This window comes from Opisthocomus hoazin, chromosome 6 (genome assembly GCF_030867145.1).
Source record: "Opisthocomus hoazin isolate bOpiHoa1 chromosome 6, bOpiHoa1.hap1, whole genome shotgun sequence".
Taxonomy (NCBI): Eukaryota; Metazoa; Chordata; class Aves; order Opisthocomiformes; family Opisthocomidae; genus Opisthocomus; species Opisthocomus hoazin.
The window spans coordinates 44,657,137-44,722,766 of NC_134419.1; the positions used below are offsets into that span (position 1 = coordinate 44,657,137).

At 42.6% G+C, this 65,630-nt stretch overlaps 2 protein-coding genes across 3 annotated transcripts; one reads left to right on the forward strand and one right to left on the reverse strand.

The window, feature by feature from the left end:
- Positions 1–3,603: 3,603 nt before the first annotated feature.
- Positions 3,604–40,044, forward strand: ANXA11 (annexin A11). 2 transcript variants are annotated; one of them, XM_075422961.1, is made up of 18 exons: positions 3,604–3,740; positions 5,425–7,533; positions 8,265–8,307; positions 8,409–8,537; positions 25,258–25,318; positions 26,495–26,607; positions 27,972–28,328; positions 29,498–29,585; positions 29,984–30,078; positions 30,529–30,642; positions 31,774–31,864; positions 31,987–32,066; positions 32,196–32,252; positions 33,153–33,246; positions 34,007–34,102; positions 36,724–36,782; positions 37,375–37,497; positions 39,321–40,044. In XM_075422961.1, exons 5-18 carry the CDS (start codon positions 25,267–25,269, stop codon positions 39,378–39,380), a joined length of 1,479 nt encoding a protein of 492 aa, XP_075279076.1. In that variant the 5' UTR covers positions 3,604–3,740; positions 5,425–7,533; positions 8,265–8,307; positions 8,409–8,537; positions 25,258–25,266; the 3' UTR covers positions 39,381–40,044. The 2 variants fall into 2 exon arrangements, with proteins under 2 accessions (XP_075279076.1, XP_075279077.1); XM_075422962.1 differs by lacking the exons at positions 3,604–3,740; positions 5,425–7,533; positions 8,265–8,307; positions 8,409–8,537 and adding an exon at positions 13,560–13,637.
- A 985-nt stretch (positions 40,045–41,029) lies between these two features.
- On the reverse strand, positions 41,030–53,292 carry PLAC9 (placenta associated 9). Its single transcript, XM_009939172.2, has 4 exons — positions 52,902–53,292; positions 43,714–43,814; positions 42,654–42,774; positions 41,030–41,217 (listed from the first exon to the last, which is right to left on the reverse strand). Exons 1-4 carry the CDS (start codon positions 52,957–52,959, stop codon positions 41,207–41,209), a joined length of 291 nt encoding a protein of 96 aa, XP_009937474.2. The 5' UTR covers positions 52,960–53,292; the 3' UTR covers positions 41,030–41,206.
- Positions 53,293–65,630: the final 12,338 nt, after the last annotated feature.

Here is a 65,630-nt window from a genome sequence, read left to right on the forward strand (position 1 = left end):
ATTAGAATGTAGAAGAAACATGATTTTTTTTTTTCCTCCAAACTGCTGCAGGGGTTAACTGAATAGCTGCTGTTTGACAAGCTCTGACTACAACACCAGGAAAGAACTCAAAAGAGTTATACAGTTAAACGTTAATTTGCCAGCAGAGGGGAACTATATAGTTATCTGGCATAATTCTTATCAGTGTGTTTAAAAGTAATTACTCTCATAGACGTTTCATAGCTGTGCCCATAGATATAATTGCCATAATGACATAAACGGCCACTTGAATTCTCCAGTGCACTTCTAGTGATTGGATGGCTGATACTACCCCATATTTTGGTCTGCTGAATACCCTGAGGTGACTTTATTTTGCAAACCTTTTTCATTCTTGCTATTAGTGCAATGATAGTTGCACAGCAGGGACACAGTCGTTGTTTGAAACCTCTGTGAATATTCACATCGATAAAGTTTTGGTAGACAGTAAAAGGACTCCCTCTATTGGCAAATTTATGTGCAACTATAAGATCAAATATGAATTACAGTGTGCATGTATCTTCCTGGGATACCTGAATGTTGTGAAATCTCAGAAATTTGATTAACGCAGTTGACATTAAACAAACAGATAAAACCAACTAGCCACAATCTGCAGCTGAACCGTAAACTTTGGCACCTCTGTACTTCTGGTGTATTTACATCTAAGCTTCACATACAATATTTTCTCTTAATACATTTTTCATTCCCTGCTGTAGGATTAAATTAACATAGAAGGAAGCAGGAATGTCAGTGGCTTATATATGTGGGTGTTAAATATTTGTGGAGGTGAAATAGCAGAACTATTTAAAGAGTAGTTTAAAGAAAATGCCTTTCCCTGTTTCCAGGAGGGGGCTCTGACTCACCAAGTAATGTATTTTAATAGACTGAAGGTTTAATCTTACCTGTTAGCATTGAGCTGTCATTCCTTTGTGCTTCGAGCCACCTCAGATAACAGGTTTTGCTGATGGCAGCCGCTCTGTAAAAATCAACAAAGGCTTTTATTTTTTTTTCATATTACTCCTAAATATGAAAACACAAATTTAGTTCAGGATATAATGAGGCTCCCTCCCTTATAACGTCAATCAAAGGAGGTTTGCAGGGCTTAAGGTAAGGGTGAGAGGTGCAAAACAAAACAAACAAAAAATGGGTTTGAGGCCAGCTGTGACCATCTAGAACTGACTGAGTTGGAGAGAGAAGGAAGAGAGAAGAATTCCTTGGCAAGGGTGAATTACCATTGCAGCTGGCTGCCTGTGCAGAGCTGTGGTGAAAGGACACTGCTGGGACCCTGGGTGAAACTGTGGAACAGACCTGTGTAATGCGGCACGGCTGTCCAGTGCCGACCAGCTGTCCTGCTTGCTCGCCACCGCGAGACTCACTCCCTGTGATTTAAAGGCAAGGAAAGAAGCACGTACTGATACAAAGTATCAGCTAAGCAGACAGTGTTTCTTGGAAAAACTCTCTAACTTTAGATGTGTGTTTACCTTCTTCCCTTCGTATAAATACTGCCTTGCTGCTGCCAATACTGAGAACACAAAACGGATTTTATTCAGTTTAGTTAAATATTGTGTCATCCAGCTCTCTCAGGACCTTGTCCCTAGCCTGTGGTTAGGGTGCTTACCTGGGAGGCTGGGACACCTATGAAAGGCAGTCTTTCAGTGCTCTCTTTTCCTAAAGGTTGCAGAATATTTTGAGCAATCTTGGGTAAAAGATCATCTGTGCTAAAGACAGCTTGAATGACATGGTTTTCCCTGAATGTGGGAAAGACTCCTCAGTGAGTCAGGGCTGAGTCATGGGAAGATTATGCTCCTTCTACGTATGAGACCTAGTTTATTATCTTCCAAGAATTATGCCCCAAAGAAGTGTTTTGCCACCACAGGACACTGCTGCAGCCAGAGGCGCGGTTTGAGGAGGTGTTGACCCGTATCATTACTGAGGTTCAGGAGCCCCTCAGAGCTTGCCGTACACAGATGACCCCCGCAGGCATTAGATTCAATGATCAGAAGGTCTGACAAGTTACACTTTTAACTATAGTTTGAACTGTGTTTTGGTAGTCTTGGGATTTTTTTTTTATTAAGCCTTTCAATTTTGATTAATAACTACAGAGAAGAATTGTATATGTAGGATATTATCTTTATGTAGTCCTCTTGGTTTTTATCCCCACGCTGAGGATAGAGGAGTGATATTTATCTCCAGTCTTAGGGAAGGAAATCTGAGGCACGGACATGCTAAAGCCATATACTAGGCCTTTATTGAGGTAAAATTACCCAGATGCTGATGTTCACTCCATGATTGTTTTGACGTACTTCATACATGAATAAGCTATAGGCACTCCTTTCCCCACAAAATTATCGTATAAATAAGCAAGAGGGCCATATAATAGATGAAGGAATAGAAGGATAGTTCAATATAGTGTATCCTAACATGGGATTTAAAGGCGAGGATAGAAGAGCAGAAAATCTGGGAGAGGGTTCAGGTCTAGTGAATGACACAGTAAAGGTGAAAAGCTGTGGATGCGTTGTGTGACAGGAGGACCTGTAAGGTGTCAAAGCCATCATGAAGGCTAAGCAGAGCTATGTAACTCCAAATCCCATCATCTTTTTCTGTTAGAAGTGCAAAGTGATAGGAAAGTAAGGAGGAGGTAACCACTGAAAATTTGCCATAATGCAAGAGTATGGAATAGTTACACAGGAGGCAAGGGGATATAAGAATTGAGATATTTGTTTTCCAAAATTGTTTCCCAACTGTACCGAGTGATAGGGGCACCCACTCTGAGTTAACAGGATTTTGGTTTGGCCTTCAACAACAAATAAGCCTGGCTGAAGCCAGCCCTTCTGTGCAAGCCTTGAGAAATTGTGCTAAGCCGTATGTTCTCAGGAACCTAAGGAATTTAGCTCATGTCTCATCAGGAGATAACAGGACCAACCCGAGCTGGGACCAGAGGAAACTACAACTGTTACAGCTGCACACCTGCACGTACACCAAAGGGGAGTCTGACTGTGAATCAATGACTTTACGCTACAAATACCTGTAGCCCTCAGAGCCCCTTGAGCTCTCCTGCACGGAAGTGATCTGCCCTTCAGCAGGGACACCTATCAGGCTGCTCCTTGAGGCCGAGAGATCCGTCACCTGGCATCTGATATCGACAGCAAGGTAAGTGACATTTTATTTTAGATCTAAAACATACTGTATACAAGCTACCTTATTTATTATAAGTGTAGTAAGTAGTAGATGTGACGGATGCACTTGACTCCTTGACCAAAGTAGTGGCAGTTTGGGTCAGGCCTCAAAGGAGGTAAAGGTCTAGGCTGTGAGCAGGCCATGACCTTCTCTAGTTCCAACCCGTTCTTTGAAAGCCCGTGCAGGAACAGGGTAACATGGCGAGCTTGGAAAGCGGAACACCAACCATGTGATTAACACATGAATAGCAGCTGGTTCTTCCAAGACTCATTTGTCAAGGAACAGTGATAGTTGTAGGGTACAAAAAGTCTCATGCATACCTTTTCCATCACATGTAATTTGACTACAGGCCAACCACTTTATTCTATAAATACGACAGCCTGAGTGAGCAGTTTTTTGAGCTCTCTCTGCTAAGCAGCTGGCTGCATGATGGTGATCTCCCTCTGAGTTCTGACAGCTATCCACAATGGTGATCTCCTCTGAGTTCTGACACCTATCAAGGTTACTCCTGAAGGTTGAGAGACCCCCTTACCAACTGCAGATCTTTGGTAAGTGACCGATATCTCACGTAACCTTCTATCGCAGGGCATTAGGATCTTGAATTGGTAATTTGAATCATCATTATATCTTCCGTGCCGTAAGTAACAGATTGAACCTTGCCAGCAGACTTTGTTAAGCCTCACTCTTACAATGTCTTACTTCGATAAAACCACTTTTGCCACTACCTTTTGCAGTGGTTCTTTAAGCAGTCTAAATCTCCCAAGCGACGGTAGTGTTTCACTGCCATTTAATTACATTTTTATTACTGTTTAATAATTATAATTTAATCGCCATTCAATCATCGTTTAATAAATCCTTTTGGTTAACCCCACAATGATGACTTCTCTTAATAATTCCCTTGTGACAATAATTAGTGTAGTCAGCAGGATGGTGAGTTTAATCACTGACTACTTACAGAGGCACGGAGTTAGCCCTTCACTGAAATTTTTTGAAGATTGCATGTCTGAAAATTGGGATAATTGGAATAAGATAGAGGAACAGCTAAACCTTGCAAAAGGGAAAATGAAAGATGGTAAAGAAAAGGCAATAATACGCAAAATGTTGGGAATGTGTTTGGAAGCAATCTGACAGTATAAGGAATGCAAGGAGAGGGAAATGTGAACGTTAACAAGATGAGGCTGGACAAACAAAGCAACAAGAAATGTTGTTATTTCTGTGAACAGAACAACTGCTGAAAGAACTCAGGGAGGAAAAAGACATTTTATGTTCATTTACATTTATGTCCCCTTAAGACAGCCAGTAAAATTTTTAATTGATACAGGAGCTCAAATTCCAATGATCTCAAGTTTGGGTGCCCAAAAAACTGAAGTTAAGCCCAGCCATCTGAGGGTTAAAATAACAGGATTTACCAGCAAAAGTAAAATATGCTCCGCAGCTAAAGCAAACTACTTCTTGCCAGGGGAGAAAAGCGTATTAAGACACCAATTAGCAGTAGTTTCAGGGAGACAAAACGTGTTAGGTTTTGATGTATTACAAGCACGAGTTTGGAAACTGCTGGACCGTCGTGTTTTGTCTTTTGGCTGCCCTAGTCCCTGGCTGACCAATAATTGGCAGCTAGCCGTGGGCGTCCGTGAACTGGGGTAGCTGGCTTGCTGCGAGCTGCACCTGCGCTGCCCGACTCCAAAATGACCCATGTCCCTCAGCACCCCATCTCTGCCACCCAGACGGGCGCTGCGGCGGTCATCGCTGACCTAGAAAAAAGCCACATTATGTCCTGAACGCACTCCCTGTATGATTCCCAGTGAGGCCAGTTAAAAAAACAGACGGGAGATGGCGCCTAACCATAGACTAGTGAAAATTAAATACAAACACCACTCGGCTAGCGAAAGTTAAAGGCAAACACCGCTCCTCTTATGGACCCCGTCCCGACCATTGCTGCATTGACCACCCCTCTCCAAACTGCTGCTCCCCCCTGGATGGCAGTGCTGCATGTAAAAGATATGTTCTTTATGGTGTCGCTGTGGGAGGAGGACACAAGAAAATTTGCTTTTACCTGGGATAGGATACAATTTACTTTTAATAGACTTCTTTAGTGCTCTAAGCATTCACTCACGACAGCTCAGTGGAGCTAAACGCTGTATTAGCACTAGGTGGATATATCCTAGGTACTAACTAAGAGGGGTAACCTGTCTGGAAACACTCAGTCAAGACTTGTGTTATCTTTCCTTTCAGGAACAATACCCAGGACAACACCAGCATGCTGCCTGTGGAGATCGGATTGATCATCTGAGGAGTACTGATCCTTTCCACAGGATTAGCCATTGCCAACATGAACCAGCTCCGGTTTACACCTCAACAAGCCTAATGCACTTCTTTTGTTTCTGCTAATCAGTACGGTAACTGCGGTACATCCTGCACCATATATGTTTAATATTGATGGAAGTACAGGAATAGTGGGAATTCCACACAAAATTTAACAGTTATGATCACCAGCCAACAATGCAGTAGGGAGCAAAAAATTGAAAGGGTGAAAGGAAAGTACCACTTTATTACCCAACAAGGTAGGGACATCTCTGTTAGATGTGGTGGGTTAGACTACACAAATGGAAGTGCCCTTCTGACCGTTAAAATGCCAAACCAATCAGAAACAAAAATTAAAACTACCTGTTGGCAGCACCCTGAAGAAGCAGCAGACTGTGTGCTATTTCATAAAGGGAATGGATGTCTGTATAAGAACACTTTATGAAAACTTAACCGTTGATGGAAGTATTACCCATAACATATCCAATCAATCAAATGTATGTGTTTGTAACGTTGTAAGCATTACTGATGTGACTTTAATGACACAGCCCCCGTGACTGAATACGCACTGTTAAAAGAAAATTACATGCTATATCAAGAACTTCTACCTTCCTCCATTGGAATGAACTTGAGCTACTTCACAAGCTACTGGAACATAGAGACAGACAAAACAGTGTGGAAAGAGAGACAGCCCAGCAGAGGGCTACAAGGATGATGAGGGGACTGGAGCATCTCTCCTACAAGGAAAGGCTGAGGGAGCTGGGCTTGTTCAGCCTGAAGAAGAGAAGGCTGAGAGGGGACCTCATAAATGCTTATAAATATCTCAAGGGTGGGTGTCAGGAGGATGGGGCCAGACTCTTTTCAGTGGTGCCCAGCGACAGGACAAGGGGCAACGGGCACAAACTGAAGCAGAGGAAGTTCTGTCTGAACATGAGGAAGAACTTTGTCACTCTGAGGGTGACGGAGCACTGGAATAGGTTGCCCAGGGAGGTTGTGGAGTCTCCTTCTCTGGAGATATTCAAGACCCGCCTGGACGTGGTCGTGTGCAGCCTGCTCTAGGTGACCCTGCTTCGGCAGGGGGTTGGACTAGATGACCCACAGAGGTCCCTTCCAACCCCTACCATTCTGTGACTCTGTGACATACAAGCCTTATTACAAAAGACACGATAACAAAGCAAAACCACATCAATACCTGTACATCATGATAGAGGAGAAATACTATCATATACTAGAAAGAGTGAAGAAGGATGGGGAACACCTCCGGTGGGAAACCCTATCAAGATGATCCCAACAGCAACAGGCATATCGAACGCCATGTTACAGCCCATGATAATAATAATGTTCACTGTTGTGGTGATTTGTATTGTTATCACTGTCTTTTTATATATTCGAGTTTGGGTTTTGGCCCAATCACTATATCTCATTGTAAAACGCACAGAACAGCTTGCTACTGATTATGCAAAACTATCTTACAATTAGCCCTTTTAAATTTTGTATCTATCGCTTAGTCCTCCAGTAGACAACACGATGCCATTACCGCCTCGTTTTTGCAGCACAGAGGCAAGAGGTGACTGTACCACTGCTCTGTGAAGTAAAGTGAATTGACTGTAGCCACGGGCTGGAATGTGACGGGTGCACCCACGCTGACTTAACGGTGCTTTGGTTTGAGCATCACCAACAAACAGGCCTGGCTGAAGCCAGCCCTTCTGTGCAAGCCTTGAGAAATTGTGCTAAGCCGTATGTTCTCAGGACCCTAAAGAATTTAGCTCATGTCTCATCAGAAGATAACAGGACCAACCCGAGCTGGGACCAGAGGAAACTACAATTGTTACAGCTGCACACCTGCACGTACACCAAAAGAGAGTTTGACCGTGAGTCAATGACTTTACGCTACAAATACCTGTAGCCCCCAGAGCTCCTTGAGTTCTTCTGCACGGCAGTAGGCTGTATGGTGGTGATCTGCCCTTGAGCAGGGACGCCTCTCAGGCTACTCCACAAGCCTGAGAGATCCCTCACCTGGCGTCTGATATCAACAGCGAGGTAAGTGACATTTTATATTAGATATAAAACATACTGTGTATAGGCTAGCATAATTATTAGTAGTGTAGTAAGTAGTAGAGTGCTTGACCACCATTGAATTATCGCTTAATAATAGTTTAATCATCATTCAATCACTGTTTAATTATCATTTAATAAAGCCTTTTGGTTAATCCCCCAACGATGACTTCTCTTAATAATTCTCCTGCGACATGGAAATCAGGGTCAGCTGGGAGGACAAAATGCCACTTGTATGACTTCACAGAATATTGGCACTTTTTCTTTTGTTAATAATTTGTTAATATTTGTGGGATAATAACCTTTATTTTCTAAAACTCTTGAAATATGGAGTGTGGTGTCTGTAAACACAAGGATTGTCAAGCCTCTGATATCGTAGGTGCAGGTACTTGTAATAGCTCACGCTTTCTCAGTTTACATAAAAGTTTTAAGTCTTTCTTTAATATTTTAATCTGCATTTGCAGTATGAAAAATCCCAAAGAAACCAGTAGTGCTTGAGTAGCATGAAAAGCAGTGCAATACCTTGCTATTGAAAATAACTGAAAGACCAGTAGTAAACAGCATGAATCAAACACAGCTTATAGGGAACCCTGTTAGAATCACTGAGTTGCCTGCTGCCAGCTTAGTACAGAACCCATGCCTTGTGCAGGCTATAATGGGGTAAAGGAAGTGCTAGAAAAACTGTATTCATTCATATTTGGTTTGTATTTTCTCAGAAATTCTGCTGCAAACAAAAATCCTTCAATTGACAATGCAAAGGTAATGTTTTGATTTGTGCTGTTGAAAGACAGTATACGGTTGGGTAAGTCTCTTCAGCTTCCTGTGAGTTTATCAGCAAACCTTGATTTTCTTCTGCCCAGGAGGAGGAGGAGGAAATTGTCTGCTCAGCTGTTGACCTGATTTGAAAACTCTCTGTGATACACCTGAGTGTTGGATTGCCTGAGTTGCTTCACTCTCCATTTCCTGGAGACGGGGAAAAAAACATAAAGGTAGCTATCTCTGTTTATGTCATATTAAGTTCCACCCAGAAACTCTGTGGGGCTGGGAAGTCGTTTATGATGATGAAGCGAAGAGTTCAAAAGGTACTGCGAACTGCCACAGCTGACACATAGGGATAAATGGCTGAGCTGGAACCCGTTCAGAGGGGTTTCCCACTCACCCAGTTGCATTCAGTCGTACCTCAAAATACTAGCAAATATTTATCTATTTTCCCATATTGGGAGCTTAAACTCTGCAGGTATAGGTGGGGTGTGTGTGCCAGGGCCAGGTCAGTCTCTTTCTGTGACCTCCTTTTCCTGTTATCTAACTCTATTACCTGGAATTAGATGTTAATTGGAGTTCAGAGTCCAATTTTGCACAAGCTATCCTGGCTAAACACCAGTTTAGATATTAAAATCTTAAAGACTAAAAAAAATAACATATTAAAACTTGCTGGTAGGCTTCCTATAACTTCAACTGGAGAAACTATCCTTGTTTTCCTCTCTGTATCAGCTGCACAGCATGGCTTCTGCAGTGAGCTTTGGAACTGCATGCTGGAGTGGTTCCAGTTCCAGTCTGGGTTTAGCTTTCCTAAACTGAGCTGATTGAAAATCAGTCTTAAAAGGTATTTATGTAATATAACATACATATAATAAATATACGTAACATAGTATGCTATACTGCATGCTTCTGCATACTTTTCCTCTTGTAAACTCTTAAGGAAAATGGCTGCAGTCACAGTCTGCTCCAGAGAAGTAGTCAAGTCAAACTGTGACATAATATTTACTTTACCAGTAAACTGTTTCAATGCGCTTTTGAGAGGAAATGTGTTACACAGATATAAAGGAGACTCCTAGTCGGAAATCTTAAGGCTCTTAGACCTACCCTCCTGGTAGGAATCAATGCCAGAGCTAAGCTGATCTAACAAGGATCAAAGAAAGCCTGGCTGGAAGTGAAGAGTGGAAAGGAGGGAGGGGCCTTGTCCCTTTTTGGCAGCAACTATCCTGTGAATGTCTCTGTGGGAGTATCAGACGGAATGCTGCTGAAGGTGAGCAGAAGCAGTCTTTATGTGGAGTTCCTGTTAACATCTCCTTCTATTTTAACAGACTGTAAGGGTAGCAATAATTTAATGTGCAAGTTACATCCAGCTCTGTAACTTAGAAATTCACATATCCTCCTTCTGCAAATGCTTTCCATAATTTATGTAACTGTACATTTTTATACATTTGGGGTGACAAAAATTGGCACTTTTCAGATTACACTTTGTCACTTGTTTGAATCAACCACCTATGAGGTATTAAATAGAATTAAAAGCAAGAAATTGTGGGTCAAGGAATTACATAAATATATTGCTGGAGCTAGATCTTCATCCTTGCATAAAATACAAGAGAATGACTTGCTAGTAGTTAATGTCCTGAATGTTCGCTTGTGTGACTTCTGACTACATAACTGCACATACCCACAGAAAAAGGAACATTGTCCTATAGCAAAAGAGGAGATCTCTGTGGTTGGTGTTTTTTTAATCATAAGTCATTTCTTCATGAGGGACTTCTCAAAAACATGACCAATATTTACTAATGCACATAGGCATCCTGTTGGATATTTCAAAAACTGTTATATCTGTGGCATGTAATTCCTTCATGCATGTGTCTAAAATATATGATCCACATGAAACCATTTTTATTTCTTCATGTACTTGTTCTTGTGATTCTCACCGTCTCAGATTTTTGCCCAGGAATGTTGTGAAATTCACTGGGTTTAATGATTTTTGTCAGGTTGAACAAAGCAGGAGAAAAGGTTCACTGCTCTACTCTAAAAAGAAGTAAGGGCCTTGCTGTCATCTGCTTTCTTCTTCCGAAAATGGAGACATGTGTCTTCCTCCAAGAGTGCAGACATGGGTGTCCCTCTCTCCAAGAGCATCAGGAGTCCCTTTGCCCTGCGGAGGTGCGGGAGAAGCAGAGCAGGTCAGAACCCCAACAGGCAGAGAACGTGGCGATGAATGAAGAGCGAAGCCTTAGCCACAACATTCCTATTGCTGACAAAATTTCCCCCAGTGCTTATTTTTTTGCCTCAGAGGCAGTTTGGGAATTCAGGCTTCATCAAGATGCTTATGGAAGTTAAAGCTACTGTTCTGGGCTGCCTACATTTCCAAGCAGGCTGTACTACATTGCTTACACTCGGACCCCTTTTCACAGGTTTTCATTTGTCTGTTTTCATAACCAGAAAAAAACTACGTGTATGCTGGGGTATTGATGTAACAGCACAAATCCTTTCATCAGAGGCACATGCACAGGTAAATACAGGGGACTGATTTCTTCCTGACTCCGTTTCAGCAGAATCTCTTTTCGTGTTTTAAGGTCTCCAGTCTTCAAAACTCTATCCTTCTCTAACAAAATTATAAATGTTCTTGCAGATACTCACACAAATTTACATCTTGAATCAAAACCAGTCTCTCTAATGACAGAATCATTTGTCTTGGGCTTTAATCCATCAGCTTCACGTGGCTCTCCTAACAGTTCCTCTTATTCCACTGAAAATGAAACAAACTCGCCCCAACCACTTGCAAAGCGTTTCCAATATATTAAAAGGTTCCAATCTGTTGCTTAATTATAAACATATGTTTGTACAGAAAATTTTCCTTGAATGGTGGTGTTACACAACTTGATGAATTTTCACTGATAAAACATGCTGCCGGAGCTACTGCACTGTGATACCTTTTTCTTTTCCCGACAAGGACATTTGCTGCCCAAAACCGCTTTTGCAGGAAGAGAGATTTACTCCAGCCAAAGCTCCCAAAGAGCGCGGGCTCAGAGGTTATCATTCCTGCAGAAACATTTCCAGAAATTAAATATGTTAAGCAAATGCCTCGCTCCCCGACTGTCTGAAAATGGCAGCTAGTGAGGTTTCCATACAACGCTTTCCTTGTCAGAAAAAATATTCCATATGCTGCCCTATCTAGCCCAGTTTTCCGTTTATGAGTGCAGCGTCAAAGGTGTGGGACTTCTATGAATCCCTCTATTTATCCGGCCTCAGTGGCTAGAAGTGAGGCAAACCTGGACATTAGTTTAATCCATGGAACACTGCACAGTCAGGTCTGGAATAAATACAGGACTGGTTGCAGCAGTACAAGCGTCCTCATACGTTCCTTCAAGCCTAAGCGTGACACTTAAAGGGCTCTTCTACAGGAGAAAATACTTCAGTTGCAGAAATAAGCTACTTTCCAGACCCTGCTGGAAGAAGTAACCCCTTGCAGAGGTCGCTGTGTCCTTCTCGGATGGGAACAGCGGCTCCTCTGAACAGCTTCTAACCTGTTTCAGTCAAAACTACTCTGGTTAACCGATGTCAAAGCTAATGTGGCCGCTTTGAGCTGGCGCGAGTCAAATGAGCTAACTCCCAGGAGGAGCTCTATCAGCCTAAGGAGAGCGCAGCGATCCCTGGCCGCCTTTACATGTGGCACTTCTTAATTTTTCCATCTGCCTGCACCCTAAATGTCAGGCTACACCTGCGTTGATGTTTAGCTTCGCCTGTTAATCAGAAATGCCTTTATCCGTGAGGCTCAAGATCAGCTGGGAATAAACTTAGGATTTGTGCTAAACCACATTAAGCCATTGTGTAGTGATAGGACAAGGGGGAATGGCTGTAAACTAAAAGAGGGCAGATTTAGATTAGATATTAGGAAGAAATTCTTCCCCATGAGGGTGGTGAGGCCCTGGCCCAGGTTGCCCAGAGAAGCTGTGGCTGCCCCCTCCCTGGCAGTGTTCAAGGCCAGGTTGGACGGAGCTCTGAGCAACCTGGTCTGGTGGAAGATGTCCCTGCTCATGGCAGGGGGGTTGGAGCCAGATGATCTTTAAGGTCCCTTCCAACCCTTACCATTCTATGATTCTATGATTCTTAAACTGAAATATACGGGTACCTCTGCTTTGGATTGCTTTAAGTTTAGCTTTCTCCCATGGGTGCAGCCTTGGCCTCAGAGGTGCCAATTACAGTTTTGATGAGAGGAAAAAAAAAAGGGGGGGGGGGGGGATTTCTTTTCTGTAGTTCCATCACAGCTGTTGCATTTCAGTGACTGGCCATGATGGTATGCTGAAGCTGTAAGGAGGAGTAAAAAAACAGCAAACCCAAGGAGCTGGTGGGTCAACAGGACAACACGGACCCATCCATCGAAATTAGTTTAGTTCTAAATGAAATTGCCCGTCACAAAGCAGATGTATTGAGGGACGCAAGCAATAGAAAGAGGAGAAACAAGACAGTGGATTCTGAGAACCCTTGTCACAGCAATCCCAGCAGTAGAGAAGGGTTCGTTCCCCGTCCGGGTTGTGTAACGCTGCGATTCAGCCAGCAACGCTCTTCTGAGGAGCGTCCTGGTGAAAGAAACTTCATTGGAAAATGCTGGGCCTGTTTATTATTTTGTTTCATCTCTCTAAACACTTCCATGTGAGCAACTTCGCTCTAAAGAATGCACGTAGGGGGAAAAAAAAAAAAAAAAGACGTTTATTGAAGAGTTTAGCTAGTGCTGCTTGCACTGGGAAAGGTCAACGTGAAAAATCTCATTCCTCTACCATTTCTAGCCAATTTTACCGAAGGAACCACGTGTCGGCCGCCGCAGGGCTGCCCGCCTCGCAAGGAGAGCTCCCTCTGAACGTTTTATGGACTCTTCTGGGCCCGGACCCGTTGCTGGGGCCCTGCCACCCGCCCCTCGGCAGACGAGGGCTCCCAGGCTCCCCGTCTCACCCCCGCGGTCGCTTTTTTCCCCCCTGTCCGTTCTGGTTTTTATCACACAGACCCCCCGCTGGAAATCGCCTTTTATTATTTTGTCGACCCCGTCCCGCCTCCGGCCGGCAGCTCCTCGGCCGGCGCAGGCCGCTGCCAGCCGCCCCGCGGGCGCCGCTGCGGGACGCCGGGCCCAGGCCGAGGGAGGCCGCCTCCCCGCCTGCCGCAGCCGTCACGCTTCCCCCTCCCCCGGCGCTCCCTCGCACCGAGCCGGGCGGAAGGAGCGGCGGCCGCAGCGGCTCCTCCTCCTCCTCCTCCTCCTCCTCCTCCTCCTCCTCCGCCACCACCACCACCGAGCAGTCGGGAGGGGCGGCGGCAGCAGCGGCTCCCGAACACCAGCGGTAGGAGCGGAGCGGGACGGGACGGGACGGGACGGGGACAGAGGGACGAGTGCCGCCATGGGGCTGCGGGCCGGGCCGCGCCGGACTGGCGTCCCCGGGCTGACGGGGGACTCCCGGCCACCTGGGCGGGGTGGCAGGGGCTGAGGCACCCTCGGGGGGACAGGCGGTGGCTGGGGTGACAGGCTTCGGCCCGGGGGGGATAGGCTTTGGCCCCGGGGTGACAGACAGTAGTTGGGGTGACAGGCGGTGGCTGGGGGTGACAGGCTTCAGCCCGGTCGGGGCCCGCAACAGCTCCACGGTTCGTAGAAAGCTGCTCATGTTTCTGAAGCCAACGAGGTGCTTTCAGAGGAAAATGGATGTTTTTCGCTTCTGGTTGCAGCACGGTATGCTGCCTGTGTCCTCAGTTTATCTTTGTTTTCAGTTTTAATGTGTGTGGTTGGCAACAGATGGAAGCCGAAGGTGGTAGTCTTGTCCGAGCTGTTTCGCAATGCTTTTTTTTACCAAACGTCCCTTTCTGCAAACTGCTTGTAATGTACTTTACTTTTTCTTACACTACACATACTTAAAGTGCCTTAATACCAAAACTCTTTAAACTCTTGCTATACCTTAGCCATGTGTAAGACAGATAACAGCGTAAACGTTGACAGTTGGACTTGATGGTCCTAGACATCTTTTCCAACCTTAATGATTCTGTCTCGATATGGAGAAAAGCAGAGTTCCTCCCTGTCGCCGTCCTGTTTCCGGAGAAGAGAGGCTGGGCAGCGGGGAGTGCCTTCGTGGGATATTTCTTCCTCGTTTCTTAGGTTAATGGTGGTTCCTGGAAGCCCCTTCCTGATAAAGAGGAGCAGTTGCGGGAGGAATGTTGTGAAGGGAACGGCAGCAGCGTGGGAAGCGGCTCGGCCAAAAATAGGGACAGCCCGAGTGAGGTGAAGGTGTGGAGAGAAAACAGGCTGACGAGAGGGAAAAGAGAAGTGCTGGTGCAGTGTGTGTTGATGAAGGAGCGGAGGGATAGGTTTTCATGCATCGGGAAGCCTGGCTGCTCTGGGAGGTGGGGGCTTATTCCCTGACACCCCCCAGCACACAGCGTTTTCTGCTGGAGCACGCTTGGTAACCTCGGAAATGGGGCAAAACCAGTGCTGGGGTGTGGCCGCTCTAAAGCTTGAGTGCATGAATGCTTTCCCCACGGCTTGGCTATTTCTAGAATTTCCTGGTTTTAGAGCTGCCGTAAGAGTCATGTGGACCTCTCTCCTCCCACTGTTGCAGCAGATCGCTTGTATGGGGCATTGCTTCCAGTTTTGCCTGTCGCCTGGTCCCCACCCCATTTCTGCTGATTTTTTTTTCCTCAAAGTGCCTCTTTAGCTACTTTGTGACTTCTTCCCCACCTTCCTCCAAAGCAGCATATATGCTACGGTGTATCATAGATAGTAGGGTGTACCATATATAATACAGATTCAGCAAGATTTTTGAAGGGTCTAATGATTTTATGTCTATGTCAACAGCGGTATTTATGTACCTGTCTCTTGCCTGACCTCAGTAGGAGGTCAGGAGCCAAAACAGCTCTGTGAATCTGGGCTTAAAATTTGTGGGGTGGTCATCACCTTCATTCATATGCTACATCACTTCTTTAGCTTGTTCTGCATAGTCCCTACAGGTTTTGAATCGTCAGACTGGAAATTCTGTGAAATGCCCAAAGTCACTGAAAGATATAACAAAAGCAGAGCGGGATGGAGATATTTCATGGAGGTGTTTATGTAGTCGATACAATATATTAAAGAAAATACACTGTAAAGACTGTAGCGTTAGATAATGGCTTAAAATACATAGTCTGATCTACTACAAAAAGTCAAGCCAAGAAGCGTTTCTGGTTTGAAGGCTACAGGAGATGCTGTTTCCTAGACCTCCAGCAAGTTTCAGAAGATGGAGCATCCAGGGGGTCTGTTCAATAACATTGCATTAATCAGAGCTAAGATGGAGCCTGTCTTAGTTCTGTGATAGCGATCTAGGGATAAAAAAAGGAAGCTTTAGTTAAAGCAGAAATGTGATAAAAAAGAGCAGATGGTTTAGTGGTGGCTACAGAAATAGCAGGGCTTTTGAAAAAGTGGAGTTTCATTTATTTTTAGCCGAGGCTCTGTGTAGTCATCCATAGAAACCTCTCTGTCAGCTTCAGATTGCGGTCAGAGGCTTACCTTGAATTAAGTATACAACTGAGTAGCAGCACCAATGTAACTTCTGTTGTTTGTTTTTACGTCTGATACCTTGAAACATATGTTTCTTATTGGATATATTTTGAAATTGTATTAGGTAAACTATTGGAAGTAAGAACTGAGACTTGTCAGCTGCATGTAGTCTTTTGTTTTGGGTTGCTTTTCAAGAAGGTAGCAAAAGCGTTTTTTTTGAAACAAACAAAAGGACTGCCTGTTTACACTCCTGTGAGCAACACTTTCACCTTTTTGAAACTAGAGTTGTTGCCACGCTCTGAAGCTGAGGTGATCCCTGTGCTGTTGGCAGTTTATATGAAAGCAGGTGTGTTTGATGCAAGTGCTGAATTGCCTTCAGGTGGTTCCCCAAGCTGGGAAAGAACGTAGTGCAGTACCGCCAGTGGTAGATAAGTAAGCCAAAGGGCAGCAGTAAATATTTACAGTGTACTTCTATTGTTGCTCCAGGTTGTTCCAGATTTTATCAGAGCTCAGGACAAGATCTTGATAGGAAGTTAGGTCCTGGCTGGGGCAAGCCTGCAGTCAGTTGCGGGTCTTGCTGGTGTCCTTCTGTGAGATGACTTTATTATGTCCTTGTGATGACCAGGCAGCCTATGCTTAGCAGCTGGGTTTTTGTGTGTATGTGTGAAATTCTATCCATACTACTCAGCTGTGGCAGATGCCAAGTGTAGACCAGTGCTAATCATTAAATTGTAGGAACTTAGACTGAACAGGCTTTGTGTGGTTTTCTTTTTTTCTAAAAAGCAAACACAACCCCACACAGTCCCGCTACCTGGCTGTTCCCGGTACAGTGCAGACTGTCACTGCGCTGTCCGATCGGTGGCAATATTCTTTTCTGAGATATACAGAGAAATGGAAGGAAGTTCTTCCCAGACATTGCTTCCTTTTTTGTCTCATGTGGTGTGTTTGAGAGAGAAGGTACTGTCTTACTTGGTTATAGGGAAGGTTAGCACTGGACTTCAGTTTCCTGTCTCCTTTGGAGCCATTAATTAGCATTTATTTCATCATTAGGAAAGGTGGGCCTCCAGTTCAGGCTTTTGGATCCCAGCTTCTGGCAGGCTTAAGAACTGTCAGCCAAATGAATACTATATTAAAGATCCAAGTGAGTTCTGAATCTTCTCAAGGCCTCTCTTTGTGTTAAACCTTACTGTAGCCATTTAGTCAGTATATGTGTGAAGCGATACTCACTCTGATTAATTTGTGCAGGTAATTCACATTCCCAAAGACCTCTCGCTTGGGTAAAAAAGCATGTTCAATTTCTAACTTAGGCCTAGCAAGTTGCTCTGAATTAATTGCTTAAGTTGCCCAAAGCAGACAGTGTGAATATCCCTTTTTTTGTTGCTAGAGAGAACAACTCTAAGTTTGGAAAACTGCATTCATTCTGTAAACATTGCACCTATCTATAGTCCAAGTAACAGGTTCATGACTGCACTTCACAGTGTTTTGAAAAGACTCAGTTTTCCATTAGCTAGAAGAATATATGTATCTTACAAATGTTAGGATTTAGGGGGAAAAATACTTTTTGAAAAAATAATGAGCTGCAACGTAAGCAGCTTTAAGGACTAAGGTTTGCTGATCCCCCATGCAGACTAGATTTGAAGGCCATAGTCTTGCTTTCTTTTAACTTTGCTTCTTTACTGTTGTTGTGAGGTACCTGGGTCTCTGTTTTACTACACGAAATTGGTTCTTTCTTGAGTAAGTCTGTTCCTGTGAAGAATTAATTGATCAGCTGAAAATTAGTATTTCATTACAGCCAGGAATGAACAAAGGGTGTCCATTTGCTCACTGATGAGTAATAATCTTCCTAGTGTTGCTGGACAGCCCTTCGCTGTCTAGAAAGCATGAAAGCCATCACCTTTAACAAAAAGTTGATGTATTTGCACACTTGTACTTACCTCTTTTTCAACTGGGGAGTCCCAAAGTTGTCAGCCTGGTGCAGAGCACAGAGATTTTGTGTGCAGCGCAGGGTACGTCCGTCCAGCTTTGAAGTAAGGTCCCGTAAGCGTGCCTTAGTTTGGGGAGGTCTCACTTGAACAGCTTCGTGTTGTCTGGCTGCTTCTGCAGCCCGGACAGTGTAGATGTAGGAAGCACTGGCAGAGGAGGAACGGAAAACTTTTGTCTGCCTTTTGTTCCTGCTGACTCGCAAGGCTGGGGAACGCTGGAACCCCCGCTTTGCTCATAGGGCTGCTCCTGGGCTGTGCTCTTCAGGCTCAGGCACAGAGACTAATTACAAATCGGTGGCCTGAAATGAATGATGAGCTGTTTTGCTAGTAACTATTTTAGAGTACCGGACGCTACACTGGTGCTGTAGTTGTGTAGGATTTCCCACACAGACTGTACTTTGTGAAATGGAGTAATTAGTGTTTACCTATTCCAGCTTGCACTGATGATGTAAAAATTTGTTCTTGGGTGGTAGATCTTAAAATAGATCAGTATAAATCCATGAGGCATTAGTCAGTTGAGAAGAGAATTCAGACTACTTATAGCATGACTGGTTTTTGCAACAAATTATTTTATATGACAAGTTATGAGTTTGAAATAGAATGACCTCATTCTGTTATTTCTTCAGACATCTCATAAACCTATTTTGGTATCATTTCTTGCTTGTTGTGTTGTTAGGAAAGTGTCTTTATCTGTGTTGTCATGTATGTTTTGACTGTCCGTGTTGTAAATATTCCAAAGAGAACATTGCAGGGGTGTGCTACAAAAGGAAACACTTGGATCAGGGCAGAGTAGGAAGCCAAAGTGAAGTTGGCCTCCTGGAATTAACTCATGGTTTCGCTGCACGTGGATCTTGAGTCCTTGCAGCTCTGTTAAGTTCTTCTTCCCAGAAGAGTCACAGGTGCTGAATGAAGCCATATGCTTGGGGAATAGATGTTTGGCTCTATAAGCAGGATCTTCACGACAATGAAGTGCTGCCGCTGAGTGATAATGTTGTACTAGCTCTTTCCCTCTGCCCCGCTGTCAGCTGTTTGGACCCCTAAGAAAAAGCTCCATAAAACCAAGCACAGAAGTAGGTTTCTTTCTGTTCCACCACTTGCCATCTCTGTGGTTCCGTGCTGGAGAGTGGAGTTACATTGCCATCGCCAGCAGACCCAGGTCTGCTGGCAGCTAGCGTATGAGGTTGGCCTACTTGCCCTGTCAAATTTTGACCCTCTGTGAAGGGTGTTGAGCTGTCAAGATGTACCACTGAGAGGAGAGTACGCCTAAGCTGGGACGAGCCTGTGTCATGAAGGAGACAACAGGGCTGGTTATTGGAGCTTTTGGTCCCTGTTTGCTCCTGTGGCATGGCAGATGCTGGTTATTGCTACTTGGTGTTTGAGGAACATTGCCATGAAGTGGCTGAGTTGCCTGTTCCATCAGAATTATCCTTTGCAGGCTTCTGAGGTCAAAGTTGCATGTGGTGTCATTTTTGTTTGGTTTTATTTTCTCCCTAGTCAATAAAAGCAAGCAATAGAAGGTACTAATTGTAGGGCAGAGTGAGTCATCTGGGAAATTCCTTGTGGACTAGATGATCTCAGAGGTCACTACTAGCCTAAGTTATTCTATTAAGTACAAAGTCTGTACTGGTGCATGTGCCATCGAAGTAGTTGTTTCACTATCTTGGAGAATCTTATTTTGGTCGTACATTCTCATGCATTTTTCTGTTCCATAGAGTGTTTCTAACTCTGTTCAAATTACTCTTTAAGTAGTGTTTAGCAGTATAAAATAGTTGAAGTAGGATGATCTTGTATGTAAATTATGAGCAGAGATTTAAAAACTTCTCGTTGCTAGAGGTTGGAGAATTGCAGTGCAATTATTTGCACTTCTGTCTAGAATCTGTGATGCAGTCAGCTCATGTTGACATCTGCAGTCACAAGGCTGTAACGTCACGGTTTATGCTTCTGTCACTGAAAATTATCAGTTGCTTGAACGTTCTTTAACGTTTTGATGGCTCGGTTGTGGCTTATGGGTCCATCTTCCCATTCAGCTGTTCCTTGCTGGATGTAGAACAGCTGTACCTTCTTTTGACTAAGGCTTGTCAGTGCTACTTTGCTGATGCTCCCCCCCGCGTACCCCAGCAGATCAAAAAATGCTAGATTATTTTACAGTAAATAATTTCTGTAATAATGATGATGATGATGATATTGAATTATAAGGGTTATCAGAACTGGCAGTGCCTCTGATTTGTAATACTAGCAAGCAGTTCAAATGTATAGTTTTAAAAAGCTGCCTTGTTTGAATTTGTTTCTGTTTTGCCATCTATTCAGAGCTGTGGGTTGTTTTTTTTTTTTTAAAGAAACATCTTTTTTGTAGCAAATGGATGATATGTTAGCACTCTTTAAATATACATGTTTGAGTGAAGACCAGTAAAGGTTCCTAAAGGTGAACTGTGAGTGACAAGTCCTACGTAAAAGAGATTTCCTGAGTTTTGGCTGGCATGAACTCAGCTACGTTAAGCCCTATTGGAAGGGGAACACATTCTACTGAATTAGTTTTTTCATAGTGAAAGGCACCCTAGACAGGGAGTTACATACACAGAAGACTTCATGGAAAACCAAATTGCAGGGCTTTTTATCTGTCAAGATGAAGAATATTGCACCCGGTACGGGAGAGAACAAGTTCTGTGCTGCAGTGCGTAAGTCAAAGCGACATCTTGCTCGGGCTGGTAAAATAGCAGTTAGCGAGCATGGTGCTCACTGTGGCCTGTCCTTGTCTTGCAGAAGCACGGTGGTGGGTGCCTCAGCTCACCTCTGAAAATCCACAGCATGTTGCAAGGTGGTGAATTCTGTTCTCATGGTTTCATAATCAGGGATCGGTCTCAGAGGAGGTTCTGTAATTTATAGCTTTAGGCAGCCTTTTGTACTACATCCTGCTCATTAACCTGGAGGAGGAGTAAAGGCCAAGGGTTTAACTTTATTTGGTGTTCCCTGAGAAACGGGCATAATTAGGCAAATTATTTTGAACAAATACAGGTCATGCTCTTTTCGTCCTTTTTTGCCCTCGAATTATTGGACCTTGGTGTAGCTGGAGCCTGAACAGCAGCCGTTAAATAAATTCCAGGAATGAGCGTGAATGCAGTTGCTGAGCTTATTTCTGTGGCACCTTGAAACAAAAGTTTTCTGGCAGCCTTAACATTTTATGCTTTACCTCTGCCAACATTGTGTAAATTGTATTTTTGTTACAAAGATCTCCAGTTGTAGTCCTTTTCTGCCGTGCTGTGGTTTAGAGGAGCATATTTTCAAGATTCCTATTGAAAGTATGTCACGGATTTAATCTCTTATGAACAGGTGTCTTCTCTCTTATCTTTGCCAAAGTGGCAGGAGAATGCTCGAGAGCCTGTGTGGTTCGTGGCTCACAACATGAAGCAAGATAGCGGTGTCCGCTGTGGGAGTAAAACCTCAGATCTTTATTTAGAGTTTTGAGGTGGACCTCCAGGGTGAACACTGGGGACGGGGAGAGGACCTTAACAGTGTTTGTTCTGTATTTTCTTCGAGGCACTCCCGCTTTCTGTGTGTGGTTTGGTTGTTGGGATTTTTTCCCCTGCTCTTGGGCACTGCTGCTTTTCTGGCTGAACAAACACAGAGCTTGCTGTTCCTGCGTCCTCCCACACAGTATTTGCACAGCGGGGTGGACTTCTGCATCTCCTGTTCCCCGGCCTGTGTCAGCAGGCAAGCGCTGCTCATCGCTAGCAATTCCAGTAAAATGCTGTGGATGTAGCAGAAGAAATGTGAGAAGATGGGCTTAGAAAATGGAGATGAGGTTGTGGGAATGGTGGGGAAAATTAACTCAGAGGGGTAGATATTTGCCAAGTTAGAAAAATGGAGAGCAGAGCCTCAATGAAGTAGGGAAAAGGTGGTCATCAGGGAGGTTTTTGAACGCGAGAAGTCGGTGTGTTTGTGGATCTAGCCTGGAATCAAACCGGTGTGGGAAAATTTCCCTGTGGAAAAGTCCTGGATAAATGCAGTGTTCAAAAGAAGCAGGCAGAACATTTTTATATGCATCATAACATTTTTTTCAGATTGTTAATGAAGTTAGCCATTATTCCTTGACCTCAGCTTTATTTACCAAAAGGCTGTTCTAATTGTTTTTCAATTTGAAAGGAACGTTCTACATGGGATTAAAAGCAAGCAAATAACCCTGCTAAGAAAAACAACGCCGGTCCCATTGCTCCCCACCCTCTATCACAAAAAAAAACCCAGGCCTTTTTGCCCTAAATTTGTACCTAAAAATTCATTGAAAAGGCATCATATAGTTTTTTTTGGGGGAGTGTCCTGTCACTATTGTATTTACAGGTGAAGCTAAAAATAAATAAATTCATACAGATTATGGTTGCACATGAAGGAAAAAAAATTCATGTCAATGCTGTAATAATTTGTGTATCAAAAATGTACACAATAACTAAAAAGTGTTATGCTTGGTAAGAATCTGAGTTGCAGGGTTTTTTGTTTGTTTTTTGAGTAATAATTATTCTTTATTATTTTAGTACCATGGCTACATTTTATTCTGTAAAGCAAATCACTGATGTAGTGAGGCTCTGAAGTGCCAGGCTGCCTTCTCTGGATTTTAAATTGTTTTTTTTTGTTGTTTGTTTGTTTGTTTTTTTGCTGGCCTCTCTCCTCTCCCATGCACCCATACCTGCCTGGAGGCAGCAGTGGCGCGGAGCGGGCAGCTGTGTGGCTCTCCGGCCGCTGCGTACTCCATCCCAACGTGTGGCTGGGGCCTCCCACTCATTGCAGCACCCAAGCATGCCTGTGTGCAGCCTGTTAGGAGCATGGCGAAGCACCCAGAGGGAGGAGGCCACCTGCTCTTTTTCCGGCAGAGGAGGAGAATACATGTTTTGCTTTCAGCTCTAATCAGAAATGTTGAATTTTTGCTTTTTGGCTGCATGAGCTTGGGGTCTTAACAGTGCTTGTGTGGGTAGCAGCAGGCATTGCCTCCAGTGGTTGTGATTCCCTTGGGATCTTGCAAGTGCTCTTTGAATGGGTTTTATCACCTGAATTTGCATCTACTTTTTAATAAAGTGTTTCACTTATGAAGTTCTGTAAAGTTGCAGTGAAGTGTGGGGGCATTTTGAAGATGTTCAGGCTGGAACATTGTCTCTTTAGAGCATTGAAAAAGACCCCACACAGCTGCTGCCATAACTTTTTGCTCTTTATTTAGCACCGTGAATATTCAAAAGCAAAAATCCATTATTTTGCTGAACTGCAGGGATGACCGTGAGACCTTTTCCCAAGATTTAGCTTCTAGCATTAAAAAGGGGTATAGATAGGAACCAAATCTGAATGTAGGATGAGCTTTGGGCACCCCTGGAAAAATGAAATTGATCTCCCTGATGACTGCTCTGTGTGGAGTTTGTGTTGCCTTGTCTATGTTGCACAGTAATTGTATGCCGGAGTTGGTGCTGTAGGTCTTAGGCACTGTATTTGCATATGAAATGAAAAATTACATAGAGCTTAGTCACACAGAGAATTGCTTGTATAATCAAAAGCTTGTTGTATTTTCAGTTGTAGCAGCCTTGATATTTAGGTTATTCCAAAACTCCTAGACAGTGCTGCAGTGAAAGATGACATTGGAAACCAAGGCTGAAGGGAATGCGGGAAAAACATTTACCGTGTTACGGAGAGCATCTTGTAAACGTCTGATATGATGTAAAAATTTCTGTGAGCCTTTGCCCTGCAGATGTAATCTGGTTATAAACAGTGTCACGTTAGCTAATCTATAGTCTGCTCTTACAATTGAGTATGCAGAATTGGGCCATGATGGTTGTGGGTGGCTTTGACTTCCCCAGACCTTTCTTGAGGTTTAAATCTAGCCATTTGTGACTGACAGCTTACTGATGCAAAGTCTGATCCTGTATAATGTCAGCAGGTTTCCCAGCTGTGCATGCTGCTTGGTTTTCTCGTGTGTGGAGCTGGGCAAATCATTAACTCTGTTACACCCCTCGGAAAAGGGGGTAGTGGTGTGGTAAGGGTTGTACCTCTGGCTGGCCCCACCTCGCATGTCTGTTCGTACGGGGGACGGAGAATGAAAAAATGGCACAAAGAGAAGGGCAGTACTTAAATTTGCATGCACAGATTTATTTTTTGTCCAGTTAAGGGCATCCCTTGTAGATTTACTGGTGAACAGGCTTTTTCTAATGCCAAGAAACAGCGCTTGCTTGTTTATTGAATCTGTTAGACACTTTACACACTGGAGTAGAGGTAAGGTAGGGTTACAACTTTTAGTCTGCTCTGTTCATTGTAATTTCTGCTAGTTCATTTCTCTCTACTTAAATTTAAATGAGTATGTGCACCATGAAGTCCAAACAGTTTTTAAATAAATTGAAGATTTCATAATTGTGTTTAAAAAACAAAAAGGCATTTTTCCGTTCCACTATGCAAAAGAGCCATGCAAACCAGAAAGGGAAGTTAACATGATTATGCAAAACATCAACAATTCCACAAAAACAGCACCCCCCAACCCAAACCAAAAACAGAACTCCACAGCTGAAATTCAAAACAGGGCAAAAGAAGCCAGATGAAAAAGGTGGTGCTTGAGGTGACAGAGGGGAAAGAAAGGAAAGGGATACTGTTTGCACAGCAGTTTAAAAATAGATTAGGAATTGTCACTAAAAATAACCTTGAAAAAGTTAAGACTGACTGTGGCTGTTCTATTCATCTGGAACAATGCTCCTGGAGTTACTTCTGTTGTTCTTCCTGATAGCTGTTCTGTTTAAAATAAGGCGTTCTGTGTTCTGGAAAATCATTTTTGTTTGGCCTTTCGTTTAGCTGTCCTTCCTTTTTGACTTCCACTTCTGTTTTGGACAGCTAATGACTTTGTGCGCTTCTGCGTGGACAGAGGCACTGTCAACTTTGAGAGATCCAATTTGTTCTAGCGATCTTATCCTTCCAGTAAAGCCTTCAGATTTTAATGCAACGCTATAAGCGTGAAGTGTATCCCTTCTGCTTCCTATTCTGACCTTGCGCTTTTGCAGACGTTTGCATTTAAATACCTTCTACCACTCCTCATACAATTACTCACTTGACGCAGTGGCTTCTTTGTCAGGTGATTTTCTACTCGTGATTAACAAGACTGTTCTGTATAGGTTGCAAACTTCTGGAGGCTTTAATAGCGCAATAAAGCAAGCCCTTTCAAGTAATACGTCCTTAACAACATAATAGACAAAATGAACAGTAAGTAGTATCTGCACTGAATAAGAAAAATAGTCTGAGGAGTGACTCTACAACTGCTTCAATATCTGAATGTGTTTATTGGTCGAGCAAAAAGAAATGGGAACAGGTTTCCCAGAGAAAAGCCTATGAGACTTGTGCAGTTAATGTCTATGTTTTGGTAACTGGCTACTGCAGACATGTTGCCTGTTAATTTTATGTGGTGTAATTAGTGAAGCATTACAGAAAATAACTGTCGCATGTACTTTTCAGGTCTTTGCAATGAGTTACCCTGGCTATCCCCCAGCAGGTGGATATCCACCAGCAGCCCCAGGTAAATTGTTAAGATGAAGTAAACATTAAATGGCAGTGGTGGTCCTATCTGGAGTGGAAAGGTGGCATGGATGAAGAACGAGACTGCAGAGGGTTTTCTTTACTCGCTGAAGCTTTCTGTGCTCTCTTGTTAAGTCCTGTGTTATCTTGGCTGGGGATTCTGATTTATGTAATATGGGTGCTCTGCCATGTGCTCGTATAAGGTCGATTTTCATTCATTTCAAATGAAGCACACAGCACTAGGAGGTGGTCGTAATTTGACCAAAATCAATAACTGTCAAGGAAGAGTGTCCTGTCAGTACTGAGTCTTGAAGACAGCTGGTGAGAAAAACAAATACAGGGAGAAATCAGTCACATGATTTAAAACCATATCCCACAAAAAAATAGGGCTTTAATTATGACATTGTCCCCAAATGCACTATTCTTAGACAGAAGGTTGTTTATGGAAGGGAGAGGACTGTTAAAAAGGATATCAATTATAATAATACAAATTTGGTGAAATATGTAGCTACTGCTTGGTAACAGGGTGAACTTGATAGTTATGGTAGTGAAGTTTACAGTTGTTAGTACTGTTGGTGGAAAGAAAGTCACATGGGTATGGTGAAATGTGGAGTTAGGCAAGCTAGCTTGGGAAGGGGAAGCAGTGTACAGTGAGAAGCCAGACTAGCCTGGGAGGATAAATCCTATTTCTCAGCAGAGTATTCTGGCTTAGACTGCGGTGCAGGCAAGACTGTACTGCTGTGTGCAGCCAAGTGTTGTGACCTGGGTAGCTGCAAATGTACTGTGTCATGCTCTGCAGATATCTCTCAAATTAGCAGCCCCAAAGGATTTAATTATATTTTCCTACTGGAATACTCAGATAACTTTGTAGTTTAAAAGAAACTACTCTCTAGTCAAAATATGGTGTTTACAGTGTTAACTCTGAAATGTTAACCTTCAGATGTGTTTATAGTTGTTTTAAATGAGAACTTACAGATTCAACAATAACATGATTGGAAATATCCAGTGAGGCTTCTCTTTATATCATAATTGCACTGCTACCCTGCACCTCTTCAGTTGATTATCCTTCTCCCAAACTGCTTGTGTTGAACAGACATTCCATTAGAAATGTAAGTAGTAAGGAAGAAGTTCATAAAGGTGTCATTTCTTGTTTCAGCACAACTGTGTTTGATTTCAGGTAGCAGTCCTTGGGGTGGTGCTGCCTATCCACCTTCAAATCCACCTCCAATTGGGCTAGACAACGTGGCTGCCTATGCCAGTCAGTTCAACCCTGGCTACATGGCTGGAATGGTGAGTTTCTTTTCATTTAATGTGTTTTACTGTCACTTCCTTAGGTGCAAAGATGTGTTTCTGGCATTGCCACTGAGAAGTTTATCACTCGAGTTTTGTGCCTTCATATATAGTCTGTTTAGGTGTTGATATCGTCTGTTGAACAAAGCAGTTACTGCAAGCTACTCCTTACTTTAGGAAAGCGGACCACTATTTAAGTCTTGATTTAAGAGCCTATCTTCAAAAGTCATGGATGTAGAAGTAATGTAACTTGGCTTTTGCTGTGCAGAGGGGTAGAGGAACAGACTATGAATACTGAGTATCCACTGCTAATATATTCACTTTGGCAAACACAGTCCACATTGTGCCTATTACCTGTATTTTGGCCAGGCTGCATAGGAACAAGGCTGTGTAATTTGAGGTGTCAATGACTCATCCCTGAAAAGAATATGGGATAAGCTGTCTCTTATAAGCACAGATGTTTAACAGATGGCAGTAAAAACGTTTTACATTGATTGAAGAAAATGGAGACGTTTCCAATACAACTTTTTTTTGCATAGGATAGAAGTGAGTAATGCTTCTGACAACCTAGTCTTCAGAAATCTGTTATGCTGTGTAACGAATGCACAGTTTGGAGGAGGACATTTGCATTATAGATGCCTTTCTGAGGCAATGATTAAACAAAGTGAGATGGCACCCAGCAGTCAAAATGAGCAACAAACTATCTAGGGTGCACTTAGCAATATCCACAGCACTAGCTTCTGAGAACACTGCAATCATCAAATGTCAGTTCTTCTGGTTCCTCTGTAGAAGGGGGCCTGAGCGCGTCATATGGGAAGATGATATTGCATGTGAAGTGGAATATCTTTGTGGCAGTTTCTACAGACATCTTTCCAAATGTAGTCCAGGAACTCTTGCTAATTGTAAACTACTAATGCACCTAGTGCATCATAAAACAGCCAGAGGGTGCTCTGCACTCAGGTGAAGCTGTGGTCATGTAAGGCAGCCATGCACAGAGAAGGGTTAAGCATAGTTTTGTGTTGCTGGGATTAATTGGTGAAAGTTTTCAGAATAAGAGGTGTGTAGCTGTTGGTGCTTTTCTGTGACAGTGATGTGTAATGCTGGATGCAGTGGCAGGTGTGTGTCTGTTGGTTCTGCTTCTTGATGTATGGCAGCTGGTGATTACAGTAAAGCAAGAGTCAACTGAATAGAGGATTTTTCCATCTTGCTTGCTGGTAAGACATGATTACTGCAAGGTTCTTCTACGGATGCTGAACTACCTGTCCGTGTTGGTGGGGAGGGACGCTGTATTGTAGTAAGTGAATTACTGAAACTCAACCGTTTGTACACCTTCCTGTCTCTTGCTTTATTTGCTGTCATTGCAGGCATCCAACCTGGCAGAGACCTTTGGAGGGACAAACGTACCGCAAGGCATATATCCTTCAGCACCTGGGGGTTATCCTCCAGTCCCTCCAGGTGGCTTTGGGCAACCTCCATCAGGACCACAGCCCTCTTACGGAGGGTATCCTCCACCTGGAGGAAATCCACCATCAGGAATGCCAGCTTACCCGGGGTACCCAGGCGGTCCCGTGCCCGGCCAGCCCACACCACCGCCTGGTCAGCAGCCTATGACCTATCCAGGACAAGCACCAGCAACTTACCCAGGGCAGCAGCCCATGCCAAATTATCCATCAATGCCCTCTTACCCAGGAACGACAGGGCCTACGGTCTCTTCCGTAACAGTAAGAGTATTCAGTGTGTTTGTTTTGAGGTGTGACCGTGTATGTGTTTCTTTACATTTTCTTTGTGTATACAGGTGTAAACCAAGCCAAAATGGAAAGGGAAGTCATGAAAAGAAGTTTGACTAAGGAGAGATGGATTCTTTCCAAATGCAAGCACTATAGACTCATGTGACTTAAAACAAATACTGTTTTACCACATTGTGGTTTAACCTGGCAGTCGGCAACTAAGCACCAGCTTGCTTATCCCTCCCCATCCTCCCCCAGTGGGATGGGGAGGAGAAGTGGATAAAAGGAGAAACTCATGGGTTGGCATAAAAACACTTTAGTAAAACAACAAAGGACATACTAATGATAACAGTGAATATGCAAAACAAACTATATACAGTTTTCTCACCACTCAGTGACTGATTCGCGATCAGACCCTGAGCAGTGATCACTGAACCTGGGAATCACGGATTTGCGGATTTCACAAAACTCCTGAAAAAGACCAAACTCCTGGGAAAATTCAGACTCCCAGACAAGAGAGGATTCGAACTCATGGAAAAGAGAAGAGCAGAAAACCTGTTGTCCCGCAGCCAGCCCCCATTCATAGGCTGAGCCTGTGGTATGCAGAATTTCCACTGGCCAGCTTGGCTATCTGTCTGGCTGTGCTCCCTCCCAGTTCCTGCACACCTCCTCATCAGCTGAATATGAGAAACTGGAAATTTCAGGTCCTTGATTTCTTAGCAACAAGTGAAAACATCAGTGTTATCAACATTGTTCTCATACTAAATCCAAACCACAGCAGCTACTGGAAGGAAAATTAACTCTTATCCCAGCCAGAACCAGGACACCAGCTTATCCAAGAAGAAAGATTTGACGTGAATTCAAATTTAATGAAATTTGGCTTTCCTAACTTAACAAAGTATTGCCAGTTATCTATAAAGTTTAATCAAACCTTAATTAATTGGACAGCAGATTTAATATCAGTGAACCTTCTTGACCTTGCATTTTCTCGTAATTTGGGTATAGAAATGAATAAGTTGTTTAAGGTGGGGGCTTTTTGAGTTCTCTCTGTTACTTTTCTAACAAAAAGAAAAAATGGTAATAGTGGTCATCTTTCCTAAGTAGTAAAACACAGTCTTTCACTGATGAGTACTAATATGCAACTCAACTTGGTCTGATTTTAGCATGGAAACCGTGGCACCATTACCGATGCACCAGGATTTGACCCTCTGAAGGATGCAGAAGTCTTAAGGAAGGCCATGAAGGGATTCGGTGAGCAGTCTGTAGATTTACGTTTCAGTTAAAAGCAGAATTGCAGCTTTGATTCAGCAATGGCTTTCTCCATTGTTACATGTGTGCTGAGTGGCCTAGTTGACGCATGGTTGTCCGTGATTGTCAGAAGAATTATTGGAAGTGCATGTAGGCGTAAACAACGTTAAGAGTTTGGTATTTGGTTGTGCAGTGTTTTTTTTTTTGTATTCTTACTGTGTTTGTGATTGGGAGTAGAGCTTGAAGTTCTGTGGTTGTACACAAGAGGAGATACTGTAGATGGATTAAAGGGATACATGCCCTTTGATTGGGTTTACGAGAGATAGGGTCAAATTGAAACAGAAGGCTGAGTCCTCACATGATGTGCGTGCTCATTCTGTGGTGTCTGTGTACATGAACAGGAACTGATGAGCAGGCGATTATTGATTGTCTTGGAAGTCGTTCGAACAAGCAACGGCAGAAGATCATCCTGTCCTTCAAAACAGCGTATGGAAAGGTAAATACATCACATCACAAGAACAGAGGGAAGAAGAAGTAAGAGCCTGCATTCCTTCACTGAAAGTCAGAAGACTTAGTGTTTGGGAAAAAAGATTGGAAGATGCTTAAGGAGAAGATGGTTCACAAGTCATAGCCTATTTAGGGTTCTGCTTTTACCCACTCTTGACTTTTATCCATACTGTTTCAGATGAAACATTCAAAGCAGTTTCTTGGCTAAATGGTTAATTTGACTTTGGTCTGTGTAGTCTATTTAGTTGAACCTTAATTACCTAGACGTACATGTTATGTTATGCTGGTTTTAGTGTTGTTAGGTGGAACAGCTTTACTTTGAAGATATATTATTGATGCTTATGCATAAAGAATTCTGATTAGACTCCACAATTTGCGTACTTAAGTTTGTCAATTTTGATCTTTATGCTTTTTTCCCTTGGTTTTTACTTCTCATTAGGATTTGATCAAGGATCTCAAGTCTGAGCTATCAGGTAACTTTGAGAGGACAATCTTAGCAATGATGAAGACACCTGTCATGTTTGATGCTTATGAAATCAAGGAAGCTATAAAGGTTTGTGTAGGAGATACACACTTATAAGATAAGAGGAAATATTTGAGCTGATAGAATTTTTGGTAGTCATTTAAAAGCTTGAACATGCATTCCATCCTCTCCGTCCAGATATTCAAGCCACTGTTTGATCTGTACCCTGTTTCTTGGAGGTATATGATAGTAAAATTGAGAAATGTCATTCTCATAGGTTAAAGGTGAAGACTATTTAATAGCTTTGTGTTGTAACAACAATATATTAGTGAATACATACACAAAAAAAGACAGAAACTGAGTGCTAACAGGCTCTGTGCTGAATTTATTACATACTCTTGAGTAAGCTGCTGAGGCGGCTTTCTTCTAAGCCAGCTACTGCATGGGGCACCTTCATTTCTGGGTTTTTGCTTTGAACTGTAATGGAAGTGATGAAAAAATAACTCAGCCTAGAGTTTCCAGTGACTTTACACTCAGTGCTCCAGAATAGTTCAGCAAACCAGGTTCATAAAGATTTTGGGCAGGGTGTGCCGCCTTCTTATCTTTTCCTCCACCTCAAAATTGTATTTTCCTAGCCCATACTGAACCTTCTCTAGAATATTAAAGAAGTATTGTGTGCTTTCTCTTTAAAGCAATCAGACTATTTTATAAGCATTTAGGTTTTTAAAATAAAAACAGGTCAAACATTTGTATTTCAAGACAGTGTTTAAATGAAGGTGAAATAAATATTTCCATTACTGAGTCAGTACATATGTTTGTGTTCTTTGGCCACAATTTTGAAGTAGCTAGGAGGATGAAATAGTATTAGCTGTATTGTAATTGCAACTGCTATCTATTAGTTAGTGAAAGTTACCTATTAGAATTAACAAATTCATCTTCAGTGGTAGAAAAAATTGATTCTTAAATGCCTAAAATCTGTTGCAAAGGATGACAATTTAAAATAAAATTTTGTTTTCATAATTTCAATTTGTATCTTTAATACGTATCTGTGTCTTGGAAACATTAAGTAGCATTTAAACTACTTGCTTTGACTTCTCCTGTGACCAGATTATATCCTGAATTTTATTTGATTGTATAATTTTATTGCATTTCTTTTGTACTAGGTTGCAGAAGTGAGATGAGACTCTGAAGAGTGTGTTTTCTTGTTATGCTTTGTTTTAGGGCGTTGGCACAGACGAAAATTGTCTCATTGAAATCTTAGCTTCTCGCAGTAATGAGCACATTCAGGAACTCAGCAGGGTCTATAAAGCAGGTTAGATTTGTTACAGTTCCATCAAAATTTTCTTCCTTTTCTTCCTTAATCAGTGACTGACAATATGAATCTGGGAAGTGAGCAGGGGTGTATGATTATTCATGACTGTGTCTCCCTTCCAGAATTTAAGAAAACTCTGGAGGAAGCAATAAAAAGTGACACATCTGGACACTTTCAGAGGCTTTTAATTTCACTTTCTCAGGTACTTGCATGCCAGGATTTTGGAGTTTGGGGTTTGTGTGTGTGTGTTTGTAGAGTGGGGGTTTTTTGTTGTTTGGTTTTTTTTTAATAAGCCCACCAGTAAAACTTTTGTATCTTCACATTCTTTCAGGGAAACAGAGATGAAAGTACAACTGTTGACATGTCTCTTGTCCAAAAAGATGTGCAGGTCAGTAGAAATCCTTCATCGTTTTGAAGTACAGTCAGCTCAATACACTGAAATTTGACTGTGTGGTTTCTGCCTACTCTTAGTTTTGAACACCTTTTGGCTTCTCCTGATGTAGTGCTTATGTTTTGGTGGACGGAGGTGATGTGAAAAGCCCTGACAGAGCATTAGAGCTGTGTTGCTCTGTTACAGAGACAAAGCTCTTGGGAACAGAGTCCGTAGGGGTTTTTTATCTCTCATTCTGTCAGTTCTCTGGCTCTTCTAGGTGTTGGGTGACTCCATCGTGCTGCTTATTAAGGGAATGGTCCAAAGAGATTTGAAGTGATATGTGTGTGGGTTAAATTTTAATCTGTTCAACACGTGCATCAGCCTTTGCCTGTTATTTAAGGAATTCTGGATTGTTTCATCAAATAAGGCCCTCTTGCCCTGTTACGTTTTTAGTGTGTTCCATTTCACCACTCAGCACAGAGAAAACCTTGGATCATTTCAGCACACTACTGTCATATAAACAGTAGTGTAATTAGCTTTCTACATAGCGTGCCTTAGCCACAAGACAGGAATGTCCCAGAACATATCTAAAGGTGTAGAAAAAAAGCTAGATGAAAGCCCTGTTTGGAAGAACAGTTTTCAGGTACTTTTTAAACAATTTCCCTCCTTTAGTAATCTGGAGCTCTTGTGTTTGGGCGCTTACACATCAGTAAGCTAGCAAGACTGCAAGCATAGCGTATTGTAGGAGGGCTGGGACTAGTTGCTATTTATTGCTTGCTCCAGTTTTCCGGCAGTACATAGACTAAGAAATAAATGTAAAAGGAGGAGAGGCTGTAAGGAAGCAGATCTGTAACTCAGCTTTTCAGCCTTACTGCTTTTCTGAGTAATGAAGTGTGAATTCCCTTCTGTGTTTAGGAGCTATATGCAGCTGGAGAGAACCGCCTAGGAACTGATGAATCCAAATTCAATGCCATTCTGTGCGCAAGAAGCAGGGCCCACCTCAGAGCAGGTAATGGTGTCCTCTACATAAACAGTAACTTCATTCTGTCGTGTGTGATGATAGAAATGTACAACATTGCTCTGTTCCTGAATTTCCCCCATTGGTAAAATGAGCGTAATGATACCTCAGTGAAAAGCAGGGGGAATTCTGCTGAGGGAAAGGGTACACAAGAGCTGCACATTATGATCATCTTAAATATCAGAGCAGGTAGAGGTCATACTAGTCAAATGTTTCTCTGATAAAAGAATTGAAAAACTAGAGTTGTTTCAATTTTGCATGCTTGTGTGTGCAGAAAACACTTGCAGTCCTGCCCTTGCCATTTTACTGACTAGTGATTAGGTGTTACATCGGTCTATAGTGGTGGAAGTGTTCTGGTAACTACACAGAACTACCGAAGTGTGCTACATATTGAGGAATTTATATGGAGAGGAACAAGGTATGGATGTGTGTGAGAGCCTGAATGTTTTCTGCTTAATTTTATTGACACCAAAATCTTTCCAAGAATAATTTTCACTGTTTCCCTGGCAGGGATTTCTTGGTCTAGCCCTTTAAAAATAACAGCAGAACTAGGCAAGCTAGAAGGATCATGATGACATGTAAATGGAACAATATGGTTGATAACATCTCAAAGACTAACACTGTGTTAAAATTTGTGCGAGCATACCGTAGTATCAAGTTGAGACTGCAATCAAAATGAAGCCGTCCACATGCACCAGTGCCACCTTTTTTTGTGAGGCTGACTCCTGAAATTTTACTCTTCTGTTAACAGTCTTCAGCGAGTACCAGCGGATGTGTAACCGGGACATTGAAAACAGCATATGTCGTGAAATGTCTGGAGACCTGGAAAAGGGCATGCTGGCAGTAGGTATGTGTCGTCTTAGAAAGTTCATTCCTGGTATTCCACCACAGCTGCCTGGGATTGTGGCATCTGTGACGCCAGCTAAGGATGTTCTTCTTAGTAATAATTCCACTTTTCTGTTTTTTATGTTGAGCTTGCTGTGAGGTCGCTTGTGGTTAGTAAAGCAGGGCACTTCATTCATTTCAGAATGACAGATGCAGCTTTTGCTTCAGGCAGCTGCAGAAGTTAAATTTCACATGTTAAAATGGGAACAGAATTATTAACTGTCTTTGGCATTGTTTTAAGAAGTGATGAGAACTTGTACCAATCGCTGAGTCAGTGAGAATGGAATATTTGGGACAGCTTTGGAAATCAAGCAAAATATAGGCGTTAACCCTCTAATTAGTTACCTCTACCCTTTTCAGTAGAAAGAAAACTTAAATGTGATTGCAAAGGGGTTATTTTTCCCCACACTTCCTGTGGTTATAGCTTTTGTTAAATCTTACTTTTTCAGTGCCTCCAGTACTTTTGAAGAGTAAAGACTCTTTCCTCAAGTCTACTGTTACCCCTTGGGAGATAGTAATTAGTTTCCATGAGGTTGGGACATGGCCTCAAGTTGTTGTGCAGTAGTTTATTTGCAATGTTTTATTCTAGATAGCATTGTAGACCTCTTCCTTGTCTTTTGTCTCTCGTCTCTTAGACAAGACTGTTGCTTTACATCTCCATTTCTTTTTCTGTTTATTACTGTGAATTTACTGTGGTATCTAGAGCTGCTGCTTTAAAAGTGGTGTTCTGTGGTTTTGAATATAGTAGTGACTAGAAAAGTGGTGTAACAAAAAAAGCCCCCAAATTAAAAAAAACCACAAAACCTCCTCCTGAAATAAATAGGAAAAATGTACTTTGCACCACTTGGAAGCAAGCTGACAGCAAACATGTGGCTCACCTGCGACAGATTTTTTTCTTTTGTAGAAGTTTCTAACAAAATCTTGCAAAATAGGAATCAATTTTAAAAAGCCCTGTTTTTTTCACTCCTGTCCTGTGCATCTGTGAACTACGTAGCTATTGTTCTTACTCTTCTTGGCCAAGCTGTTGCTATGGTGGCTTTTAATGACCCAAACTGGGTCCAGCTCTGTTGGTGTGATACATTTGCAGACCTTTTCCAGGATTCAGAATTTCTCACCTCAAAAAGTATTGTTAGAAAACCAGACTTAGGGAAAAGAAGTATTTCCTGGTGTTGGTAGAAAAAGATTGCCCTGGTAAAGAAACTGTACTGTCAGAGTTTGGAAGTCCTTTGACTTCATGGAGCTTTGAAGTCACTTCACAGGTCTCCATGTAGATACAGATTCAGAATTTGGACTGTAGCTTGTGAACAAGTCAATAGCCTTTTGAGCAAGTATTATCATTAATATTTACTGAATAACTCCTTTATTGCACAGATTTTATTTTGGGTTTTTTGTTTATATGTGTATATGTGTATATACACACATATATATTGGAATCACTCACTGACGTTAGCATCATTTATTCTGTTAACCTTATTCTCAGAAAAAAAGGGTTTCTAATTGAAAATATTTAATTTTGCTTTCTTTAAAGCTTTCTGGATTGTACAACTGGTAACTTACTATAACATCTTCAAACATCTTAAAGTGCAAGTGTGTTGTTTTAGCTAAATACAGTGATAAACACGCATTTCATTTGTCATTCGTTTTTTAATTGTATTATACGTATCATTGACAACTGTGCGTGGTGAACTGCTATCTCTCATCTACATTTTCCTATTCAGAAAAGTACTTTTTCCTATATAGAATGTGTGTTGCTGTTACCCCTTTCATTCTGTGTTGATTTTACGTGATTGTTTTTGATACCTTTAGGAGCTATAAAATAGAAGTGAGGCGTGGTTTGTTTTCTGTGTAGTTTGCCACAGATTGCATGATTGTTTACGTAACCAACATAGGATCAATATATAGATTTTAATTCTAGTGTGCGATGGAGGATTCTTTCATTATCCTGATTAACATGACAGTAATTTGATTTAGATATTACTCTTTCAGATTTCTAGTGAACTGTGCTAATTAAATATAAAGTTCAGTCATTACTAAACAATCATGTTAAGAATTTTCCAGGAGTCCTGGTGAACTTTGTGGCTTAAAAAAAAAATGTAACTAAGTTTAAAATGAGGATAAGGTTTCTGTCATAGCTGGCTTGCCAACTTGTAATAGGGTAGGACTTGTTTGTCATTCCGTGCAGATGCATGGCCTAAAAATTCGCAAATTAGGAAAAAGGCAGGAGCACCACTAACTATGTGCTCCTTCAAGCCTTCTGCCACCTCCCCAGCCCTTCTTTTCTCTTCATATGTAAGAATCTGGTCATTAGACCTTAAAGATTCGTTATGGCTGCTTCACACAGGTTTGTAGTGATGGAAAAGTTTGCTTTGAGCCATGAAGCATAGTAGGTTCTTCAACTTTATTGTGGCTACTATTTGGATTAAAAATCATTTCAGTGACTAACTGAAGGAGTGGAAGCTGCATTGTATCCAATGTATGTTTATGTAAAATTAAAGCATGTGACTATCTAGGGTAAGCTCAAAAAATGACTCTCAGTTCTGATTGAGGAGGAATACCTGATTTTTGTAATGTTTCTTTTTGCAGTGAAGTGTCTCAAGAACACACCTGCTTTTTTTGCAGAGAGATTGCACAAAGCTATGAAGGTAGGTGCCTGTGACAAGATGCATATAATTCTAGTATGCTTTTTTTAAAAATGCTTGTACAGCTCATTGGAATGAATTGTTCAGCTGAAGGTATTACATTTCTCAGTGGGCAGATGACTAACAAGATGCAGTCATTGTTATGAAAGGCTGGAAAAATCTAGCTAATTTTATCCGCTTAACAAAGAGATGCATACAACCATACCAAAGTCTTCATTTGGTAAAACACAAATCTGCCTAAGACTCATGGCAATTGGTATCTTTAAAGTAGAGAAGTCTAGCTGAAATAAATAAATAGGCCATTAAACTCATCAAACTTTCCTAACCCCCTGTCCCTCTGACAATCTTCCCTCCTTTTTTTTCTTTTTCTAACTGTTCTTGTTCAGAGAAATGACTCTTAGTGTCCTACCAGTAAATTTAATTTATTAAAGCATGACAGGCCAAATTCTGTTCAAGCTTATTGAAGTCAATGAGGATATGCTGGTAAACAGTTGGCCATTTGTGGGGTGATGATTTATTTGATGTTTTTAGTGGTGCTGTATCATCCCGCATTTCCGCACATTACTAATATATTATATTGTTTTGTTTGTTTCAGGGAGCGGGAACAAAAGACAGAACTCTGATTCGAATCATGGTATCACGCAGTGAGGTTGACCTGCTGGACATACGTGCAGAATACAAGCGGATGTATGGTAGATCTCTCTACACAGATATCACTGTAAGCCATGGAAATTTTATCTTAGAATCACAGAATGCTTTGAGTTGGAAGGGACCTTTAAAGGCCATCTAGTCCAACCCCCCTGCAATGAGCAGGGACATCTTCAACTAGATCAGGTTTCTCAGAGCCCCCTCCAACCTGGCCTTGAATGTTTCCTGGAAGGGGGCATCTACCACCTGGCAACCTGTGCCAGTGTTTCACCACCCTGATTGTACAAAATTTCTTCATTATATCCAGTCTAGATCTACACTCTTGTAGTTTAAAACCACTACTCCTTGTCCTATTGCAACAGGCCCTGCTAAGAAGTTTGTCCCCATCTTTCTCATAAGCCCTTTAAGTACTGAAAGGCCACAATAGGTTCTCCCTGGAGCCTTCTCTTCTCCAGGCTGAACAGCCCCAGCTCTCCCAGCCTTTCCTCCCAGCAGAGGGGTTCCAGCCCTCTTATCATTTTTGTGGCCTCCTCTGGACCTGCTCCAACAGGTCCATGTCTTTCCAGTGCTGAGGGCTTCAGAGCTGGATGCAGGACTCCCGGGAGGGTCTCACCTGAGCGGAGCAGAGGGGCAGAATCCTCTCCCTCACCCTGCTGCCCACACTGCTGGGCATGCAGCCCAGGGGAAGGTTGGCCTTCTGGGCTGTGAGCACACATTGTCGGCTCATGTCCTACTTTTCATCCACCAGTACCCCCCAAGTCCTTCTTGGCAGGGCTGCTCTCCATCCCTTCATCCCTCAGTCTGTATTGATACTGGGGGTTGGAGATACTAAACAGCATCGGTCCCAGTATGGACCCCTGAGGGACACCACTTGTCACCATTCTCAATCTGGACATTGAGCCATTGACCACTCCCCTGTGGATGCAACCATCCGGCCAATTCCTTATCCACTGAATGGTCCATCCGTCAGATCAGTGTCTGTCTGATTTAGAGAGAAGGATGTTGTGGGGGACCATGTCAAAGGCCTTACGGAAGTCCAGCTAGACAACATCCCTTTTGATAGATTGTTTTTCCCTTGTACACTGGTGTAGTCACTCTATAATAGAAGGCCACTAAGTTGGGCAGGCAGGACTTACCCTTGGTGGCTGTCTCGAATCACCTCCCTGTCCTTCATGTGCATTATCATAGCTTCTAGGAGGATCTGTTCCATGATCTTCCCAGGCACAGAGGTGAGGCTGGCAGGTTTGTAGTTCCCAGGGTCCTCCTTTCTACTCTTTTTAAAAATGGATGCAATGCTTCCCTATTTTCAGTCACCACAGACTTCGCCTGACTGCCGTGACTTTTCAAATATCATGGAGAGTGGCTTGGCAACTCCATCAGCCAATTCCTTTAGGACGTATCTTTTAATATCAGGGCATTGTTTTTAATGTTTTAACATAATAAAGAGTAAACTTTCACTCTCCATCCCTGGAAAAATATCCACATTGACTGCAAGGAAAAGGAATTCTGTGTTAATTTTTTCATTATTTCATAGCTTTTGCTGGAAGGCAGTTTTTCAGTGAGATTTTTTTGTTGAACCACTCCCAGGTAAGTAATTGAGCCTGTATACCAAATTCATTTTGCTAAAGAAGCATATTCACTGTGGACACTTTGAGTTTCAGTTATGGAAGAGATAGATTTGACTGTGTACTTGTATTAGAGTGGTTTCTAATTAGCAGGCTTTTTAATTTTTTCTCCCCTTCCCCCTTCTGTGAAGAGGTTAGCACCTGCTTTCTTTCAGCCCTGGCTTCGTCTCTTTTGGTCATTAGTGTCATTTTCAGGATGCTTACAGTTCTTTTTCCTCTATTTCAATGCACAAGTCTTCAACTTTTCTTTTTCTGGGCTTCTTTCCAGGGTGATACTTCAGGAGACTACAGGAAAATCCTACTCAAGTTGTGTGGTGGAAATGACTAAGTGGAGCATTGAGCTTTTCTTTAAAAACCTGCTATTTTTGCTTTTAAAGCATCTTTTTTTTCCTCCAGAATTAAATATGTAATGACCTGTTTCTTCTAAAGCAATTACATTTTAAAAGGTGATTGCATATATTTTCTCTTCAGTTTGAAAATAATAGGTAATAAATGCCAAAAAAATATAAATATCAAGCTTATGTGCCATCTGCTCAGGATTCTGTGTAGTACACTCAGCCATCCATGAATGACAGGTCATTATTTCTTTTCTGCTTATATTATGCTGAAATAATATGTTTGTTTTATGGAACAAAAATCACAGTTGCATGATTTAAGGTTTTAATTTGTATAAACATTACATGCTATTTTAATGGAAGTTTTATGTATATTGTATGCAGAGTTGGTTTCATGCTGGCCTACTCCCTGATGTGTGGAGAGAACAGCCGTGAGTTTTTGTGTCTAGTTAAGATTGTTTTAAAGAAGTTTTGTCAAGTTGCGTTTACTTTCCGTGATTGTTTTGAAGGAAGAGGTGTTCCACATTTCATTCTCGCTAGGGCAGCTGTCACAAGGCAGTAGTAACGATTCTATGGTTAATGTTTTAAGGTTTTGGATTGTGCCTTAATATATGTATGTAAGAAGAGATTACGAAATTAAAGCTGTCTATCTTCTAACTCTTTGCAGACTGTGCTTTTTGGTGTTCATGTTGATTTACATGTGAGTGATGATTCAGTTTATTTAACTTAGTTTTTCCATAGATGTTCTCTGCTGGAGTCCGCAGAATTACTCAGAAATTGTTGTGTTGACAAGAGTTTGGGACTTGTGTGCTGTTGAGCAATTGTCTGTATGTGATACGTGTAATCTGTAGCTATTGCTGAGGATTTTCATTGTGCATGTTGTAATTTCTCTAACTCTTGGAACTCTGAATTTTTATTCTCTGCTAGCATGGATGACATCTCTTCAGCTTTTCACTCTCAAAGTAGAAACATGTAGATTAGAAAAAAGGTACAAGAGGAGGAAGAGGTTTGGAGCTAGGTCAGTGAAAAGAGAGTGCTTGTTAATCAAGAATGTGCAAATTCCTCCTCTTATTTCACATACATACGCGCGCTCTCTCTCCATTCGGTGAAAGTCGGGCAGGTCTTTTTTCCTGGAAGAAGTTGTGTTGCTGTTTCTTGTGGAAGGAAATGGGGGTGTCATGGGGGTGAATGTTGGAATTAATTCTGGTTTGCATTGTCGCTACAGCAAGGGAGAAGAGTGTGAAGATTACAGAATAAGGTGGCTGTGCGTCCCAGTGACAAATACTGACTAGTCCCAGTTCTGACTAGGACGAGCTGGTAAGACTCCTGTGTCAGTCAGTGGCAGCAATGGGACTATGTCCAACGCCAGACCACTCTATACACTCATTTTTGTCAGACAATCTAAGCGTATCTTGGGAGGAAATTGCAGCTGAAAGTGTATCTTCGTTGATCTACACTGAGAGCAAGGGTCCAGTTCTTTGACCGGGAAGGAGTAAGCTTTTGAATTAAGGGAAGTTTCTTAGCTGTGCTTTAGTCCCAGATGCCACCTGATCTTGTTTTCTCACTGACAATGCTGTATTTGAAATGCAGCTTTGATAAAGTAGGGGTGCTGAAAGATTTAGAATATAAAACTTTGAAATAATGTGTAGAAGCAAATACCTGTTTATTATAAAGCACAGGAACACAGGTGGCGAACTAAAGCTGAGGATTGTTCATCCCTGCTCAAATTCTGGAAACGCAAGCTTATTAGATGAACAAAAGTGCAACTGTTTATGACAATGGTACTGTTACGTTCAGCTGTCTTCTGTCTTCACAGTGCTCAGCTGGTATCTGCATAGAGAAGAGCTGATGTAATTATTTTTTGTTATAACATCAGGATCAATCTTTGTGGATAAACATCATTTAAAACATGAATCCTGCTACTTTAAAGTGGGGAATTGTCGCTCTGATTCACCAGATCACAGAAGGAAGGTCCTATCTGCAATTCTTGAGCCATTTGGCAGTTGTTGCAAGCTCCATCTGAGCAGTAATTACTATAGATGTGCTGCAAATATACCGAGGTTGATGTAGGATTTCCATTTGAAGTTCATTGTAACGCTTTGCTGGAATACTTTTCTTATTGTTGCAAGGGAAGAGCTTAATTGTTAGCTGTTAACTGCCCCTCAGAGAAAACTGGAAATTTTAGTGAATAACAAAGTTGGTGAGGACATGTCAGTCATGGTAACCGGATCCATACAGCCAACTGCAGGAACTAAAACCCAACATAAACTCTACTGCGGTCTACTTGGAGCCCGTCCTCTATCACTGAAGTGCGCTATAGTATGCATGTGTGTATGTACCCACATATAGCTATCTTAAATGAACAAATGCAAAAACCAACACTGTCAAAACTGACTTCATAAACATGTGGATGCTCATACCATTCCATAGGAAGTTTGGTTTCCACCAGGAGTGTCTCTTACCTTGTCAAATGCACTATTGATATTAGGACAGAGCATTATAAGAAGCTGTGTAGGATAGGTGGTCTCATCCAAATAATTCCTGTTGTGGTTTAATTTATTCCAAAATCGTTTAACCCGGAGCTTGTTTTATGTGAGTGGCTTGCATGTCAAAATTGGATTTAAGATACCAAAATGGTGATGCTTCCAATAACTTTTTTTGTAATTTGTTGCCTTGCTTTGTCACACATGAAACTAAAGAATCACAGTATCTTAAAACTGAAAGAGACCTGGAGATTGCTTAGTCCATCCTGCTGTTCTAAGGTGTGATGCTTGTGTAACATTTCCAGTGCGGGGGAAACTACAGCCGTATCATTTCAGTGGGTCACTGTCCTTGCAAGAAAGCTTTGCATTGTGTTTTGCTGGAGTCTTTCTTGCTGCATTATTTCGTGTTTTACTCACTTTTGTGATGGGAAAGAAAACGCAGCTTTCATCTTTGTGGCAGCCTTATTCATTCTGGTGGGCAACTTCGATATTATGTAGACTAAACACCCCAAATTTAACAACCTTTCTGTGTAGCTCACGTATCTACCTCCTTGGCTGGGTTTTTGTTTGTGGGATTTTCTTCCTTTTTCACTCCCTCCCCCCCTTTAGTGGTTGTTGAAACCTAGTGTTCAAAACTGGAGCCAGTATTTCAACTGAGGCCTTAGCTGCACTGAATTGAGTGAAGGAATTCCTTCACATCTTGCGGGGGAAAATGATGACATATTTGATAATAACATATACAACAGTACTTTCAACTTGGGTTGCATGCCACTAGGTACTTACCATCAAAAATGTCTATAAGTGGGGTTCCTGGAGTGATGGGGCTATTTGATGTTGTCTCACTGATGATGTTGAGAAGTGATTTGACTTCTGATTCTAGATGCTCCACTGTTTTTATTACCTTCTAATGAAAACAAGGGAGACAAATGGAGAAAAGGGGTAGTCAAAGGATCAAGTTGAGGCAATTGCACCAGATGTGTCAGCAGAAGTGCAAATCTAATGTGCCATGATGTTAACAGCTAATTAAATTTATGTTGTGCAGTGCAGATTCAAATATTTCTTGGGTCATGCTGACCTCTAGTGGCACGAAGTATTAAATGAGAGTTAAATTATCACACCTCTGTATAAAGAATCATCTGTAATTTGATTTCTTGGAGGGAGCTTTGCATTAATTTGCTTTTAATTCTCTCTTTTATGAGCCACCATCATATCCAAGAAAAGAATCTGCACAGAAGGCAAGAGGAGCTGATGGGGTGGAAGGAAGAGGGCTGGAACTAGAGTGGGAGAGAGGTATTGATGCCATTTGAGAACCACCAGGATCCAGTTTGGCAGCTACCCAGCTGGGAACAGTTGACACTAGACATGTATCTTGTGAGTACTTAAGACACCACAGAAAAAAATGAAAACTTTGGAGCTTTCCTAGAATCCCAGTCACAGAGTTCATTTGGCTCTTGAGCGTCTGCAGGAGCAAGCAGGAACTCCTCCGTCGGTCTCAGAGTCACCTGCAGAATTCACATCTAGCCATGAGCAGATGTGAAACTTGACAAGCATGGGTTCTGAGATTGTTACATTAAAGGCACAGTTATAAACAGTTTAGAAAAGGCTGATATGTAGTAGTCAGTGATTGGTTAATCAGTTGTTTGGAATTCATCAAGATTATTTGTTTCTCATAATAGTGGCTTTATGGATAGTTACGACCGTGACTTCTGAAAAAAATAGTCACACCTCGAATAGAATAAAATCAAGAAGGGGCAGTGTCTAGAAACATCATTCTTCTTTTCTTTGGTCAGAAGGATGGAGCAGAGGTTCGGTGAGGTCCAGGAGCCAGCGCAATAGCTCTTACCTCTTCAATAATATCTAAGCGTTCGTGGATCTTGTCATGTTCGTCACACCAGCTTGCTCTTCCCAGACTTCCAGGTAACACGCTGGCAGGGTCTGCAGCAGCTGGAAAAACAGCCACAGTTAATTAGCAGGAGCTTTTTAATAGCAGTCATTACCTTTCTGACTTCTGAGGTGGTATTTTGCATGCTAAACAGCATTGTTTACGAAACCAAATGTTGGGAGTCTGGGGTAGAAATTGCACCTTTCTCCTAATAACTACAGCTATACCCCAGTGCTGTGGGTGTCTCCTTGCATGTACACATTCACGGTTGGTTGGAACAAGGTGGTTTTTTCTTGCCAGCGGTATTTTTCTGTTTTGTTGGGGGGTGTGTGTGCTTGTTTTACACAGTCTGTTCTTTCCTGCCTGTGTAGGGTGACTTTCTTCAGAAGCAGCTGGTACGGTAAAGCTTTGAGGAGTACCAAACTTTGTCCACTTATGCTCTGAATGGATACAAGCTGGTGATTCCAGTGTGCCAGAAACTTGTCCATAACAGTCTGATTTTGCAATGGGAAGGGAAACAATAAAAGTGTGCACAGCTGATGTCATTTGCTGACCGAGTCACCGTATATGGTGCTATATACAGTCACTTATCTCTGTCAGTTATCTGTATTTACCCCTCAGTACTCATGAGCTTTTGCTCTTTGAACCTTCCATTCTGCTGGCTCTAGTCCATGAAAGGTCGGTACCTGCTGGTGCCCATGCTTTAATGGAGCCAATCTCCTTCTCATAACTTTTGTGCAACATTTAAAATTTAATATGTGTGCACAGAACTGTAGCAGAGTATTTTAAACCCCACTAAAGTGACAACATATCTTGCTCCGGGTAAAGCTGGGTCTTGCTCTGGTGTGAGGCCTGAAGAGGCTCTGATAATGAGAAAGCAGCAGTTGTCATTTGATTGTAACAGAGACAAGGACGAAACTGTGAGCTTGCGTTCTAATGAGCAGTAAGAAATGTAAGAATTAGTTCTGTCTTCAGTATTGTTGTGCGAGAGCAGTGATTTGGAGCTGCTGCAGTGCTTCGCTGTGATGAGTCTGTGCCAAGGCTTCTGGATAGCGAAGACATGTCTGTGAGGGCTGTAGCCATCGCAGTTTGATGGGATGAGAGATATACTCTGAGCTGGAATGGTATGATTGAAACGGGACGGCAGAGGGCAGGGAGGAGAGGGTTAAAATGTGATCTGACGTACTAGGTGTTATTCAGAAATTGGTTTGGCAGAGCTGAAGAGAGAGTTTTTGGTTGTTTAGTTGCAAGATTTGACTTGGGTTTTTTTGGTGTCTTCACCAGGAGGTGGTGCTGTTAGGACAGAATCCCAAAGAATTAATCTACCTGTTTGCATGAGACTGCTGAAATGTGGCAGGTATTTAAACACTAATTAGCTGCTTTGCAGTTGCCCTTTTTTTTTCCTCTTTGCTACTGCTGGTGGTGTTTTGGGAGTTTTGTTACCTCGTAACTAAGTGGTCAAGCGAACCATGCTACTTCTCAAAATTTTTGCTTGTTTACATGTTTTTTTCTGCCATGGTTGGAACAATATGGAAATACTGAAATTCTGTGTCAGAAATGGAGGTTACAAAGCAGTGGGCAGTCTACAAACCTTGCCTTTCCTAATAATAGGATAATAACAAGGTAAGCGCCATTTCACTGTCAGAGATTAATAACATTTCCACCTTTCCAATATTCCCAGCTCTAGCTTTCAGCATCAAGCCTGATGGCCCGATTCAGCTGTATGCTGAACTGCCACCCATCACGTTGGAGAGAGGACTAAGAGCGAGCACGAGGCATTGGTGGTGAGGTAACTGCGGATCAGTTGTGGACTGCTGGGAACATTCCCAGATCTAACTACAAATGAGCTGTGAAAAGAGGCAGCAGAAATCATTAGGAGGGCTAAGAGCAAATGGAAGAATTTAAGAGTCCCCCAGGAGGTTATTTTTCACTGGATTAACCTAGCTGTAGATGGCTGGATCACAAGGTTGGATGGAAGGTTTGGGTGAAGGCCAGATTTCACCTGTTGTATGTGGCTGTTAAAAGAGCTTTTGGCCAGTCCTAAGTTACATGCCAGGCTTGTCTAGTTTTGTCCATTCCCTAGGAATGGAAATGCAAGAGGGTTAATGTTGGCTAGCTCAAGTTAGCGTTGGCCACTTCTCTTTCTCTGATCATACATCTTATGTCATGCTGGTCCATGAAAGAAAGCCCAGAGCTCTGCTGTAGGAGAAGCAGAAGTAGCTGTCTGTCCTGATTGAATAGGACTCTGACCCAGAGACTCTCTGGCCTTTCCAAACTGCATAACAGCACGGTGGGCATGCCTGTTGGTGCTGTGCAAGGGCTCCTTTTTCCTAATACAGGACCTCAAATCTGCAAAGTGACTTTTTGAAGCAGAAATTGTATAAGGTCTTGCCCAAAATGCCACTTTACTCATCCCTTTAGCTTAGCCCTACTGTATGAAAGAGTGTTCTGTTTAGCACAAACCTCAGCGTTGTGCTGACTGCTACTCTAGGCAGGTGCACGTAGATGGGGAGGTTAGATGTGATGGATGAGCCTGTCATTTGTGCTACACAGGTGCGCCGTGGTAGGTATGTATAGCCAGCGTAGGGTTGTTGCATCTCACTGTGAGGTTAGCAAAGCGCTGCACAGCTTTGTGTGTGCGTGCAAGTCTAGAGAAGCAGGAAAAGGGGTTGCTGTGAAATGCAGGACTCGGTAGTGCTTGGTGCTGTGGGGCGGCTGGTTCATCTCTGCTGGCACAAAGAGCTTTGCGACACTTGGAGCACTTTGCTGCATTATAACTCTAATGGGCTTACTGAAGGAGGAGGAAATGTCCTAGTTTGACTGGGCTGTAAGATGTTACCCAGAACCACAGGACTAGTGCAGTGCCTAAAAAGTTTGAGAAGTAGTCCAAGCCTAAGTGTCTCGGGAAGCACCTGATAGCAGTTGTTATCAAGCGATGAGAGCTAGCAGAAACCAAAGCACGCCTAGTTCCCAGACCTCACGGTACGTAGCCAGCTGAGGGCTGACAGAGCAGCAGCCCTCTCGGCTGGGCCCTGCGTACCCGTGTCTGGTTAGTGCCTTTCACGCCAGAGCAGAGGGGCTCTTGCCGTTAGCCCTTCACCACCGTGCCACAGCAGGGTAGTGCACCTGGGCGGTCACTGCTGCGGGCTGGGCAGCCAGCACTTTGGTCAGTGTAGTCTTCTTCTGTTTCCTGAGCCTTGGCTTGAGGCTGTGGCTGCTAAAAAACCCCTGACTGTTATTTTGTTGTCTGGCTTTAGGTCTTAACATGCAGCCTTTGTCTCCAGGATGGGCTGTTCACAGGACACATCCGGTGCCTTGTAAATACGGCACGTATCCGCGTCACTATGGTCGGGCAGTTCAGCTGAAGCAATAATTTCAATGTGCTCAAATAGAATCACATGCCGCTTTTCAGCACTGCCTTCCTCTGTATGGCAGCTGGTGGAAGAAAATGACACAGCCTGCCTTTGGCACTGACCTTCTCCAGCAGCATCTCTACCTCACGTAATAATAGCAGCCGCCTCGCAAAGAGGGTGAAGCATGGAAGGCTGCGAGCCACACAAGCAAATTCTTTTAGGATGCTTCCATGTACTTGCTCTCTTGTTGCTGAAGAAACACTTTTACAATGTAAATTAGAATTTTTATTTGCCTATGTGTCCAAGCACATGCATAAATGCAGAAAACTTTGATAGTAAATTTTGAAACTAACAGCTTTTAAAAGTAAACTCTTCTTTGTATGCTGTATAAATTAGGTATTTAAAATATGTGGGTATTTGCAACTTCTGACAGCGTAAGCAAGCGTGTAGGAGGTGTATCTCGATGTCTTAAATATCTCATTTGAAACTTAGTGGATTACATCAGGCAGATATTTGTTGTAATGTTTAATACGGCACAGAGAAAGTTACCTTTCAGTTAATTTCCCATTTACAAATTCCCACTTGATTCTCCCTGCAAGTGAGATGCTTAGTTCAATTCTTGAAGTCCCTTCTATTTGATACATAGGTGATTATTTTCCATCAAGAATCAGAACTCCCTTGTTCAAGGTAAGACAATGACCTGTGCCTGTTTCCCCCGCTTCAGTCCCCTCTGCCACGTTGATGGTGCCCGTAATGCTGGGTGGTTCTCAGTGCCCCGTGCTGTGCTGCAATCAGATGGGGCAGGGAAATGGAGAATCTCCCAGCTGGTTGCTAGTAAGAATATGTTTAATAGAAGAATACGCTTAATGTTTGAAAGAAGAAACATGATGAAGAGTGAAGATCTGTGTGTCATGGTCAGCCTGACTCTACAAAACTTGATCTTATAGCAGGGGATAGAAAGAGCAATGAGCTAAGAATTAAAACAACCTTAGCAAACAGGTTAAGAGCAAAGGCCTTAGTTTTAGAAAGCCTCTCAGTTGAGCTCCTCTGCCTCCCGTACATATGAAATATTCCCCCAGCCCCTCAATGTGTTGCTGCTACACAGTCTCTGAAGAAGTCCCCTTCTAGGAGCATCTGGATTCTTTCTATCCAGATGGTTCATGTTGATTCTCCAAGTAGTTCAGCATCAAGCACCTGCCTCTTCACTGTCATTTGCTGCTGTCAGTAGGACTGAGAGAACTGAAGTACGCAGTCGCACAGATCTGGCAGGTCTTTAAAAGTGTCCCTCCTAAAGACACATTGCTATTCAAACTGAAGTAAAAGGCTTGATATAGAAATTACTGGGTTGGGTCCTTTGCTCTGTGTCATGGAGAAGGTCAAGCTGAGTGACCATAAAGTTGCCTGTTGGTCGTGAAATTCCTGTTGCATCATTCTATGATCAGTGTGATTTTGCAGGTTAACTGAGAGCTCGTGTTGTGCACAGTAGGGAGGGAGGGGTAAAGCAAAGCAGGCCACTAGCCAAAAGAGAGCCAAGTGAGATTGAAACAGGAACCAGATGGCAGATAAGGAAGCCTGAAACCATGTGATAGACCGAGGGGAATAAAGGAGAACATGTGTAACTAGTCAAGAAAACACTATGCTCTGTGTTCTTGTTTGTGCTGCCTTAGGTTTAGCAGTATCTTTTTGTTCCTGGAGCGTATAGCATAAGGTGGCCAGAGGGCTGTTAATGGTAACATGATGGAGGTAGTAATGGATTTATGTTCCAACAGCTAAAAGGTCATGAACTAGAATATCAGGTTCAAATGGTGAACCCCCTAACCAGTGTGGGAAGGACGCAACAGACATCTGAAGGGATTTGCTGATCCTTGCTTAAATTATTCCTTGTCTAGATGTAAAATGTTGGGCTCCACTTTAACATGTGTATGTAACTTTGAAGTGTGAGTTCAAGAAATTACACGGTTTACAAAAGCAGTTGGTGAAGTTACCTTGCAGCTGAATACAGGAAAGGTTCAATTGCTTTGAAACTGAACTAGTACTAAGACTACCAGTATTAGTGCTTTCAGACTTAAAACCATGTTAAGCCAAGATTGTTAGTCGTATTTAATTTTGGGGGCTGTTCTTAAAGGCATCAAACTTAGTTTCTAGTTATATCAACCCTTAATTACATTGGCATCCTTAGATGTGGAAGTACTGGATTAACTTTCTGCACCACTACTGGTTTCGTTATCACCAGTGTGCCTAAATTCATTTTAAGCTGAATTATATATAACTTAATCCGTATCAGATTTTATCTTTAGGACACCAAAGATAATTGATTTGGATAGAATGTGTTGTGTTGGAAAAGGTGTTTAAAGCGCAGGCTGGCTTCAAATTCTTCCATTCTCAGGAACGTTTCTTTAACTGGGCATAAAGCATCTTCCCAGGCTGTAATCCGTAAAACGCTGCCTAATGCTTAGCTGTGATTTAGGCACCTCTGAACCTCTTCCTAGATTTCAGAGCTGCTAGTTGCTTAAACATAAGGGAATTCTTGCTTTTAGTGATTGCAATAAAGTCTGCAGGAATTGTAATAAATATGTAAAATTTCTCAGCTGCTTACGTACTGTCATAGGTTACTGTGCTTTACACTGGAGGCAACTGCAGGGCTTTGCTTATGTATACACAGGCAAATATATGTATGTATATACACACACACACGTAAATATATATATGTACACACACTTTTATTAGGATCTAGCTTTTATGGCAGAATGATACTGCAAATTCCGTAGAAGGCAAATGCGGAATATCCGAAGTGGGGGGTGAAAGGTAGGCATTGGGTATTAGACAGAGAATTGGCAGTAGAAAGCTCTTGTGGAATTTGCAGGGTGGGGGACAATTGGTTTGGGTTTTTTAAAAAAATATTTCAAGAAGGTACATTGAAAGTTTTTAATGCCTGTTTAGGGTTTAATCTATACATTCACTGTATACTTCAACTGCTACCTGAATGTGAAGTATTGGAAGGATTTCAAACATGAAACAAAATCCAAGGGATTCCTCTGGTATCCAGGATTCGTGAGCTTCTGATAATGATGGAAACATCCTGAAATAAGTTTCTTCCATGAAATTAATTGTTATTAATTTTAGAAGCTAAATAACCATATCAGAAAGTCAAGTTCCAGACTTTCAGATCTGGTTCATACTCTGTTTATCAAGATCTAGAATATGCTGCTATGAATATCATTTCAGATCCTGGATCAATTAAGGTTGAACTTATTTTAATTCTTTTTTTTCCTGAAAGAGAAGGACCAAAGAGGAAATCTCCTGCATTGTGGGATGTATTGCGTTACTGAAGTCGGGTCAGGGTATCAGCCTACCAGTTCTCACTCCTCTAACTTGTCTGTCCCATCAGCCTACAAGTGAGATGCCACGTGTTCTGGTCCTACTGTGCCTCACTCGTGCTTGTGAAATATGCAGAAATCAGAAATGGGACTTGATAGAAATTGTTCCTGGCCAGGAGATGGCTGCCATGTATTTCTGTGTAAAACTATTTCATTTGGAGGCAGTTTTTGCTATCGTGATCCATGTCATTCTCATGGGAGAATGCTCATGGAGCTTCAGCACTCACTCACCCAGCAGTGGAGGCTGGGGGGGGGGGGTGTACGAGGCCAGGGATAGTTTGTGCTGCTGGTGGGCACTCCTTTCAGGCACAGCAAAACCTGGGGCCCTGCCATGGCTGTCTGCCAGAAGGAAAATTACTTCTGGAAACACCACTTTTCTTCTCTGCAGTGTTACCATATTTGTGATTGTAAGAAGCACTAAAGTTTTGTGTATTTTCATTCAAAGGAAGGAGGATAACAATAAAATGTTCCTGTGAGGGAGCTGCCGGCTTGAAACATGTTTCCAGCGTGCTGGTTTTCTGAACGAGCAGCCAGGGAATATCCTCTTGTGCTCACTGTTGCAATGGAAAATGACTACAAGGAATCAGGCTGATAAGAGACATGAGCTACGTAATTTGCAGGTAGGTTACTCTAATTCATGCTGCATATTATGATGGGATACTCTGATGCTCTGGGCTGCAAACAAGAGTTTCCCTTTATTATGTATTTATTTCTGCATGAATATATATTTGTTTTGGAAACAAAGGCAAAGTGTTGGGAGGATTATAGCTAGGATAGTTGTATAGGAGATATTTGGATGTGGAGAAGAGGGTGAACTGTTTTAGGAGGAAGAGGAGCCATGTTATAGCAGATATAAAGAATGCAAATTATACAGCATGAGTGAGCCAGCCTCTTCTCCTGAGCTGTTTGAGGGCTGAGCACTGTGAATATGAGATTATTCCTCTTCATGGCTGAACTAAAACATAAAGTCTGCTTTGGCCAACTCCCAACCATTTTTAAGAGGAACCCATGTGGGTTAGGAGGGAGGATCTGTAAGGAATTCAAAAGTCAGATTCCTCCACTCAAAGGTAGCAAAAGGAAAGTGGGGATGATTTTTTCAAGCCTGTCAGCCAGCCAGGGTGCTCTCCTGGCCCTGACAGACATGAAAATTCCCATATTACATAAAGTACACCATTGGGACAATGGAAATGACTCCCTGGCCGAGTAGCTACCACCTGGTGTGATACTGGATGCCAGCCTCCACTGCAGTTATTATTCAAGTACTATTCTGTTTAACTGGATTTTATCTGAGTTTGCTAATGATTTCAGCTTAAAACCGTACTTCTGGGGGAGTAAACAAAAACCTTCTTCCAGCCTTTCTTTTTTCTTCTGTAATTTCACAATTTTTTTGTGAAGCTCGCAAAACTCACAAGAGGATGGTGAGTACCTCTGGAAGGAAAACAAGTTAGCATGCCCTTGCTGGGATATTGCTATTTCAGCTCATCAGCGATAAACTTTACACAGCCAGCTGGGTGGGAGGGAGTCAGGGCAAGGCAGAGCGACTGGGGCTTGGGGACAAAAGAGACCAGCAGTTTTTCAGGAAATGTTTTGACTGTAATGGAAAATTACTGCCCTGCCGTGAAATACAAACAGTGTGTGTTGTCAAGAAGTAAGAGCAGAGGGAAAATAAAGCTGGACCTCAGCTAGCAGAAAAGACTTCATACAAACAGGCTGGGAAGCCAGGTTTGTTGTCACACGGGGACTATAAACCCTGGAACTAGCCAGGCTGAATAGCTCGCAGTCACACTGTCAGCTACAATGTGATTACAGGTTATTCCAGCACTAATCTGTTGTTAACGAAAGTAAAATTCAGATGCAAGCTTATCAGATGTTCTGTGTTCATACTTCGTACTCCCAAGGCTTTTGGAGGAAGGCATTAAGTGCCTCCAAATCTCAGGAAGAAGTAATCTCAAGCAGAAGAGAAGAAAATGCAGTGCTGTTACCAGCAAATCTAAAAAGAAGGGTTTGAATAAAGGAAAAATCTTTCTCTATTCACCTTGAGCTTTGATCTCATTTCTGGGTGAATTAGCGTGTAAGTTAATAAAACTGCCAGAACAGTAATTGTGGGATTGCAGGGCACTGGCTGCAGCACCTGAATGCAGTTCTAAATTTCTGAAAATATAGTGATAGTATCTCCCATGACAGGTGAAAAATCTCTACCAAAGCAGTGTGCCTCCAGGACAGACTTTAACAGTGCAAAAATTGAGTTTTTCCTGTTAAAAACAATATTCCCACAGAATTTTGACACATACCTGTGTCACCTTCGTATAAAACCCATAGAGTAAGTAATTCTTTCCCTCCTCCTCCCACCCCCTGCAAAGGCTTTGACCATGCTACAGTTAAGCTATAATTTCTGCTTTGCAAGCTCAGAATCGCTTACCTAAAAGATCTCGCTCCTGCAGGACCAAAACCAATGCCAGCGCCCAAAGGAAAAGCATGGCTTCAGCCTCTCCGAGCTCTGCCGCGCTCCCGGTGCCGAGCCCCGCAGCCTCCCTCCCCGGCTTCGCATCGACTCCTCCGTCCAACCGTTCGTGCTGAGGTTTAGCCAGAGTTAGGAGGAAATATGCCCAAGCTGAGCCAAGATTCTTGAGCTGTTCTCCTCTGCTTCCCTCCTTCTAAAAAACACCCTTCCAGCTCCACGCAAGGTCCAGTTACCCAGGCAGGCTGGCAGTGATCCAAGCTCCCCCAAGTTATTTTTTTTTACCCTTGTATTTATTTATGCAGGCTACAATTGGAATGTGTTGAGGAGCTTTGGATCCTGTAAATACAGCACACAGGGCAAGAAAAGGAAGGGAGAAAGGAGGAGGAAGGGGTGCTGGATGTTTCTTTCCCCGTAGGATTTCATCTAGGGCGGGGAAAGCAGACACGCTGGAAAACACAGTATCTTTTGATTTTGTGAGCTGACAGGGCTTTTTCCATTATTTGCTCATTTTGAAGACGGCAGAAACATCTCTTCTGGGCAGGACGAAGCATGGCAGTGTTGTGGGAGGTGGCAACTGTCTGTGGTGCCTGATGTTTGGACAGTATCATAGGAGCTCCCGAGGAGCCGCCCGAGCTCTTTTCGGTTTGGCAGGTTTTTGAACTAGGTTAGGCTTGGTAACATCATGTGCAAAAATAGTGCTGCTAATGGCATTCTGACAGTGTGTGTGATTTTTAGCAGGATCTTAATTAAACGTTAATTTTTTGTCTTGAGGGTTCATGGGTGCTGACTGGATAACTGTCAGTCTTTGACTCCACTAGATTGGTGTTCAAAGACCTAAGGTATCTCCTTCCTAGTATTGTTCCTCATATTCATTTAAGTTGAGTTAACGTTTTTCAAACTAGTTCAAGTAAAAGGCCATTAAGGTGTCCTACTTACTCCTGAAGTTTGTTGTTCTGGATAAACAGCATTCTAACTGTTGAGAATAAAAACCTGCAACCTACAACAGATTTCCTTAGTCCTTATCACCTCTCTAGCAGTGAGAAAACTACGTTATTTGAAGAAAAGGTCTGAGAGTGAGCCTATAGAGATGCTATCGTAGAGTTCAAAGTATAATTATCCTCCATGACTTCCAATTGTGTTAGATTGTCAGCTCAATTACAAGGCAAAATCGGGTCAGTAATAAAGATTTTATGATTGGAATTTGGCTGGTAACTTCATTGAGGCACTAAGAACAGGGTGCAGAACAACCTTGGTGTGTGTTGAGCCCTCAGGGCTGGTGTGAGTAAACTAACATTTTTATGAAATACAAATGAAATTGGGTATGAGAATTACAGTGGCAATGTTTTTCGGGGTGTTTTGGCTTCAATCACTACGTAGCAATACTGCAATTTTTACGAATTCTTGTGTTGAGGATAAATCTGATCGCTCCTGCTGCGAATTTTAATTTTGTTATAAACAGGTCTTTAAAGAGGAACTGCGACAGGTAACAGTGAGCCCACTTTTGTTTATTCTGTATTTGAATATGAGACGCTGATGTGGTGGGCTGTGATTTTTGAAGTGAGAGATCATCTGCGTGTTGTCTGTGCGTTGGAGAGAGACTGAGGGGCAGAAGAGTATTTGTGAATAGCTGGCTGCTGTCTTCTGCATAGGTTTGTGCTTTAAGCAGAATCCCCTGATGCATTTGCTGTATTGCAAAGGGAGTCTGTACGTGGATGCTTTTCTGCGTGCTTTCCACCATCCTCTATACCATACTGTTAAAAAGCAATGAACATTCATTGAACCAGTTTTCCCTTCAACACATTATAAAAAATAACTCAATTTCCATTCCAGACCACCTCTGCTGAGGTCACTCACCCCCCTTACAGCACATTTCCTCGAGGTTCCTCCTGAATTGCTCTCGGGCTCCTGGAACAGCTCAGTCCCTCCAAGGCACTTGCTGCTTATTTTTACATATTGTGTCACGTTTGACCCTAGTGAGGTGCTGGTCTGATAGCCATGGAGAACTAAACAAAATAGTGAGGGTTTTCTCAAGTATCATACTCCAGGGATTGTTTCCATCATGAGAGAGAAGCCTTTTCCACTGCAGGGAAACACAGCCTGAAAGAGTACTTCTGCCAAGTGGGATTCTCATTTTCAGCAGGATCACCTGTCCTGAGAATTTTGATGATCTTGGTTAATTACTCATGATGACTTTTATTTATAAATACTCAGAATGAAGCTATAGATGAAGACAACGGGCCACATGAAGTACAAAAAAACCCAGGGTGTGTGACAGATATCATTTAGAGAGTCCAGCGGAGGGCTTGAGGATGATGAGGAGACTGGAGCATCTGTCCTACGAGGAAAGGCTGAGGGAGATGGGCTTGTTCAGCCTGAAGAAGAGAAGGCTGCGGGAAGACCTAATAAATACTTATAAATATCAGAAGGGTGGGTGTCAGGAGGATGGGGCCAGACTCTTTTCAGTGGTTCCCAGCGACAGGACAAGGGGCAACGGGCACAAACTGAAGCAGAGGAAGTTCCGTCTGAACATGAGGAAGAACTTCTTCCCTCTGAGGGTGACGGAGCCCTGGCCCAGGCTGCCCAGGGAGGTTGTGGAGTCTCCTTCTCTGGAGATATTCAAGACCCGCCTGGACAAGGTCCTGTGCAGCCTGCTGTAGGTGACCCTGCTTTGGCAGGGGGGTTGGACTAGATGACCCACAGAGGTCCCTTCCAACCCAGAACATTCTGTGATTCTGTAACTGCAAAGTAGATCTTTCAGTGCGAGAGAGAAGATTTGAGAGCAGCAGAAAGAATATGATACAAACCTATTTGTCTTCTGAAAAGTTAGTCAGTAACTGATTACCATCAGAGAAAGCGTTTTTCAGCACATTCATCTTGGAAATGGTCATATATGAGAATATAATGAGATCATATGAATATAGGTTTGTACAAAATCCAGCTGTTGAGATGTTCCCAAGATACTGGCAGCCAAGAAAAGCATACCAGTGAACAGGGATGTGAATTTTTGCCAGCAGGCAGTCTGGTGAAAGGGAGAGTAAACATAAGGATTAAGTCTATTTTGGGAGGGGGTTTTTTTGTACAGTCTTTCTGTATCTCTTTCTTGGACTAGTCAAATGCTTGGCAAAAGCAATAAATAAGCGCACAGGGATCCCACTGAGTGCACAGGGAGAAGGAACAGAATAAATGAAGGGCAGATGTTGGCAAAGGACGTATGTGCCACATGAAAAAGATCGTATCGTTATTGGGCATTAAACCCTGCAGCATGGGCTGAACGTACACTTGGCAAAAATGGGGGTGTGCTGTACAGCAGTCCCTTGGGACTTTAACTGAGACAGAGAGAAAATTAAATGGAGATTACTTCAGGGAACAAAAATATGGTAGAAAAGCCAGCCTTGTAGGGAGAGGAAAGTGCCTTACACTGGAGGGAAGGAAACAGAAGAGAATAATCTCTCTCCTGGATTTAACACTGGTGGATGATGAAATCAGTGCAAGGTTCATGTATCCTGCCTACCTGCCCCTGAGAGAAGATTTGTGTGTGTTAGGGACAGTGGATATTCCCTGGGCTCTCGTCACGAGTTTAGTATGTGCTAGTTGCTCATGACCAGAAGTTTCTGTTACTTGGAGGCTGTTGAACACCTTGTGTAACATGAGGCTTGGTTCATGATCCTTTTAGAAAAGGTCAATTATTTTCACTCTGTTAATTTACTCAGTTCCTGGCTGCTAGGTTGAGACCGTAGTTGGATAGATGTGGAAGCCGAATTTGGTTACCTGGAGAGGTTGATTCCCACAAAGCAGGGTGTGCAGCTTGTAGCTTGTGGACTGCTGCTAAGCGAAGCAGAAGCTTGCTCTGCAACGGGTACGTCTGTCTGGTGAACAGATGAAAGGCCGCTTGCGGTGGTGATTTCACCAGAACAAAGCGGGCGTCACCACTTGAAGCTTTTGATAGCAGTGACTCTTCGCTCCGCATCCCTGACAGTGTCCACGGAGCCTCCACGTCTCTGTTGTTCAAGGGGCAGCCTCGGCTGGCGTTGCAGGTCTTGTGGGCCGCAGCCTTTGACGTGCGAATACCTTCAGGTTCTGTACCAGTGCAATCCCCTCTCTGGTCTGTTATAGATCAACTTGTACTAGTGTTTATTATCTTGATTTGCAAGGGACATCAAAGCGTGTGACATTCTCCTGCTGCTGTCATAGAAGCATGATCTTTGGCACAGTTAAAAAAATCCGTCACATGGTTGCGGTATGAGGTACTGTCGAAAGGAGCTCTGTCTCTAATTGTACCGTCCCTGGAGAAGTTAACACATGTGTGTGTCATGGAGCAGAGAACTCCGATCCAGCCTTCTTCAAAAGAATACATTTTGTACTCCACCTGAAGCCAGTGGTGAGTCAGCTGCGGGAGTTGACTCTCTTGCTGCATCCTGGTGCCGACACGCGGGGCTGGATTCTGTCTGCCAGCATTAGGTAAGCATCTGATGGCTTCGGGCTGTTTCGCCTCTGTGGCCTCAGCTTCCTGAGCAATCATCTGCGAGGAAACTGAATCAGAAAGCTGAAGGAAAAGGTGGGTCACATAGATTATTAGTGAATTACAGTGTTTGTTTTGTATTTTTAACTAGTTGTTAGATCCTTGAAGTTGACGGATTTCACGGTTTTTATGAAGCCTGGACATGCCTCAGAAACCCCTAGGAAATACGGTATGCACTGTGCCTGCTCATTTTAGAGAAAGGAAAGCCTTGTCCTGACAAAGCTGGATTAACGATATTCCCAGCCAAATTCATGACTCAGGAATAGGCTCTTGACTGCCAGTTTCGTATTACACACATGGTGATCTGAAAATATGTGCTATATTTTCTATTACAGAAGGCTCCGTCCCTTTGCTGTTGTAACTTTACATCCACCCATTTGAATCACATAAAAATGTGAAATAGATCTGAGTCCATGGCAGATAATATTCTAGAAAACAATGCTCATGGGGGAAGTACTTGGTTATTTCCAACGTAGAATTACTCAGCAAGTGTCTTAGCAGATCAATATTGCAAACCACAGCAATTAAATGAGATAATTACTTGAAACTGGACCAACATTTTCATTCTGTGGAGGAGCAGCTAATATCCGAGCAGATATTCATCTGTTGAACAGCACCTTGCTGAACACGAGTCATGACAAACTGCAGTAAAGCAGAGGTTTGTGTTACTTAACACCTGTGTGCCTTTCTCCATTAGGCAATGCAACTGCCATGTGTATGAAGCGTTTGAATATAGGTAATATTTACCATATGAGGGACTTGTGAAGTGGAGATATCTAATGAAATAGAGAAACAGGTGGAAATAAATCCCATTTTCAATTACTAGTCAGCCTATTCTCCTTTCCTCTTAATTATCCCAAGGTCACGGACAGATGCAAGGGAAAGAATGACTTGTCAGAGAGAGAAGCCGAGATAATCGCTCCACTGCCATTCCTCTGAAAATTTACAGTACGTATATTATTTTTACAGCCAATGTAGTAAAAATCCCAAGTTAAGACTCCTTTTAAAATATGTGTGTCAGAGGAAATATAATACTGTACAGGATGGTGGTAGTTCCTTTGTTATTACAGATCTCTCACATCTTTAGCTGCAATTTTTCTTCAAGCATGCTTCCGGCATGTGCTCCTAGGCAGAGACCGAACAACGATGTGTATGAATCTTTTCATCCTGCTGTCTGCGGAGTTAATCACACAGTGGATCCTGTCCAACAAGATTCCCTAACAGCACAGCTAGCTATTACTGTGTGGCACTGGCTTCTCACCTCTTTAATTCCATCTGCAAAACTGCATTAAAAGGCAACTTGAATACTTTTGTAATGCCACTATTTAAGAGGACAATTTGTAGTAGTTGCCATAGGGAAACTCTGTAACCATGAGTGGGAAGAGAAGCGCTCATGAAAAAAATTCTGTTAAAAGTTGATCCAAGGCATGAAAAATCTTGTAAGTGTAAGATCAAATTAATAGATTAACAAGATTAGCATGCACCACAAGCTCTGGAGGCAGGGCATGAATTCAGATTGTTAGAAAACAGATGTGGACTCTGCATGCTTGTCCTCCACCCCTTACTTTGAATTTTTTTCTGATGAGATCCTTGAAGTGTGATCAGTTCCATACGTGTTTAGGGGGGAGGCTGATGGTGCTTACACCTGCTATTCGTTTGCTGCATCTACATGGGTGTTGTAGTTAGTGTTAAGGATGAAACAAATAAGAGCAAGAATGATCATCTGAAACAAAGTCCTTGCAGGAAATCAGGATAGCATGAGTGCTGTTTATAACACTAGGTTTTAGGACATCCTACCTTGCTTTAAAAGACTAGTTGGGTCTAAGTATATTAAAATATCTGTTACAATACTCCATCCAGATGTAGTAAAATGCTTTAAATCAGTCCCAACTGTTCTTTAATTCAGACCCACCACTGCACCTCATTGTAAGAATAACAGAAATATTATTTCTTAATTCAGATATTTATCTATATAATTTTGTATTTTTAATTCTGTAAGTGCTTTCTGTTTTTTCCTTCTTGGATAATACTTTTCAAAATCTGCACAATAACGAAGGGATAATTTTGAGTTTCACAGCAGTGACTATCTAAGACCTCTTTTAATTAACGTTGAGAAAAGAAAAAATAGAAGATTAGAGGATAAAAAATGTGGAAGGGGAACAGAGGGCTAATTGCATGTCTTCAAGGAATAAGAAGCATCAGAAGTGAGGATAGAGAAGTCATGTGAATTGTCAGGATGCTATAAATAATTCTGAGGTAATCTCTTTTCTTTAAACCATCATTAGGAAAGTAAATTAGGAGAAGCTGATAGGAGAAGAGCCTGGGGTTTGGATTTAGAAGAAGAAATTAGCCTCAGGTTGCGTCAGGGGAGGTTTAGGTTGGATATTAGGAAAAATTTCTTTACTGAAAGAGTGGCCAGGCATTGGAAGGGGCTGCCCGGGGAAGTGGTGAAGTCACCATCCCTGGAGGTGTTCAAAAAAACTTGTGGATGTGGCACTTCAGGAAGTGGTTTAGCAGGCATGGTGGTGATGGGTTGATGGTGGGACGTGATGATCTTGGAGGTCTTTTCCAACCTTAATGATTCTATGATTCTACGAATTACAGCAGTCCAGGGTCCAGAGGGCTCTTTGCTGGTGTTCGATGCTAAGACCAGGAGACAACCGCCGGGAGGGCTGTGATTGCACAGCCTTGATGGAGCTGGTGGGAAGAGTGTGCAGGAGCAGGCAGGGGCGAGGCGAGGTGGTCAAGAGAGGCCCAGGAGACGGGAGGGCAGGACAAGGAGCGCCGGGAGCAGGACGGCAACCATGGGGAAGTGTCATCCCGGGAGGCTGCTGGGGAGATCTGCTTCTGTTGCCCCAGGAGGAGGGTGACATCTCCCATCCGCCCTCAGCTCGGGCAGCTCCTTCATTTCATTCTTCCCACAATCGACGCGACAAAGCTGAGGGCCGGGCTGGGCACAGCCCGGGTGAGCGGATCTCCGGCACAGCATGAACTGCAACCGAGAGTTCAGTGTTTTAATTAGACGCAGCGGGAGGGGAAGGAAGGGGATTTAGATCAACGAGAGTCTAGACCAAAGTGACAGACCCTGAACTGTTACGTACTTGACCTTGAGTGTGCTTAGGCTGGCAGGAGAGCAGAGGAGTTGATATAGACTCCCATGCTGAGAGGGACTGGTGTACGGCACCCCTGTGAAGCATTTGTTTATGTTCAGCAGAAACCATCATCTGTTCTCCACTGCTGTTGGATATCTAAGCAGTGACACGTCAAACACCTTCGAAGGCTTTTTAAGCCTCTGAAAGCATCATGCAGTAATTATCTACAGAGTGCGGCAAATCAGAATGCCTTTGAGAGTAAGTCTGTTTAAAAAAAAAAAACCAAACTAATTGTGTTTCAGCTCATGTTCTCTTGCTATTTGAATGCTTGGTGATCTTTGCTAGTGAAAATAAAGCTAATGATCATAGAATCATACAATGGTAAGGGTTGAAGGCACCTTAAAGATCATCTGGTTCCAACCCCTCTGCCATGAGCAGGGACACCTTCCACCAGACCAGGTTGCTCAGAGCTCCATCCAACCTGGCCTTGAACATTGCCAGGGAGGAGGCAGCCACAGCTTCTCTGGGCAACCTGTGCCAGGGCCTCACCACCCTCACAGTGAAGAATTTCTTCCTAATATCTAATCTAAATCTGCCCTCTTTTACAGTAGTACTTTGAAATGATATGGTGCCACTGTGAAGTTCTAATGCCATCTGAAACAACGGACGGTGAAGCTGCTGATCACAGTTACTGTGCTTTGCAGAGACCAGCGTATTTTCAGGGAGTCACCGTACGGGCTTCAGCCAGTGCACCTTCCCTCTAGTGTGAACACAACCACATGACCAACGCTTCAGACTCAGAAGGACGCAAAGCCTGGAGTCAGTGATAACATAAGGTATCTCCTGTTACTCAAAGATATCTTGATACAGTCTTTGCTAATTAATATCATTTTGTGAGGTGGATTCAAATAGATTATTGGATACTTTTGTGTATCTGCAATGCAAATTTCCTGCCTCTGCATGCATTAAAAATGTTACCCTGCAACTTGAAATTGAGATAAGGAGGATATCACAGAACTAAATATCCCGAATAGCAACACAAAATGTTTTGCTGGTTCTTATCAGTTGTTTAGTCTCAATAGTAGAGAGTGTGCATTTTTTTGTAACAGCAAAGCCCAAGCTCTGCAGTTCCCACTTTTTGCTTAGCTGTTGAAATGTATTGGTTCAGCATCCCAGAATCAGACCCTTCTGGATATAAATACCATTTGGGGGAGATAATTTTGGGACCTCTAATGTAGAGTTTTGTTCTTTGTCTTGAGAAATATCTCACCCTTTCTGAAAAATGTTTACTTGATAAGCAGATACAGTCTGTCACATGGAGTAACTTTACACAAAGCACACCCAGGCTTCCCTCTAGCCTTTGGTGCCAGCAAATAGGTACTTTGAAGTGATGCCTGTCCTTTCTCCCAGCCGCTACAAAATATAGCTTGAGGAAGCTAGATCTGTTTCCACTGATTACGATCTACCTTATCAGCCTTTTCTCAGCTCCCTAAAGAGAACGAACAGGAATGCGACATTTAAGTACCATGGGTAACCTGCTGTCTGACAAATAGAAACACCGGGGGCTGAAAATCTGGTCTGTTCTATAAATATTGATTTATGCAGAAAATGAGATGGAAGTTAAATTAGCATGCTAAATACAAGGAAATGTGACACTTTTAGGTGTTTATTCCTTCTTTTTTTTTAAAAAAAAACATGATTCTTTTTGAATTGTCTGTATTTATTTATCCATACTGATTATTATAGTGGTTCACCACCACAATTGCATCGATACATTTCATTATCCTAAAGTACCATTTTGGTTTTCTGCGTTGCTACTCTCTGAATAACTTTTATTGTTTTTCTTGGCTTAACTGCAGACTGTCTCCACCCTCTTTCCTTCTGCAGCTGATCAAATTCTGCAAAGAATTCTCTGCTTTGGATAGACTATCGCTTCCCACCCGTGCTGTTCTCACTGAGGCTGGAAATGTTATTAATTTTATTTAGTGTGGGCAAAAACTTGGCTAACCCTTCAAAACCATCTTTCAAGTCTTGTAATTCAATGAAGTCTTTATTTATGATGGTAATCACTATTTTTCCCAGTGCTGTCCAAACTGAGTTCTTTCTGGTTACAAGAGAATGAAGCACTGTTTTCCATTTTCACGGCAAAATGGTCCTATTTTATTTTTCAGTTCAGGGAAAAAGCAGCATAACCTTGTTAAGCAGGTTTTCTAGGACAAAGAAGCAGCTGTTACCTTGCACATTACGCTATCTTTTAATGGCTTTTGTACCAGGGACTGAGGGAGGAAGGCGGGTGGTCATATACAACTTGATGAGTGTAAAAAAGTTATTCTGAGACTTGGATTTTCCACTTCTTTCCAGTCTTAATCCTTGCTCTTACACACTAGCACATGAGCACTGCATTTCAATTCTGTCCCTCGATTAAAGTATTTTTTGTTTTGTTTTTTTTTTTCCTTTGGACTCAAAATTCTGTAAGAGGAAGATAATAATATTGAATGATGATCTGGAAAAAAAAAAAACTTCTCAAGAAGTGCCACTGCAGATGTATAAAGTGCCCCTGATAAACACTGGGTTTGCTGTGGTCTCAGTTAGGTGCAGCTATGAACGATGATTTCCTTGCACAAACACAAAAGGTGTGAGTGATGGCAGTATGGAAGCTGTAAATGAAACCTTTTGAAAGCTATACAGCACTGAGGCACTGGCTTTCTTCCCTTAGGACCCACCAACGAGCAGCTGAGAGGAGGTAAGAAACTCTGCATTTGAAAAGAAATGTGATCTGGGGAAGACCTGTAACTTAGCATTGTCCTTGACAGTTTCATGGCCATTGTGTTGGGTTTCACTTGACCACATCAGCGATGTAAGAATATCTTACTTTTCCCCCCACTCTGACCCTCTCTCTCTTATAAAAGAGAAAAGTCAAAGATGAAAGTTAGTTTTTCCTTCCTGCGGTAGCTGTGGTGTTTTCTGAAGCACTGTGAACAGGTTTGCAAGTGCCTGTATTAAATTATTCCAAGTCATGGTTTAAGAAAATTAGGAGAACGGTTAGATGAAGTTTGGCATACTTGGAAGTTAGACAATGGGTCTCCCAATAGGCTATAGCTCAGAACAAATCAATGCAAAAAGTGCAGAAAAGTCAACGCCACGCTATCCCAGGACAGCTGCTTTGTTGTTCACTTGTTAATTTGTTGGTTAGTCTTACGGTCCATATTTTTAAATCTTCAAGCAGTTAGTGGACCGATCGCTGGATACTTAGGTAACTTGTTAATTTTCCATATGTTTCAGTCTGCTGGTAGTGATGGGCTTGATCCTGTTCAAGATGAATAAATGTAATGAAAATGACAAATTTCAGTCTGTTAGCTAGGAGGCATTTGGCTTTTCAAAGCTAAGTGCCAAGAATGAGATAATATGTGAAAGGTTTGCAGGATTGGTTATTGAAAGGCAATATGCTAGAGAAGTTTTCTGCTGATTAAGCGCAAAACCAGAGAGAAATGAGGGCATCCAGGGAATCTGAGCTGCAGCAGACAACAACCCCTTGCAGGCAGCTGATTCGGAGGCATGCAGTCGGAAGAAGGAATTGACAGAGGATGGTATCAGGGAAATCCAGCCTACGTAGTAAACCAGTTCAAATGCATAACTTGTCTGCCGGGACCAATGTGCTTTCTGATGTAAATGAAGTAGATGGCACTGTAGGTAAGAGGGGTTGGATTCCTTCCCCACACCTGACTAGATGCTCCTGGTGGCAGTGGGAAGCAGGCTGTGCGACACCCCGCTGCTCTGCCTTTTGCTGTTTGCATCCACCTCGTCAGCTGTAAAGCTCTTCTAACAATCGCAGCGCTCTGCTTGGAAAAAAATGTCTGAAAAGGCAATGAAATTGGGAAGGAGATGTAAGGTCTGTCATACCATTTTTGTAAAACCTGTTAAGCTATGGGTTAATCTATTTCAAGTGTATTATTACACTTTGAATCAAAAAGCATAAAATATGTACTTAAGTTCATCCCCAGTATAAGTATTTTGGTGTGAGACTACCACTAAAAAATGTCACTTATGGACGTATTGCCTTCTGCTGGAGACTTCTGGTTCTTGAACAGCAGCAGCAGATATGCCAACTCCTGCTAATAAATGCGTTAGTAAAGACAAAGGAAACAAACAGGAATTTCCTGGAGAAGGATGTTAGGAAGAAGTAGGAGACCAGATGAACTTCCTAGATGAAGGTGGCAGAGTTATTTAAAGGATCCAAGTAATGAGAGAGAGAGATGTCTTCGTCAGAGTAGACATGCAGATACTAAAAAACCCACGTCTGTGAAAGATGACAAAATCCAGTTGTGCTAGGAAGAGAAAGCAGGATGGCTGTACAGCCATCCTCTCTGCGTGCGCCGATAGTGAAGGTGGATACGTGAAGTGGCAGACAAAACGTAAGAAGCTTGTAAGGACAATGAAGTTTGACAGGCAAGAATGAAAGGAAGACACATCTAATAATAGTGTGTGTTTAACTGTTCATCTCTCATTAAGGACATAAGCAGCTCAGAAAATGGTCATAGTTAACTGAGAGCAATTAACAGTGATGCAGTGCCTTCTAAGACACTGCACAGTCAGTGTTTTCAGCGCATGCTTAGGTGAGGGCTTTGAGTGAATCTTTGACGTGGGCCTAAATCTGGAGCAGAAGTTTCCAAACATCCTTTTTCCCTAGTGGGCTGCTCGTTTGGGCGTGTTTTAGGACAGCAGTTCAGCGCTTCGTGTACTTCTGTCCTGAAGCAGCTTGGTGAATTTGTTTCCAACTGCTTGGCCAGATGGTCCCAAAAATCCTTTCACTGGTTTTGTGTGGTCTGCAAGCGCCAGCCACAGATCAGGGCTTCATTTTGTGGGGAGCTGAATTCACGGCAAGATAAGCGCATTGCTCTGGACTCTCAGACACACGAAATCTAGGCGTTGTAATTTTCACTACTTTGAAGTTCCCTTTCCTGCCCACCACTGCACTTCAGATGTGTTATGAGCGAAGTAATAACTCCGCCTGCCTTCTCTCAGTGCTTCAAGGCATCGGTGAAGCTGGCCTGAACTTTACTCTGGCTTGGAGCTGCA

What these genes read in the sequence shown, in the direction of transcription:
- PLAC9 (XM_009939172.2), bottom strand. Translation starts at nt 52,959, where the DNA reads ATGCTTTTCCTTTGGGCGCTGGCATTGGTTTTGGTCCTGCAGGAGCGA. An exon ending in GCAGGAGCGAGATCTTTTAG is followed by an intron (nt 43,815 to 52,901) that starts GTAAGCGATTCT and finishes CTGTTTTTCCAG; the next exon opens with CTGCTGCAGACCCTGCCAGC. An exon ending in GCTTAGATATTATTGAAGAG is followed by an intron (nt 42,775 to 43,713) that starts GTAAGAGCTATT and finishes TGTTTTCATTAG; the next exon opens with AAGGTAATAAAAACAGTGGA.
- ANXA11 (XM_075422961.1), top strand. Translation starts at nt 25,267, where the DNA reads ATGAGTTACCCTGGCTATCCCCCAGCAGGTGGATATCCACCAGCAGCC. An exon ending in CTACGGTCTCTTCCGTAACA is followed by an intron (nt 28,329 to 29,497) that starts GTAAGAGTATTC and finishes GTCTGATTTTAG; the next exon opens with CATGGAAACCGTGGCACCAT. An exon ending in TTTTAATTTCACTTTCTCAG is followed by an intron (nt 32,067 to 32,195) that starts GTACTTGCATGC and finishes ACATTCTTTCAG; the next exon opens with GGAAACAGAGATGAAAGTAC.